The following is a 72,089-nucleotide window of genomic DNA, read 5'->3' on the forward strand; positions in this document are numbered from 1 at the left end:
GTTCAAGTTAGGAAGGATACAGTTGGGGAGGTCCCTCCAGTTTACAGTAAGTTGTGGAGGTGCAAAGCCTTGCCTTCTGCTTTGTTCACAGTTTGGAGGGTGATAGAGAATAAGGTTGCTACTAGGGTAAATCTGGAAAGACGCGGGGTGGTGATTGAGAATCCTTTGTGTTGTCTGTGTGGGATGGTGGAAGAGTCGTCCAGTCATCTGTTTTCCGTCTGCGATTTCGCTTGGCGTGTTTGGTGTCTTTGTTTTAAGTGGCTAGGCGTATCCTTCGTTATTCATAAGGATCCTTTGGCAAACTTTCCACAGTTCAGGTTAAGTCAGGCTTCAGATTCGGTTAATGACGTTTGGGGTGCAATTTGGGTTGGAGTTGTGAGTGGTATTTGGAATCATAGGAATTGTGTGTCCTTTGATAGGGGGTGGTAGATGCGCTCGAAGTATTCGCCTTGGTACAGGTAAAGGTTTGGTCGTGGATTTACGCAAAGTCTCATTATGCTTCCTTCGGGTACTCTAATTGGGTTTTTGAACCCAGTGGATTGTATGAGGATGATAATTTAATGTTTTCCTATAGTTAGTTTGGTTGTTCCTTAGATATTCAGGTAGGTGTTTCGTGGTAGAAGTATGGTAAGGTGTTTTGCTCTTTATGTATAAGGGTTGAACCACCCTTGAAATGGTTCCCATTTATTTATTTTTTATTGTCGATAAAAAAAATATTACAATAAAAAAAAAATAGAAAAGAAGGAGGGTCAAGTCAATGTTGAAAATGCAATTGCCTAGGGTTTAGGGTATCTCTTAATCTTAAATAAATACATTGAAAAAACGTTTGCAAAGCGTGTGGACTTTTGTTAATGCATTAAATTTTCCCTTTTGAATAAAAAAGTAGAATGTTGTGTACTTGTATATTTTGGTTAATAAAGATAAAATAATTATGTATAAATAATTATCTATCTATTTGTCATATTTTTTATTTTTATTATTAATATATAGTTATGTTTATTAAAACTTTTAAATGATAAAAAAGAAATAATAACTAAATCAAGTGATAAGAAGATAATAACACATAAAAATTATAATTTTTAAAAAAAGACGAAGATATGAAATTTTTTCGTATCATAACTTTTTTTACGAAATCACAATATATTAGTTTTAAAAAAAAAAAATTTTAATTAATTATAAGAATAAATTAGTTATTTAGTAAATATTTAAAAATAACAAATATTAAAATATAAAAAAATAAAATATTAATAAAGATAAAATATTAATAAATTTATGTATATTAAAAATATTTATAATGAAAAATTAGTTTTATATATGAGTATAGAAAATGAAAGTGACAAACATACGTTATTTTTTGAGATTAAATTATTTTAATGTTACTTTTCTACTTTAATTTTTAATATAAGGATTATTTAATAAATATTCAAATGTACACATGTCAACAACACTTAATCTAACTCGCATTGTTCTATCTACATCCACTAAATATTAATTATTTTAATTTTTCAAATTTTAAAAATTATTTTAAGATTTTATATTTTATGTATATTTTCATTAAAAACATTTTTTTACTTTTGAAAATTATTTTATTAAAAATATTAACACAACGAGAATTCCCGCTAAGATCCATAGCTGAATGGTTAAAGCGCCCAATTGGCGAATTCGTGGTTGTATGTATAAAGTGAAAACGGTGTCAAAATGTAACTGTCACCGAACAAATTCTTAAAGCAGAGTGAAAGTATAAGCACTGAATGAATGAGTAGAATTGCTATGCTCTGATCCTAAACATTTCTCTGAGAAGGTTCCATTTTCCTTCTTTCTTCTCTTTCATGTCTTTCTCAAATGGCCATGATCGATACGACGACACCAGAAACTTTGAAGTGTTTTTGAGTTTCAGAGGAGAAGACACGCGTGCTTCTTTCACTTCCCATCTCTTTGCCGCTCTTCATAATGCAGGAATCTTGGTTTTCAAGGATGACGAGTCACTTCCCCGCGGAAGGCAAATTTCACCCTCTCTCAACCTGGCAATCGAACAGTCTCGAATTTCTGTTGTTGTTTTCTCCAAAAATTATGCAGAGTCGTGGTGGTGTTTGAAAGAGTTGGAGATAATAATGGAGTGTCACAGAACCATAGGGCATGTGGTGCTACCAGTGTTCTATCACGTCAATCCCTCTGAAGTACGTCATCAAAGAGGGGACTTCGGGGAAGCATTTCGACGCCTTTCGAGCAAGATTTCGAATGAGATTGAGGAAAAGGTGCTGGATTGGAAGCAGCGGTGGAGGACCGTACTTGGTGAGACTATTGAGGAAAATGTGCTGGATTGGAAGGGGCGGAGGAGGACGGCACTTGGTAAGACTATTGAGGAAAAGGTGCTGGATCGGAAACCGTGCCGGTGGACGGCTCTTGGTGAGACTGATGGCTTCTATTTGAGGTTGAAATCCTACGTGACAGCCAACCATGCGCTTCCTGCTTCCTCAGAGTTTTACAGAACATTGTCACTAAGAATAACATTTTTGAATTTCATAACATGTTTGTAGGTTTCAATGGGTAAAAAACGTCGTGCTGAATAATTGGAAAGAGGCACTTGCTGAGGCTGCTCAGATCTCAGGGGTTGTAGACTTAGATCCAAGGTAATAGAAACCCTTCATGCTTTACGAAATTTTACTGAACGTTGTCTCTCAAAATAATAATTACGATGTTCATGACATGTATCAAGGGGGAAAATGAACATTGCTGAAAAGATAGACTTGCTCGTGCTGCACTGGAAGGAGGGAATTCGTGCGGGTGTTGAAATCCCGATTAGGTGAGTAGTAAAGTATGTGTAATTGAAACATTTCCTGCTTTCAGGATTTTCCTGTACATTGTCTCTAAAAATAACATTTATGAATTCCCCACTTGTATGAACTAGAGAAATGGAGACTGATTATGATATGATAGACTTCCTCTTGAAGCAATGGAGGGAGGTATTTTGTGAGACAGTTAACATCTCAGAGGTTGCCTTCTTAGATCCACGGTAATTGAAACACTTTAAACTTTCAGAGTTTTACTTAACATTGTTACTTTTTAGCCAACATAAAAAGGCTATTGCATCACTATACAGGTTACATTCTAACCAACCTGTTTCAATCAATCAATCATATGCAACATTCTTCATATTATTAACAAAAAAGCAGAGTAACCAAACCAAACCTAATAAGAAAACATAAAATGCGGGAGATCACGTATCTACCAACAATCATAAGCGGTACAAGGAGGAACACCCTCCCACCGTGAGAGAGAAGAGAGAAAACAGAAAGAAAAAAAAACTAAAGTATTATTATTGATTGTATGTCATTGAAGGTAGAATGGATAAAGATATATAGAAGTGGGTATGTATCATAGATACCCAAGCATACCCATACATAACAATGTAATACATCTAGCACCCCGTAAACTCATGGTGAGATTGGTAACCACCATGAGTTTACCTCGAATGATAGAAAAGTTGGAGCCAGACACAAGTTTAGTGAGAGCATCTGCAATCTGATACCAGGCAAGGAGATGAACTAGAGAGACATGCTTGCTTTGTATGTGATCGTGAACGAATGTAAATCTAATTCAAAGTGTTTGGTTTTTGAGTGCATTATTCGATTTACACGGAGAAAATTTGCACAGAGATTATCATAATAGATGCATGGGGTGTCTGTGGAAATATGCAGTTCCGAAAGCAACGATGTGATTTAGAGAATTTTAGCTAGAATTGCAACAACTCCACGATACTCAGCTTTGGTGCTGCTTCTGGAAACTGACTTTTGTTTGTGTGAGGACCAGACAATGATGTTAGATCCCATATAAATACAATAACCCATGGTGGACTTGCGGTCCTCGACATTAGCTCCCTAGTCAGCATCGCAAAAACTAATAATGGAAGAGGAAGAGTTTTTGCGAAGAATTCCATAATCAACTGTTCCAGCGAGATATCTAAGGATACTTGCCAATGATGATTTTGTGGTTGATGCATGAATTGACACACTTTGTTAACAGAATAGGAAAGCTCAGGTCTTGTGATGAGTATGTATTGCAAAGCACCGATGACAGAGCGAAACAAGGTTGGATCTGGAATTGGTTCAAATACGTTCCGTTGAAGATGAGATGAAGATATCATTGGTGTAGGCTGAGGTTTTGAATGTAGCACATTTGATTTGTGCAACAGATCACGTATGTACTGAGACGAGACTGAGAGAGAAGCATGTGCCCATCACTAGTGTGAGTAAGCTATAGGATCATCAATGGGAACCTCATGTTTCTTTTTCGGACTTGATTTCCGACGAGGTTTCTACAAAATAAAGAACATTTGTATTAAATTAGATGTAAGACATAAATATAAATTAATATAATGAAATGAAATTATTACCGGGAGTTTTGGTATAATTGGAATTAGGTGTCTAGGCCAAGCTATGAATGTATGAAATGCCTTGACCATAGTGGTTACCTCATCTGTAGGTAGTGGAACACGAGCATCAACTACTCGTACTTTTTCCACCATTACCTTCACCACATCAGGGGAGAGAGGAACGTTATGTAAGGTAGTGACCTCTTGATAGACTTTTCCAATGACCACTACCTGAGGAAAGATGTCGCCCTTTATCATTAACTCACATTGGCTTATCTAGCCAATGACACCCCCCTGACGTTGTAGGAGTCCTTTGTGCTCTTGGGAGTGGGTAACAAGCGACTCAGCACAAAGCCGATAAAAACTCATGTCGCAACTTACGATTTTGCTCCTCAAACTCTTGCCGCACGCGCTCAGTCTCCTTTCTCATCTCTTCCATTAATTCTAGACGTATCTTACTCGTCATTTCTGCTTTGGTCTCTGAGGCAGGGGAGGAGGATGAATGTCGTGGTGCAGCTCCAAAATAATGTTTAATTCCAACCCCTTTTCCAATTGCACGTACATGACCAGGGTGCTCAAGTCGTCCAATTGCTTCATTCGGGATATCTTGACAACCTTTAGGTACAAAATTACCTTGAGAGCTTTGTTCAACCAAGGAATCCTTATTAACATAAGATGTAATTCCAGCATTGATGTCAACATCAAGGGGTATGTCATCCAAATTATTGCCATTTTCCCATCAAGTGTTCAGATCGAGCCAACTTGTGAGGGCTTATTAGCATCAACAATGTCCTTTTTTGAACTTGGGTTGTTAATTTGATTGAGTTATTGATTGCCAATAACTTGATTGGGGAGTTAATTTGATTGAGTTATTGATTGGGTTGTCCCACTGCTGTTGTCTATCATCCTTTCTTATTTTCCTTCTATAGACAATAAAGTCAGTTTGTGAATGCTTATTAACATCAGATTTATCCTTTTCTAAATTTTGACGGTTAACATGATTGAATTCTTGATCCTTGTCAATCTTTTCTGGCTGCTGTTGCTTATTATCCTTTCGTATTTTCCTGCATTTTGTGAAACATTATGACCAATGGAATGACAGCATTGGCAAAAATCAGGCAATCTTTCATAAATAAAAGAGACAGAAAAAAAGCAAATCATTGCCTTTCTACCAAAAGCCGCTCCGACAGTTCTTGTTGTAGATCTGTCAGCCTAGATTCTTGCAAAGGGACCTTAGGTCTATTTGATAGTAGCAGCACACCATTAGAGATAGGAACACCTACTCCAGTTGCAATGACATGAAATATCTTAGGCACCCAGTACTCTTGCGATAAATAAAAAATTCTTAGCCAAACTTGTATATGAGTGTTCCTTTGGGTCCTTAGATTGAAATCCGGCTTCTAAAGAGAAACCTCATGATTCCAGGATTTATATTACAAGATCCTGCTACAAGAATCATTCTCAAGTCCTCCTAAGACTTGAATTTGAACTCAAAAAAACCACATCCAAGTGATATCGTGTACCATTCCAGAACATGAACCCAAAGGAGTGTGTAGCTTAACACGACAATCATCCAATTTCATAGGCTTTTGACCTTTGCCAAGAATGAATCTTCCATGGAGATTGAGCTTACATCTTGTAAGACCTTCCTTGTAAGCATCTTCTGGGATAGTGATGGCTAAAGAATGCCCTTTCTCACATGGCTTAGGTTGCTGGGATAGAGTAGAAGCAACCACTCCACGAGACAAAGTTTGGAGAAAAGATTTAGAGGTTTTTGGTTAAATGGAAGGCTGATCCTTGGGAGGTACGAGACATTTACAAGGAAAAACGGAAGGTCCCTCCAGGTCTCAGCCAAAACCGGACATCAATGGCTTAGGGACGAAGACTGATGTTGAAATCTTGGAGAGAAGATATTGAAATCTTGAATCTTGGAGACAACACATTTGAACATTGTATCTTAAAATATCGTTTATGAAATTGATTATATACATGCAGTGGAGAAGCGGAGATTGCTACTGTGATAGAATTCCACGTGAAACATTGTAGGGAGACACTTTTTGAGGCTGCTGGCATCTCTGGGGGCGCCATCTTGAATTCCTGGTAATTGAAACATTTAATGCTTGATCATGTTTTCACTAAACATTGTCTCTAAATATAACATTTATGAAATTCATATCTATGAAGCGGAGAAATGGAGATTACTAATGCGATAGAACTCCACATGAAATATTGGAAGGACGCATTTTCTGAGCAAACTGGTGCAGTCTTAGAATATTCCAATTATTTATGGTAATTGAAACACTTTCTGCTTTCATATTGTAACGGTACACTTTCTCTTAAAGTAACATATTTAAGAAATTCGTAACAAGGAGGGAGATATGGAACCTCAAGAAGCATTGGAAGCAGAAACTTCTCCAGGCTTCTGCTATATCAGGGGATAAACAACTCCATTCCAGGTAATTCAAACAGTTCCAGCTTTCAGATTTTTACTGTACATTATTTTGTCTAAAATTAACATTTATGAAATGTTATGACAAAATAACATTTATGAAATTCATAACATTTATCAAGTAGTGAAAATGAGAGAGAACAGTTGTTGGAGTATTGGAGGAGTACACTTGCCGAGGCTGTTGAAAACTCAACTAGGGCTGTTCACTACTCAACAGGTGCTGTCTTTGTATCCAGGTAAGAAGAAATTTAGTAACTCTCTTAAAACTTTTTTTTTTCAGCACTCTTCTATTAGTTGAAATTTGTTTATTATTACAATTGTTTATATCTCTTCTCTCTCATTTTTTGAACCTTTTTCTATGTAAAATTGCAAGTTCTAATAAATTTTGAACAAATAGTAAAAAGGTTAGAAAGAGTGTTAAAACAAATCTCACTGCCACTTTGTGCTTTCATGTTTTTACTTAACATTGTCTAGTAACATTTATTATATTCATAACATGTATAGAAGTTTAAAAATGCTGAGGGCTTATAATCGTATAGAGAGCCTTCTGAATCATTGGAGTTTGGCACTCTGTGAGGCCGTTGCCATCTCGAGGTTGGTAGTCCAGCATTACAGGTAATGAAACACCTACTTTCTCCCATTTTTACTAAACATTGTGTCTAAAAATAACATGAAATTCATGATATATATGAAGAGGAATAAAGGATAACGAAATCAACAACCTCGTGAAGCATGCTGGGGACGCACTTTGTGAGGCTGTTGGCATCTCAGGGGTTGTAATCCTGAATTCTGGGTAATGAAACACTTCTACTTTCTCTCATTTTTTTTAATGAAATACCATTACTTTATACTTCAAATTTTTATGCGTCACAGTATCATAAATGCACAAATTATAAATTTGCTATTAACCCTTTAAATCAACCTCTTTACTGTAATTTTTTCTCTCGTTAATTATATCATTGAAAGGTCATGTAGAAACAACTTATAGAAAGATAAATATTGAAAAGATGAAACCAGGGAAAATATACATGACAATGTAAGAATAGTTATGGTAATTGAGTGCTGATAAAAATTATAAACTTAAAAATTCAAATTAAAAAATATTTAATGGTTGGATGAAATAATAGTTCTTGTTTATTTAATTGTATTTTCAGGAAATCAATCAAACATTGGTTAAATTACTAAGAACAAGAGCATTTTGTTTCATGTTCGTAAAAAAAATTGTTTTTATAAAACCAAAAAATAAGAACAAATGTTTCAGAGAAGTAATTTCTGCTAACTATTCCAAAAATAGTCTCCGTTTCACTTTAGTTTTCAATTACTTATATTCTCAGTTGTGTCCCTCGCTCCAGCTTATTCCCCTATTAAATTTCTTTTGTCCCATTCTAAAGGATAGTTATTGACATGTGTGCTACAAAATAGTTCTTAAAAAACAAAACAAAAAACAAAAAAACAGTGCATTAGATGAACTTAACGAAGCAACGCACATTTGTTCAAGTATAACTTTCTACTCAAATTTTCCTTTTAGTTTGATGCGTATAGCATGGCTCTTGTTGTAGGAATGAAAGCGAGGCTGTGAAAAATATTGTTAAAAATGTTACAAGTTTGTTGGACAAGACAGAGTTGTTTGTTGCCAATAATCCAGTCGGAGTAGAATCTCGAGTGCAAGAAATGGTTCAATTGCTAGAACAAAAACAATCAAACGATGTTCTCATACTTGGGGTATGGGGGATGGGAGGAATTGGCAAAACAACCATTGCAAAAGCAATTTACAATAACATTGGCCGCAATTTTGAGGCAAGGAGTTTCCTTGCAGATATTAGGGAAGTTTGGGGTCACGAAGGTGGCCACGTTTGTTTACAAGAACAACTTCTGTTTGATATCCACAAAGAAAACAATACAAAGATACATAACATTGAATCAGGAAAAGTTATATTAAGAGAAAGACTTCGCCATAAAAGGATACTTCTTATACTTGATGACGTAAATAAATTACAGCAATTAAATGTTTTGTGTGGAAATCGTGAATGGTTTGGTTCAGGGAGTAGAATAATCATCACAACCAGAGACGTACATTTACTTAGAGGGAAAAGAGTTGACCAAGTGTTCAGTATGAAAGGAATGGATGTAGATGAATCTATTGAGCTTTTTAGTTGGCATGCATTCAAGCAAGCAAGTCCCAAAGAAGATTTTATTGAACTTTCAAGAAATGTAGTTGCTTATTCTGGGGGATTGCCACTAGCTCTTGAAGTCCTTGGGTCTTATTTGTTTGATATGGAGGTAACAGAGTGGAAGATTGTATTGGAAAAACTCAGGAAAATTCCTAATGATGAAGTACAGGAGAAGTTAAAAATAAGCTATGATGGTTTAAGTGATGATACAGAGAAAGGAATATTCCTTGATATTGCATGTTTCTTTATAGGGAAGGATCGAAATGATGTTATACATATATTGAATGGTTGTGAACTTTTCCCAGAAAATGGAATTCGTGTCTTGGTAGAGCGAAGCCTTGTAACTGTAGATGATAAGAACCAACTTGGAATGCATGATTTGCTACGAGACATGGGAAGGGAAATTATTCGTTCAAAATCACCAATGGAGCTTGAGGAGCGTAGCAGGTTATGGTTTCACGACGATGTGCTTGATGTGTTATCAAAAGAAACTGTAAGACCTTCATTTATTATTTTAGTATTTAAAATATATAAAGCTCATGGAAATATACACATTTATGAGTTGGTTATTAGCATTTATTTGTTTAATTGATTGTCACAAGAATTATAAAAATTACTTTGGTTGTGAATTGTTTGTTTCCTCTTAGCTTCTAGAATAAATGAGATTTTTTTTTCTCAGGGTTTTAAAGCTATGCATATTTTACCGTTCCTTTTTTCTGTGATAGGGAACAAAGTTTATTGAGGGATTGACTTTGAAGTTACCAATAAGTAATACAAAATCTCTAAGAACTAAAGCTTTTATGAACATGAAGAAACTCAGGTTGCTGCAACTTTCTGGTGTAGAACTTGTTGGAGATTTTGAATATCTTTCCAAAGACCTTAGATGGCTTTGTTGGCATGGATTTCCTCTAGCCTTCATGCCAAAAAGCTTTTATCAAGGAAATATAGTCTCTATTGAGTTAGAAAACAGTAAGATTACAATGATGTGGAAGGAGGCTCAGGTATTAATTTAGTTTTTTTATGAATTTTCTTTTAATTTTTCTGTGTTTTGTCTTTTCATGTTAAATTGTGGATTATAGGATTTCTTATAGCTAAATTGTTATCATTGACATCACTACAAAAATGGCATATAACTATATATTTAACTTCCCACTTCACTGTTCATGACATTTTAATTGCTTTCATTTATTTTGTTGTTTTTTATCTATTTTTTCTCTATTGTATTTCTTTTCTTGTAGCTGATGGAGAAGTTAAAAATTCTCAATCTTAGCCATTCTCATTATTTAACAAAGACTCCAGACTTTCTGAATTTGCCTAATCTTGAAAAGCTGGTACTCATGGACTGTCCAAGGCTGTCTGAAGTTTCATATACCATTGGTAATCTCACCAAAGTTCTACTAATAAATTTTCAAGATTGTATTGGCCTTCGTAACCTTCCAAGAAGTATCTATAAGTTGAAATCTCTTAAAACACTCATTCTCTCTGGATGTTTAAAGATTGACGAGTTGGAAGAGAGCTTAGAACAGATGGAGTCTTTGACAACCCTTATTGCAGATAAGACTGGTATTACAAGGGTGCCCTTTTCAGTAGTTAGATCAAAAAGTATTGGATATATTTCATTATGTGGTTATGAAGGATTCTCACGCGATGTATTTTCCTCTATCATTTGGTCTTGGATGTCACCAGTAAATAGTCTCTCTTCCCGTGTTCAAACATTCGTGGACATGTCTTCTCTTGTTTCTTTAGATGTACAAAAAAGCAGTTCCAATCAGCTATCATATCTCTCTGAGGAGCTTCCAAAGCTTCAAAGTCTTTGGATTGAGTGTGGCTCAGACCTTCAACTTTCTCGAGATACATCAAGTATTTTGGATGCTTTATATGCGACAAATTCTGAAGAATCGGAGTCATCTGGAACCACATCACAAATGCAGAATGTATTTACATTAATTGAATGCAACTCAAGTTCAAAACGTTTTGAGAAAACACTTTTAATTCAAATGGGAACAAGTTGGGAAATCACACATATTCTGAAACAGAGAATTTTACAGGTTCCCCTCTCTCTCTCTCAAATGCATCTAATTGTATTCTGGTTTGAAAATTTACTTATTTTTTGGCAGCTGAATTATTTTTAATACATCAATTCTATCTGCAAGTGTCTTTTGAACAATTTACTTCTTTCGTGCAAGCTATCATCATTTAGAATACTTTTTGGAAAAAGATCAGAATATTAATTCATGATAAAATGCGTTTATATCTTGTTATATCATGAATTGTTGAATTTATTATAAGGTGGTATTAATGAATGAATTGATAAACTTTGATAAACTTTCAGCATATACATCTTTACTTTTACAGAATATGACTACAAGTGAGGGCGGTGATTGTTTGCTCCCTGGCAATTGTTATCCAGATTGGTTAACCTTCAGCAGCAAAGGTTCTTCTGTGACTTTTGAAATCCCTCGAGTGAATGGGCGTAACTTGAAGACAATGATGTGTCATACCCATTATTCTTCCTCTGAAAATATAACTTCAGATGGGCTAAAAAATTTGTTGGTGATAAATCACACAAAGACCACCATTCAGCTTTACAAGAGAAATGCATTAGCGTCGTTTGAAGATGAGGAGTGGCAGAGGGTACTATCAAACATTGAGCCTGGAAACAAGGTGCAAATTGTTGTTGTTTTCTGGAGCGGATTAACTGTTAACAAGACCACAATTTATCTTATATATGAGGGAATTGATGAAAAAGACCATGCACCAAATCTGAATGTTCCCAGTGATGAATCTTCTCCTCGAGTGGAATCCATGGAGGACTTGAGGGATCTTTTCAACTACTTCATCTGAATCTTCTTATTGGTATAGTTTGTCGTAGTTTTTCGACATCGTTTGACCAATTTCATGTTATTGTCTCATGCGAGACTTTCCTTAAATGTTATCTTTATAAACTCTTGGGCATTTGTGCAATATTAAGACCAAACCATGGTTGTTTGATTGTCTTTCGTTATAAGCATGTGTCATTATTTGTCTAATAGTCTTTTACTATGTGTATCGTCTGATACATTGACGTTAATGGGTCTTGCTCATCTTCTCTATTGTTTTTATTTTTCTAAACTTATGTTGCACATGATTGAGCTTTATTATATACCATAACACATTTTATAGTGTTTATTATCATCAAAATATATAGACGCTGATATCATGAAGTCGTCTGATGAATATTGATCATCTGCTGACTTAACATAGTAAAGGTTGAGTTTATGGCATAAGAGACTTGGCTTGTAACTTTCTCCAAGGACTTTCCTATCTTCCTTAGCCCTCATTTCTTGCTTCTTACTTTGATTATTCTAATCATTTGGTTGAAAATGAACAACTTCTTCAGGAAGTTCAACAAACAAATTGATGCAATGGTGCCTTGAGTTTGACCATGGATGCAATGGAGGCAGCGAAATACTTGTAAAGTTGTGGAGGAAGCTCCGAAATGGTATGGAGTTTAGAGAGTGAAATGGCAGTTTTCTAGGTTCTAGGGGTCAAAGAAAAGGTTAGGCCAACTTGCTTGAGTTATAGTATGCAAGAGAGGATCATAGAAAGAGACTAGATGTGCTGAGAGTTTCAGAAAAAAAATAAAAAATAATATATCATTCAAGTCTAAAGTGCTACAAGGCAAGCACATTTATTTATAGTGCTAAGAGTCTCCTGAGATGACTATTGAAGTTCTAAAAATCCTCTCCATTCATAGCATGTCATGTGACAATCCTAAGTGCAAGAAACTCTCCATTCATGAGTTTACACATGGCATCAAATGATTAGAGACTCCTTTGCATAAGGCACCTTACTTATTCTCTTAAAGAGCTTGAAGAGTTCTATCTTGCAAGGAGGAAGCTCCATGTTGGGTGCCCTGTTGGAGAAATTGGGCTTCCTTTTAAGAGTTTCTAAAATGTGGACTCAAGACCCAACATTCCTATACTAAATTGGCTTAGAATACAAAGTCAGAAAATACTTTTATACTATTTACAAATTTATATAAGGCTAAAAATATGATGGCTTGGCAGTGAAGATGGTCCTCCATCACAAATGAAATAACTCAATTGTTAAATCAAAGGATTGCACAGTTGGAGGACCCAATCAGGCTCATACAACAACAACTTGTCATGGTGATGGACTGACAACATGTTGATGCTTCAATCGGTACAAGTCAATTCCACCACCATTATGCTAAAGACCGTGACCATGACCCCTTCTACGAAGTTGATCCTAAAATGTAAATTTCATTATTTCATATAATGTATTAAATGTTCTATTTATTGAAATGATTTGCATTGTTTTCACAAGCTATTTTTATGGATGATATCAGTGTTCATTACAATGCATGAGAGACTTCTCTTGTATCTTCTAATATTTTTATTTTTATTTTCATACATTTTTATATTTTTTACTTTGAATTGGTTTTTTTTATACATAAATGTACTTTTATTACAATTAATATTTTTAATTCAATTGAATTTTGACGGAGGATTGATCCATTAATACTAGATGGTTTCAAATAGAAAATTGAATTCTTTGAAATTGAAAATTGATGGGTTGAAATTGAAATTTTGATGATTTAAATGTTTTTATAAATTAGGTGTCCATTGGTTTGTTCCAAATTACAATATTTTTTTAATAATTTTATTTAGCATCGACTTAAGTGTGGGACAAACCCATTGTAATTTTTTTTTTCGTTTACATTGGCTCGATAAATACAAAATATTATAATATTTAATGTCTCTTTAGCATGGGTTAGGTCGACATTACGTGCATCGATTTTTCACGCCGACACTACACTCGATAGCTTTCACACTTTTAGCATCCGTTAAATGGCCAACACACTGCCCATACATAAGCATAGACTCTTATATGTGTCTGTGATTTACTAACTCTAGTTTATTATTTTATTGTAGTGCATATTTCAAATTCTTTAGTTCTTTCAATATTCAACCCTATTGTTTGATGACAATATGTTGTTTATACAACATCTTAAGGTAAATCCAAATATTTTGGTAGTTAAATTTTATGTTTATTTTATTTATAATATTACTTAAAATAAAGACTTTAGTTATTAAATTGCTTTGTTTTTTTAGGAAATGATCAAATATATTATGCTGGTTTATTATAACTATTATTTTTTGTCTACATATTTTGTATTAATTGCAAAACAAACAATGTATTTAAAGAAATATCATATTCTAAGTTTGTTATGATCATAACCCATATTGAATATGAAGGTTTCAATGTCAATAATACCCGTTACAAACAAATAAAACTACATCATTTCTAGAACCCATGTGAATAAAATGGCCCTTTTTATATTATATTGGTTAGATAAATGACATTATTTGATAAAAAAACAATCTAAAAGATTGTCTTTGAACCGTACACATAATTAAAGAAAGAACTGAATGATACAACGATTATTATAAAAAATAAAACTCTACACTTTTGACTCTTTTATTAACTTTAGATGCAAAACGAATCTCGTTTATTTTGTTCAACATAGTATGAACATTGCTTTAATCTTCAAAGAATCCTTATCTAATCAAAGGCATGAGGAAGTATGCCACGTACAATAGCTGCAATAACAAACCAAACATCAATACAAAGGAAAATTCGACAATCATTATAATAATATAATAATATTTTAAATTAAATATGATTAAAATATTAGTTTATTGGATGTGATGTGTATGTTTTATATCAGCATGTTCCACGCTGCATAAAAGAAACACAAGAATATAGAAAAAATATAAAATGTCCTAATTTGGTGATGTTGAATTTTTTCACACCATGAAGTAAGTATCTTAGATTATTACCTTCCAAATGAGCATGTAGTAGGATCTTATGGAAGCTTTGTCACTCAAATCTACAAATTTGGCATTGTGCCAGAGAATTGAACCAAGAACAGCATGTCCCACAACCTAAAAGTTTGACATCCAAACAAATTTCAAGTTATTGTAAAATAATAAATCTACACTTGTAAGCAATATCGAACATCTAAAGATTCAATGTTCAAAGAAACTGTTCACATAGAGATTTTCATGGTTAAGTGTCTATCTCTATTATAATGAATGTATTATAATAAATATATTATAGTGAATATATGAAATCACTACACAAAAATCATTAAATAAAAACCAATTTATAGAGACCAAAATAATTACTTGTAATAGTAACTAAATTAGAGACCATTTTGGAAACTAAAACAAAAATTGGTTTCTAAATTAGTTAAATAGTTTTTAAATTGGTATCTAATTAGCAATCAAGGCTTTAGAGACTAAATTTAGAAATTAAATAATTGGTAGTTAAAACCTTGGTTGCTAATTAGATACCAATTTAGAAACTATTTAACAATAATAGAAATTAATTTAGAAACCAATTTTTGTTTTAGTTTCTAAAATGGTCTCTAATTTAATTAATATTACAACTAATTATTTTAATTTTTAAAAAATTGGTTTTCATTCGATGATTTTCTTGTAGTGAATGTAAAAATTATAGTTTGTAAAATCACATATGCATTATTGTTTATTACTGTACACCATTGATTTTACACTTCAATGCAAACTTTTGGTTTATTTTCTTAACAAATAATATAACTTGTTTATGATAATTTTTCCTATTAGAATTACTAATCTAAAGATTCGTTTTTGTAAAAATGGGAGAGAAGTGAATATTTTAATAATATAATGTTATTAATAATGATGTGAAAAATGTATGACCAAAGATAATAGTTTAAGAAAGATTCATCACACTCATAATTACATGTATTATGAAACTGTTGTTCTCTTATTATTTAATTATTGTTTTGCTATTCATTAGAACACAGATTAGATTGTAGGTTATAGGTTATGTTAATAAATTTTTTATAAAAATTGAAACATTAATTTATTTATTATTTGTGAATAAAAAAACACTAATTACATGTGAAAAAGTATATTACCGTGATAAGTTTAGCCCAAAGGAAAGGAGATGATAGTCCTGCTATAATGGCAACTCCAAAAGCAGATTCCAAAAGGGAAATACAGATCCAGAAAACCTAATTAAGGAAGATTAGTTAGAAATATCATTAAAAAAATTATTAAATAAAAAATATAAATTTTATCATATGTTTTATTAAATACAAGAAACATATATATCATCTTTAAATTTAATTAATATTTAATAATTTTCTTGTATATAATATTACGCAACTTACTCACTTCATCATATGTTTGATTAAAGAAAAAACATACCTTCTTTTGACCTAAACGTGTTGAAAAAGATTGGATGCCAAATGCTTTATCTCCTTCAATATCAGGTATATCCTGTATAAAATCAAATAAACATTCTCAGTTTTGATATTCAACACTAAATTATTTTAGATTATAACTGTTACAAATAAAAAAAATAAAAAATTTAAAAATGTGTGTTTTGATAAAGAATAGAGCTTTACCTTGAAGAGTGCTATACCCAGTGAGTATATGGTCGTGAATGCAACAAAAAACATCAATGGCTTAGGAAACCCAACTGCTCTCTTCAACACAAAAGTCTGCAAAATTTCACACAAATCATTAGTTCTCGACACCGACACCAACCCTAAACCCTGATACAATATGGATATGGACATATATATATATAATTTTTTTTTTAAATATAAGATACATTAACATGAATATATATTATATAATTATAAATTATATAAATTGACAATAAAAATTTATGTGCACAAGTATGTTTTTAATTTTTTTTTAATAAAAAAATTTATTTTTTATTTTTATAATCATAATAAAATTTATATAATAAATTTAAATTTTTAGAATATTAATGTATTTTTTTCTTTTTAAAATTTTGTTATAATCATGTTAAAATTGTTAGAAATTTAATAAATACTTTTAAATTAGACACTTCACAAATACATAATATTCTACAAATGTATCGTATGAATGTTGATATCCAATATGTATGTTCAACACAAATACATCATCTAATAATAAGAGTGTTGAAACTTCATAAATTATCATTATTACATGCATATAAGCTAATACTAAATGTCTATAAAAAAAATCATAATTAGTTATTAGACAAACCTTGATGTGATAGAAGAAGGCAATGGGAAATACAATAGCCATGGTAGAAATGATGGAAGCTGCAGCAAGCACTGGATTTTGCTTCCATCTCAATAGGGGACCCTGAAAAGTTACAAAAACAGTGTCGTCACAATAAAATAAAAAGCAAGTTTTGTGTTTATTATAAAATACCCATTTAGGTGAAATCTAAAAGAACTCACCTTGATTGAATAACCACTCCATATCACAAAGAATGATAGAAGACCCCAAAATAGTGGCCAAGAACCTATCATATAGGTCGTCAAAAAACCCTGTAACCAAAGAATAAACTAATAAGTCTCAACTACTATGTAAAAAACATATATTCACTAAAAAAAATCATTAAATAATAATTAAAGTTAAAGATAAAAAATAATTAATCACTTTATTAAATTATATATTATTTTAAAAACTAATAAAATATTTATATTTAAAGTAATTTCTATTATTAATAAAAAATTATAAAATAATTTTTAAATTGATATCTAAATTAATTATTATATATTTTAAATTAGTATCTCTAAAAAAAACTAATGAAAATTAATTTAAAATATAAAATGATAATTAGTTAAATTTTTTGTAATTAATAGTTAAATACTACCTTAAAAACTATTTTATAAATTTTTATTAATTATAAAAATTATTTTAAATACTAATATATTTTTAGTTTAAAAATATTTTTAATTTAATTACATAGTAACTAATTATTTTAGATTTTAAAACTAATATATTTTATTTTATTGCAGTGATTGTTGTAAAAGAAAGATGAATATGAACCATGATTGCAGATGAGACTGTAATTAGAACACCAGTGGTGAAGGAAAATGCTCCAGATGGCAATGGAAGAAAGGGTTTGTTTATCTGCCAAAAAACATAACAGAGATTAATAAAACACAAACAATACAATACAAAAGCTTTTAAGCTATAAAAAGTGGCAGGTTTTCTTGACCACATCAAATATTAATTAAGAACCAGTTTGACATTTTTCTACAAAACAAACTTGAGGTAAACTGCACAAGAAATTTGTCTTTAACATATTTTTTAATGGTATAATAATACAAACCCTAAAAGACATAAAAAGTAATAACTTATTCTGCACTCAAATTATTTATTTCTAATAGTAACTTTCATTTACCTTGTCAATATCAAGATCATACAATTGATTCACGCCATTAACATAGAAGTCCATTAACGTGAAAGGTAGCAGAGCCTGAAACATTCAAAAGTCAAAAAAAATATTAACAAAATTAAAGGATTGGTTATAGTTAAATAACTAAAAAAAATATCATTAAATATAAATCAATTTTAAATATAAAAAATAATTAGTTTTTATATTGTTTAAATTAAAAACGATTTTAGATCTAAATAATTATTGGTTTCTAAATTAGTTTCTATTATTAATAAATAGTTTTTAAATTAATTTTTATTTAATTACTAAGGTTTTAACCACCAATTATTTAAATTCTAAATTTGGTAGCTAATTATATACCAATTTGAAATTATTTATTAATTAAAAATAATTTATTAATAATAAAAATTAGTTTAAAAATCAATAATTTATTTAATATATAAAAGGATATCTAATTTAGTTAATATAGTAACTAATTTTTTTTTCTTTAAAATTAATTTTATTTAATAATTTCTTTTAGTGAATATTTAATAAAAACAATATATTTAGAATCTCACCTGTAATACACCAATGTAAAATAAAGGAGATGATATATCTGATAGTTTATCCACTGCTAAGAATGATGCAGCAATTGTGCTTAATGTCTGTCAAACACAAATAAAATTGAAACATTTAAAACATTAGTGATATAACCAAAGTTTTTTTTTAATATAAAGTAGTGTTTCATACAAATAAATTGAATTAAGTATTAAGCATAACATTAATTTAGGATTATGTCTATTAAAACAATTGAACTTACCCGACCAAACATTGTGTAAGGATAGACAAACCAATATAACGCAACAAGAAAACGTTTTACAGAACCAACAATGTCTTTTGATTCAGCAGCATCAGATTCTTCAGACCCAAAAGATTCTTTTGAGATTGCTTTTGGAATATATTTCTTGTTGTGTTCTTCATAGTTGGATCCTCCTTCAACACTTTTGAACTGATTCTTAATACTCAGTTGTTGGAACTTCAAAGGGTTATATTCTATTTGACTTTTTCTTTGCTGCATTGAAGTTTTTGGTGCAAAAGAAGCTACAACACAAATGCAGTATCAGTGACCATGCACAACAACAGTGAAAATGTTTGACTAGAAAACCATTATTTCATAAATAAAAGAAATTGTTTTCAACAATTGTCTTTATATACCCTTAAGTCCTTTGAAAAATCAAAGTCACATATAATTATTTTTATATTTTTAAAAAAAAAAATTCATTCGCATATTCACGTTAATTAAGATTAAATTAATTCGTTGATCAAAATTTTCATAGTGTGAAAGAAAATAAAAATTAACGCAAATATTTCTATATATTTTTTTGTGTAAATCATATGAAACACAAACACACTATTTAAAAGTGTTTAGGACACGAATATATCATTAAAAGACTATTAAATATTTTAAAAATGAAAAAAAAAATCAAATAATGTAATTTTGAAAACCTTTATTTTATTACAACAGTAAAAAAATAAGTACATCCTTCCTTGCAATATTTATATCAAAGTTTGCAAAATAAAGAGAGAAAAAGTAATTTAATCTTTACCTTTGCTTCAATTTATCAGATTTCAAAGGTTATGTAATTATATGGCATCCCATGAATCAATTATATGGTATCCCATGTCTAAAGCTTAAAATTACACAATTATTATTATTATATTTTATTATGAAGTGTAATTTAAACCTAATGTCCTTCACATTCAGAGTGACAACTCATGCATGGGACAACATGTGATACGATATGTTTTAAATTGTTCTGATACCATATTACGAAGAAGACTTTAAACCTAACTCAATCCCATAAAACTGACTCATGGAGTGAGGTTTCCATCCATTTATATACAATGAAATATTTTTATCTCTAGTTGACGTGAGATCTCAAACATATTTTCTCACACCATTACTATGAAAGGTAAAAGTATTTGAGTATTTCTTTCGGATGAAGAAAAAAAAATGTGAAAGTAAAATAGTTATTAGTTATAACAAAAAAAGAAGGTTAATTAAAGAAAACAGAGGAAATATATGTGAAACATACTTCCATAGGAAAAATTCTTGGTAGAATGTTTGCTCTGCCAGATATTTCCTCCTGCAATTACGAACAGTTCATCATATTAATAACCATAAAACTGGAAAAAATGATAAAAAAAAATGGTTGAAACATAATAAGCAAGTAAGTGTTGTTGCAAAAGTAGAGATAATAGGTACCGTTTGTGAGTGAAGTGACATTAGGAGAAAACCTTAGAGACATCGAAGCCATGGAAACTGAACCTTAAAACAAAAGCACTTTCTGATGAAGAGATAAACAAACACAGCCTAGTACTGGAGAAGACAAGGGGAAGAGAGAGATTTATATACTACACTCAGTTTCACATAACTTATTAATAAATTCCATTTCTTGACCATTCTTTCAAAGATAAACAAACACATTAATAATATAATATAACGAACGAGTAAATAGCCGCCGTAGAAAAAATTGGTCTACAATTTCATTAGTTCAAAGCTGCTCAAAATTAATTTTAATTATTATCCTTAAAATATTTGTTAATATATTTAATATTTAATTAAAAAGATCAGCGTTGTCATTTTTGAACCATGTTTTAAAAATTCCATTTAATTTGGGCAGCGATTGAATTATAATTTCAAACGGCACTGTGGAAACTACGTCTTCGTCATCGTTGTCCTCAGATATTCAATACACGTCAGCACTTGGATTCAAGATTGTTACACTTGTTGAAAAAGTCTACATGAATCTTATTCATTCTTTTTAAGATTTTAGGTTAATGATATAAATCATATTACAATTTTCAATATTATTATTTTAATATTTTTATATTATTTAATTTTTATTATATATATATATATATTTATATCTAAATTAATCACATTAAAAATTATATAAAAAAATATCATTTCTTTTTAATATAAAACTTTGACAAAGTTTCATTGCCATTTTTAGTAACCTGCAGAAACACATTCGCACACGTTATTTCCATTTTTAAATCTTACTAATATGTGTATCAGTATTTTTTAAATATTATTTTAAATTTATTATAATATTTTAATACTTGTATAATAATACAATGCATATAAAGAAGATAGAAGAAATAGAACACAATCATATAATTTTAAATTTAAATTTAATAAAGAGAATAATGTTTTGTAGAGATTAATCAAAATATAGAAAAATATAGAAAAAGAAAGAAAATTGAAAATGACAGTGTATGTATGAAAATAAAAGAAAAGGAAAGAATGAGAGTAGGAATGGAGAAAAGAAGATGAAGTTTGGAATACGTTATTTAAATAATGTTGTAACTGATAACTTTGAAGGAAAAAAAATTATTAAATTGAGAATAGATATTTTTTTATGAATAAAATTGAAAAAAAGTTATTAAATTGATATATTAAATTAATTATTATTTTTTGGAAATAAAAATAAAAAATTGTGTAAATAAATTATAAGGACAATCTTCGTTATATATTGTTATAAATAATTCAATTAAAATTGGATAATTATATTAATAAAAAAATCATTAAATATATTTACGTATATCTCTGAGTTTACTAAGTATAATATTGTTTTAAATTTTAACGTTTAATTATATGATCTATTTATCTTTTAGAATTAATTTTTTAAATGTAGAAGGTTAGATTATTATATTTGCTCAAAAAATCCCACGACTTTATTTATTTATTTATTTTGTTGACTTCTTCCTTATTGGTGGCTATTTCGGCACTCGTTTGGCTAGATGAGTGTTTTTGCTCCAAAGTTTCACAACCTTACTTTTACTTGTATTTCAAAAAGTGTGCTGTAGAAAATATTTAAGTCCTCTGTTCAGTCTTTCCTCTTTTAAAATTATTTTTTTATTTTAATAATATAAAACTGATAACATGAAATTTGACTTTTTTTTAAAAGAATAGTCTAACTATTTATGTGAGGTTAACTTCAGAAAATATTCAAAATAGTTAATATTTAATGTTCAAAGTAAGTAAAATGAAAATTGTATTTATATTTTTGAAACGATTTAAGTAGTTGTTGATAAACCTTATCACTAATCAAAGATTCTTGAATAACAATTGGACTGATTTTATTACCCTCATAAATATTGAAATCTTAGCTTAAACCTTAAACAATTAAAAGGATTGTGAATTTGGAATCATTAATGAGTGGACAAAGTTTTTGTACGAAACACAAGTCTATATGAAGTAGATTAGTCTAATGTGTGAAAATTAAAAAAAAAGTACATTCATTAATGCAAGAACGTGAACAAGTGGTGCAAGTTAACTCACACATAAGTTAACTCACACATGTTCAAGGCAATTTTGACAAAAAGGCAATTTTGACAAAACGAACATAGTTTTTGAGTTTGAATGCTCATTTAGTGTTGAAAAAAATGAAAGATATAGTTAACTCTAGAAAATGGGGTTTGAATAGAAATGTTATGGAAAAATTTCACATGTTGATGAGGTTGTTTATTGGTGTTCTCGAACGGGTTGGAATCAAGAGAGCGATTCAAGTTGCTCTTCTACCCCCTCGGTCAGTCGGTCAACACTTATATTCCTCTCCAAGCAAGCTCCTCACTCTCCTCTTCTCACTCTGCCTCTCGGTCTTCACAAAGTTTAGACTCGGATGATACCTGTAAAAGGCACTTCGATGCTCAAGTCAGAATTGAGTATTCGACAGTCGGTACTCTGAGCATTGTATAATGACGTACATGATTCTTGGATTTTGTGCTTATTTATATGGTTATTATGGGTTTTTTCTTATTGGATCAGATTATGGAGTTGGGTCATGTTTAGAAGTGTATACCTAGCTCTTAATTGTTAATTAACCTCACTAATTCTACTTAGGCGTAATTGACTTTGCGGTGTCGGTCGGTGCAATGACTGGGTGCAAAGTCATAATCTCGATCGTACGGACCCAACCTGTACAATAGGTTTTGAAATAAGTTCAAAAACTTTTCTTACAAGCCTTTGAAAGGATAACTAAGAGAAACGTTATAAGTAATGAAAAAAGCAATGAACACTTTACATTGGTTCATCTCAAATTGTGGTACATAATATTCTCATTTGCAACCTATAAAAGATTTCACTAATCATAACAAATTACACTTTACATTGGTTCACCTCTTTAGGCTATCTACTAATCTCCCCCTTAGATTTAGCACTATGTACACAACGTATTTCTAATCAAACACATAAAGTATGTTTGGAGTATACAACAATAAAGTTGTTTTTACAAGATAAACACTCGCTAGAGAGGATAAACAAATAATGATCCTTTATTCTAGAGTCTTAAAATTAATTGAATGAATGATTTATAAAATGATAACTCGTTATGCATGATTCATCAAACACACTACTTTGATTAAGCACTTAGAAACCTCAAACCTTATTCACATGCAATATTTACATAAGACTACTTTGATTAAGCATTTCAGAACCTCAAACCTTATTCACATGCAATATTTACATTAGACGTAAAGGTCTTCTTTTATAGACATCTCAGATTAGACCACTGAAGTTTGTGTAATGTAGCTTGTCCTGGTGTTAGCGCCTTTTTATAACATGTTCGACTTTAGGTTGACATATTTTGTTGTTACATTCAATTGACTTATTTTGTTGTTACATTCAAAGTGCTATATAAAGGACAATATTTTCCATCTTACTTTTTTGTTGTTTTGGCAACACTATTTTAATTATAGTCATATAGTATGTGTGTTATGTTAAATTCATCCCTGGGATGTGTTGTTGAGTAGCTTTACATAATTTTTACAAGTCTTGCACTTTGTAAAGTTTCTTCTATTAAACACATGTATATTGTCTCTAAGGTTTATTGAATCTTGTGACTTTTGAATATGTATCTTGATTATGTCTTAGGCCTTCTCTCTTCTCTCACACCGAATGTAGTAATTTCTTTCTCTTGTTGAATTTAAAAACTTTTGAATTCTATTAAAACACATAAAAACATAGTTTTACCTAAAATTGAAACTATCAATTTTAACCGATTCAAACTTCATTTTAATATTTTGATATCACTTAAACTAAAAAAATAAACTAATTCAAGTTTTTAATATATCAAGACTACAACCTTCTAAAACTTAAGAAATTTAGTCTATTGAAAACTAGTTTTAGCTTACTGAAAAATCTTTACATAACCTCTGAAAATCTTAACTGGTTTTAACTAATTGATTTGATATGTCAACTAGTTAAAATATTTACTTTAGTCTTTAAAGACTCTCGTTAATAATATTTTAATAGATTAAATTATCAATTCAACCAATTAAAGTTCTCTTAATATTATCACCAAGTTCCAAACAATTTATAAAATATTTTGAAACCATTCTTGGATCAATTAAGCTTGGTAAGGGATAAGTATAGACTCATACATAGAAATCAAACGCACACACTAAAAACATAAAGTCTTCATTCTTCACTTGGTGACGTAGATCACTCAGTTTTTTTATTGTCACTTTGAGTGTATCCATCTAATAGTCTATGTTGACAACATTGTTCTTATAGGAAATGATCATCATGGAATCTCACAAGTAAAACAACACCTTTCTCACCATTTTTAAACCAAAGATATTAACAAACTCAAATATTTCTTAGTGATTGAAGTAGCACAATCCAATATTGATATTGTTATCTCTCAACGAAAATATACATTGGATCATTGAAATTTACTGTTGCTCGTCTTGATATTACCTTTGTAGTTAGTGTGGTGAGTTAATTTCTTAATTCCTTCATGTGAAGATCATTGGAATGTAGTCTTTTGTATACTGAAGTACATTAAAGGCCTCCTAGAAAAAGTTTGTTATATGGTCAGAATAAGCATACTAAAGTCGTCTATTATTCAGATCGTTTGATAAAAGATTTGTTTTTGGATATTATGTCTCAATTGGTAATAACTTGATCTCTTAGAAAAGAAAGAAACACAATATTACGACGATATCTAATGAAGAAGCATAATACAGAGTTGTAGTTGTTAGAATTTTAGGCCTTAAACAAGAGGGGGGTGAATTATTTATAAAAGACTTTCGCAAATATTGAAGGTATAGAGAAAGCCAATGAAGAATCAAAGAAAGAGAAACCAAGTTAGACAAGAAACAAATCTATTTTATTATGTTTCCAGAAAATCAACCAGTTGCTTATGCGATTCAAACGGTTGTTTTCATCAGCAGTTAATAAAAACAAACCAAAACAGACTTAAATGAGATTAAGGATTAAAAGAATCACACAACAAATTTATACTGGTCCACTCTTATCCAAGAGCTACATCCAGTCCCCAGAACCACTAGGTATTCCACTAAGTAATCAATAACCTTGATTACAAACCACATACAAAATAGGTGATCTTGAACCCTTCAAGAACACACACCTCCTTTGGCAAACAACACACCACAGATCACAGATCACCCTCTAGATCTGCACAGAACACGTTTACCCAGAATTACAATATTCAAGAGAGAAAAGGAATGATCACACATGATACAATCACAGATTGAATTCAAAAGTTACAAAACAATCATATTTCACTCTTAGAAAATCCAAAGCTTGAAGCAAATCTTGGAGAAAACTGATTTGAAAGATTTAATCTGATATCATTACTACCAGGAGCGTAAAACAGATTATTTAAACTCTAAAAGGTTGTTAAAAATATTTAATGAAAGAGCCAAATCAGTTTTGAATCTATTTACCAAACTTAACAAATTTTGTTGAGGATTTTCAAAAAACAATCGGTTGAAATGTTGAAATAATCGATTGAATTGGTTTGACAGCAAGGTAAACCAATTTCAAGCTTTGTCAAAACCTGTTTCAAAAACACTTAGTGTAAAACAACTAGTTGAAACGATAAAAAAACAGGTTGTTTTTTCACTTCTTTAGAAAACACTTTTTTTCAAAAGAATTTGATTTAAACCAACTTTGGATCCTAACTAAAGTGGATTTACAAATTCAAACTACCCAGAATCCACACACACAAGCAGTTCAAGCAATCCACACAGATTTGGAGACATCAAAGCTCATGTTCAACAATCTCCCCCTATTTGATGAAGACAAATCTCTGGTTTGCTTGTGTTGTTGTGTTTGAATTTGAAAGCACCTGCAAAATCGAAAATGTGCATGTACCAAAGAGCAATCATATCCAGGTTTCACTTGCACCAATGAACCAATTTTCACTGTGATTTTCATAAAGAAAACCAGCAAAATCAGTATGAGTGAGGTGCATAATTAGAGTTTTTACAACAACATACTAAACCAGTTTAAACTTGGAGAATTGCAATTTGAAGAGGTAAATCATATGACACATTTATGTGATAATCAAGTTGCTCTTTGTATTAGCTCAAATCCCAATTTTTATGAAAGGATCAAACATATTGAGATTAATTGTTATTTTATTTGATAAAATATTGTGTAGAGAGATACCAAGACGGAGTTTGTTAATTCAAATTATCTATTAGCATATCTTCTTACTAAATATTTAACATGGTGTGTTGGATTGATTATATTTATAACAAGCTGAGTATGTACAATTTATATGCACCAGAGGGGGAGTGTTAGATATTTCTAGATGTTAGATATTTTTGTCTATGTCATTAGCTTAGTCCATATTTTTATATATTTTTTCTCTATATAAACATAACCTTATGTGCTCAATAAAGACAAAAGATTTATCCTATTTTTTCTTTTCTTCTATTTTAATAAGTTTATAAGTATTTGCAGGTTATTAAAACAAATTAAAATAGAATAAAAAATATTTTCATTCAAAATAGTTCGTGATGCTAAAAGTAGAATACTTAAGATTTTCAATCAATGCATTTATTTTAAGTTTTAGAAATATATACAAATATATCCAAAAATATTTTCAAGATATAATTTCAACAAATCTATTTAGAAAATGATAGATTTAAAGATATACTAAAATCATGGTCAAACAAAGCCGGTTAAAAAAATCTTCCACAAAACACGCAGTTTGAAATCTTTTTATTCTTTATATATAACTTTGATTGAAGAAATTTTTAACCCATAATATATATATATATATATATATATATTCAAAGATTTTGTTTATTTTTTTTAATCTATTACTCGTTTAGTTCATTCATAAGACCATCTATCACAAATGATATATCAAACCATCTATTATAAATATATATTCATAAGAATTTATTGGATTTAGGGTTTAATATATTTATATTATTTTTTGTTATCATCAAAATATAATAAAATTCACATATGATTAAAATATAAATAACACATGATCTTCTGGTCATCCAACCAATTTTTTTTTTTTTATGGCAATAGGTCATCCAACCATCTAATGTGGTATAAATTGTCTATGGTCTCAAGAGACTATCTAGAATTTGAAAAGAATACACCCATAGAGATATTAACTAAATTAGAAGAAAATGCATCCTTTTTTAGACCATTTCAATTCTTGCAAGCACAATTTTTTATTGTATTTAATTCTCAATTTTAAAAATATGTCAAAATACTGTCACATTCCATTTTATATGATGTCCCGAAACTGATATCTTTTTCAATAATGCAAAAAAGCTATAAGTTCCATGCATATGTTTCCCTCAGTTTCACTCTATTATATTAAAATAACAAAAATTATAGATAACAGAACTAAAAATTTAACAAAATTGTCTAAAAACAAATCTAGGAAGCAAAATTGTGTTAAAAGAAATTTAGACAACAATATTACATATAAATACAAGTTTAAAGATTAAAATTACAGAAAAGAAAATTAAGAACCATATTATTATTTTATAAAATACGAAGACCACAATCACAACTACACCTAATTTTACTTAAAAAAAATTTAATGCATATTTGACTAAAGTAGTTTTTAGAGCACTCTTTTGCCATTATCATGCCACTATTCTCAATTCTGCTCTGACCCACCAACCCATGCTGCTCACATGGATCTTCATTGTTTAGAAATCTTCCAACTTGACCTAAAAGCATGTAGCATGTGGATTCCAGAGAGATTTTAATTTGGAAAAAGAAGAAGGAAAAGGGAACATAATCCTTCTAATAGTCAAAAGAAATGGCGTAGCATATTAATTTTTAAAAGTTTTCTTTGAATTGGGTTTTTTAACTTTTGATTCAAGTTATATTGCATCCTTTGCTTGTGAGTTGATATTATGAATCGTAAATTGTTCCGTGAGTTGTAAGTTTGATAAACATTAAAAAATTTAATATATACTTAAATATATAAAATATCTATACATGCAAGATACAATAAATTATATATATATATATATATATAATTATATATATACCACACAATTTTACCTAAACAATCTCTAAAAAAAATAATGTGTTACATACATGTTATTAAACAAATTTTGTTTATTTTTTTTATTTACTCATTTTTTAAAATCCACACTGATTCACACAATACGAAATAGTTTCGTTTTGCGATTCATCGTGTGAATCGCACGATATATCTAAGATTCAGGGACGAAAAAGATTCTTCAAGAGATTCGTATCGTGGGAGGGTGAAACTATATTGTTTCATACGATACGTATCGTGAATCGTAAGATATTAATTACTATGATTTTGACAATGGCAGCACTTCCAAACATATCAACAATATATGCAACAAAATATAGAAACTACTTAGGATTATGAGACCATTTTGTTTTGACATGTTAATAGGCAAAAACATAAATATAAATGTCAGAAATTTAAGGATTAGAAGAAAATTTTGAGGCCTAATGGCCTTATATATGGCACTCAGATTAAATTATTCCTTCAATAAAGTCAAAGAGTGAGAGCTAAAATACAGAAAGCATCATATATCTATAATATGACTCATTCTTATTAGACACCAAAATAGTTTAGGAAAGGAAATATGATTCTACTAGATCAAGAACATTGCAAAGAAAATATCATATGAAATTTAAATGTTCTCTTCTCTCCCAATTGATTTATCTTTACTTGCTGATAGGTTCCTTCACGATAGTCACAGGGCAAGAAGCATGGGCCATCACAAAGTTGCTTACACTTCCCAAAATGATCCTGTTTTTTCAATACAAAATAGACATGTCAATTAGACTCATATTTCAATAACATGGGAAATATATGAGATTAATATAATTTTATATAAAATTATCATACTAAGAAGATTTTGAAAAAAAAAAATTACTTGTATAAATAAGTCATACGATTTTAATAAAAAAAAAGTTGTACTCTAGTATACCATTTAGTTTCTGTACAACTTTTTTTACAAGTTTTAAAGAAAATTTTCTTTTTCTACAGAAGTCTTTCTGACTATTTTATTTGATATATATTACACAAATCGCTCTAGAGTAATGATTTCTGATTAAATCTTTCTACTTATTACTCCAAAGAAGTCATGTTTTCTCCTAACAGTTCCATATTCTTAACTGGTGTTATTTTTATACTGTGTTTTCAAAATATACTGATATATTAAAAAAAATTATATACCAAAATCAGTATATTTTGAAGACATACTAAAGGGTCAACACCAAAACTCAAGATTAGAGAATCTTGATTATGATGATTCATAACTTATAACATAACAAGTGGTGAAATTGTTGGTAAAAACAAATCCAAGGGAATAGTGCAATATTGAAAGCTAATATAAAGGGCACTTGTATTTAATTTTGTTGTTGTTATGAAGTCTCAAAGTCCTTGCTGAGTCCAATTGTATTATTTACTAAGACTTTATCTCTCTTTCTCTCTTCTCTCCTTCCCTCCCTAAGTCTGCATCTCTTTATCTCCCTCAACCCATTGAAATTTAAGGCAAGAGAGGTGGAATCTCTCCATGATTCAAATCCAAATAGGAGCTTCTCCTCCCACAAGCCACTAGTTCTCAACTCTTTCCCTAAAGACAACAACAACAACAACCTCAACAACTGAAGAGGCCAACACAAGTGGAAACATCCCAACATGGATGCCGCAATTACCAGAAACAGATTTCTTCATCTCCTCCAAACAACACCACCACCTCCACCATCTCCTCCCAACAACAACACCACCTCCACCATCTCCTCCCAAGTCAACCTTACCTCCGATGATAAGAGGGCCCACATCGATGAGAATCACTTCTTTGGAATTGAAAAGAAAAATTAAACAGGTAACTAAAACATTAGACAAAGACTTCAGTTCAAACAAATTAAGCAAAGACTACTTACAGGTAAATTTTCTCAAAATTTATCCATTTCCTTAATTTTTGTGTACAATCGCAGCCATTTAGTTTTTTCTTTGCCAAAATCTATCTATTGTCTTAATTTTTGTATAAAATTGCAACCCTTTAGTAAATGTCCCAATAAATGCAGATGATAAAAATCCATGGCATTAATGGCAACAGAAAAGTCACACTACAACAAAAGATAAATGAAAAACAAATATCTATCAATGCAAATACATCTCTTTGAAACAATCGGTGGGAGATGCTGAAAAATAGAATTCGGGGACAAAAGTGGGCACCTTTTGATTGTGGTCAGACCCCTGCTTCCCATAACCAGAGAATCCAGCTTCAGATCTTCAATTGCATCCAGAAGTTTCTCTCTTGCATCGCCCCAGTAAATTTTTGTAACAATGTGCACCTAAAAAATCAACAAGTTCAGAGACAACATGGGAACACCCAAAAACATGGTTGTCTGGATTGAATTCCATTTAGAGAATCTAAGTAGAAGGAAAGGGAGAGAGAGGGGGAAGCATTTTTTTTTTCAATTCACCTCCTTTTGTCTGGAAGCAGTGTCAAGCGTATCAAGAACCTCGATATCAATTTGAACACCATACTTGCTCATAATCTCAGGCTCTCTGAACTCTTGCAGAGGAATAAGAGCTTCAAAAACACAAAGCAGAATCGAAATCAGAACAGATCTGATGAACCCAGATCAAAAGATTCCTGAAAAAGTGATCACAAAAAGTAAAATTGAGAGAAAATCGATACTGACGAGAACCAGATTTAGCCCATAGCTGGTTTCGAGACTCGTCTAGAGAATTGGGGCTGATGTGAATGACATAAATGGTGTCACCCTTATCAGCTAAGTTCTCAAGTGCCCATTTGAGAGCATTCTTGCTGCTCTTGGAGAAATCCATAGCCACACCGATCGTTCTGTCCTTTGCCATGGTTTGTGCCTGAAGTTGGAGAAGAGTGTAGAAGTTGAAGAACAACAAAGAAATTGACAAAGGGTTTAAAGTTTCGACACTGTAGCACAAATTTTGGCATCTAATAAAGCGTGTATATATATAATAATATTAAGAAGAATAAATATTATTATCATCATCATCATTATTTTTATTATAATAATAATAATAATAATAATAATAATAATAATAATAATAATAATAATGTGTGCAGCTGTTCCATTATTATGTTTTTATTCTTTTCTCTTATTTATATTTTACTGTAGATTGTTATGGATATATAGTCTGATAATTACGGATTTCACTGAAAAACAAATACATGTTGTTTTACTTTGATTTGTACGAGAATTACAGATTAAATAATAGTTATTTTCAGAGAAAAAAATATATTTTTACTGAATTTAATTTCTTTTCTTTTTTGAGAAATTTCTTATTTCATACAGTATAGTAATCTTATTTATAAAGAATATTTATCTATTTGTATTAAATTCTTATTTAGTTCAGTACTAAATAAGTTTATTTCAAGTAATATTTGTAGCTTGACTTATAAATAACTTCTACTTGTATTCATATATGTTGGATTTTATTCTCTATTAAATAAGTTTATTTCAAGTGAAATTAGTGAATATATCTATGTTCATTTAATAAGCCCGTATTTATTTATTTAAATAAGATTATTGTTTATTTTATCCCTCTTTTATATTATTGTGGTATTAAAATTGTGTCCTATTGGTATGAAAATAGTCTAATTCATTATTCTATATAATTACAGTTGATAACTGAAGAATCTTATTTTAGATTGCAAATTTATATTTTAGTAGTTGATTTGTTATCTTTAAATTTATTTAATTTAGATAATAAAGTTTCCATATTAATTTTTATGGATTTAATATTAATGTATTGTGAATAAAAAAACACAAGATATTGTTAATTTGTGATTTAATTAATTTTGAAAACTCTTAAAAAAAGTATCATTTGATCTTTCATAATAAAGAAAATGATTTGAATTGTAAAATACACAAAAAAATTCATCAGATATATTATGTCATTAGCACTTTATCACTCATTCGTCAAGATATTTTTTTATTCATTTATTAAGGATTTGACTCTAAATCTTTTGTTTGATAGACACACCCGATATATATTTCACTTATGAGGAATTTTTAAAGAATCCAGACTTAAAGTAAAACCTTTATTTAAATACATTTATTTTGTTTGATGAAAGTAAACATTTTTTCTTGAGGAAAAAACTCATAACAAGTGTTGTAGTCAGACGAATATAGTCAGTCAAAGACTTATTTTATACTTAACTTTTCTAGCTTAGAGAGATTGTGTCAAACACAAATTTTACAGATAACTAAATCACTTGATTAACATAGATTTATGTTTACTTTAAAAAGTAATTAGATCATAGTTTTAGTGCCTGACTAACCGATGCATGTGTAGATTAGATACTTAGTTTAAAATCGCTTAACAAAACATTTAATAAGTTATTAAGTATTAGCTCTACTTAGGTTAGAGCAGATGATAATGATATGCAATGTAAAAATAGAAAAGGAGAGAAAAACTACACACAATAATTTATATTGGTTCATCTATTACAATAGATTACATCCAACTCTTAACTAACTCTATCAAGTTCAACTAAGCATACTAATGTTACGAAGTAAGCGTTGGGTATTATGTGGGTTCACAGTCATTCCTAGTTAAACCCTTGAATATTCTTTCCTATAACCTCACCTAGCTGACACTAAGTATTATTGACACCAGGCACTCCTGACTAAACATTGAGTATTCTTTGCTGAAGTCATTCTTGACTAATACTAAGATTTCTTAACACCAACCACTCTTGACTCAACACTAATTATTATTTGTTCAAGCCACTCTTCACTAATACTTTGAGTATTATTTTATACTTTTTAGTCACTCATTGCTAACATAGGAAAGGTCGAAGATTTGAATGATCGTCCAATCATTTTGTCTAACTAAGGGAGAGTGTTTGCGTCTTAAGATGAATATAAGATTTTGGTTACCTCTCATAGTTTAGATCATTTCTCACTCTGTGGGGGTTACATCTTTTGACAAATACAAGATGAAAATTCACTCTCCTAAGAGACCAAAGAGACTTATCTTGTGTTCTCTTCTTCTTTACGTAATCTCTTGAATGACTGATAGTATATGCTTCCCTCAGTTATAAAGGCTTTTGTACCATCGTATGGTAAAAGTGCATATCATACATGACAAGTAAGCCAAATTTCAAATGTAGTTTGTCACGAGAGTTGTTGGTCCTTGCAACTTTAGCTCATATCCCAAGAAATACTGAAATGTTGTCTTGACGCAAATCTTTTTTAGGATAGATGTAGAAGGTAGTCTCTAAAATAGATTCAAGCTTTAGGAATATTCTTTGATTTTGTGTTTGACTTTAAGTCTTCATTGAGCGCATCATCAAATGCTCTCTCACTTCTTTATCAGACATTTTGGTTGATCTTTGTAACACTCATTTCGTCTGACACTCATCAATGCTTATCAGAGGAAGTAAAAGGTTTGTTCAATGATTTTTTGTTTGTTATTCATTCTGCTACAAACCTTGTTGTTGATCAACAATTTCCTATCATTTGATAGAAAAGACACTAGTATGTGTTGAAGATAGATGAAGACTCTTCTCAACTTGGATAAAGAAAGTGTTTGATGAAGAAAATCTTCTTAAAGGTTGATGTACATTGTATTCATGGTCCTGTTTTTGAACTCTTGTATCTGCACTCTAGGTGTTTTCTTTCCTATAATTTCTCTTTGTAAAGGTGTTTATAATTGTACTTCTTGACAGGGTTTCTTGAAGTAAGTGTGTTGCTGAAATAGGGTGTTTCAGCTTGTGTTCTTTGTTCTTGGAGGGTTCAAGAACCAAGTAGTGTTTCTAAAGATTGCTTTGGCTTAGTGAAATCCATCTTGGTAAAAAGTGGGAGTGCATGTAGCTCTTGATGAGTGAACCAGTATAAAACTATGTGTGCTCTTCTCCTTCCTTGATCTTTTCTTTAAATCTAAAATCTGTAATAAAATGAATCTGTTGTTTGAAAATTGAATCTATTGTTCTTTTTACTGTTACTGGGTTAAATCATATACTGTTCTTCAAGATTCTGATAAGGCCTGTATCTTGCTTAAAATTCACTGTGTCTGTAATTGTTGATTGAGTAATACAAGTGTTTAAAATTCAATTAAGCAATCTTGTTCAGAATTCTTTTGTCTTTGAAACTGCTTTCAAAAAGATTTTAAAGGTTGTCTGTCAAAATTAATTTCTACACTGAGTATCTCTTAACTGAATTGTTCCTTTTAAATCTGCTAGTATTTGGAATTATTAAGCAAGAAATTAAATATGTTATTTCTAAAATAAATATGTTGTATTTTTTGAACTACTACTTGAACTCAGAAAATAAATATGTTTTTACTTTGAATCAATCTTTTTTTTTTCTATTAGGATTTCTTAAAACTGTTTTCTTTGCAAAAAATTTATAAGTCCAATTCACCCCCCTCTTGTACTTAGACACTAATAAACCTAATACTATGATATGATTTTTGCCTTAACAAACTCAACTTCATGCTTTGAAAAATATTTGTTATTTGAAAATTGAATGTAATTGATTTAGGAATGAAGATTGATAATGATTAATAAAAACAAAATAAAAAAGAGAAAGAAAAAGAAAGATCACAAAAAAATATATATACTAGTTCATATCACAACTAATCATATATCTAGTCTCAATTATTCAACCTTAGAATACTTGGAATTCATTATCTTTATATATTTATACCACAAGCAAAACATACACAAGACAACAGATAACAAAGATCAACTCTTGAGTACAATCAAAAGGATATGTCCCACCTTGGGATCACACCAAGAGAAAACCAACTAAATTAACTCTTGAACACTTAAGAGGATATAAATTGGAAACACTCTACCAACTCAAAAAAATTGATGTTACCAGAAACAACATAACAAAAGCAACACATAAACTTCTCTTGATGCTTGACTTTACTCGTCAAGTCCAAAATCTCCCTTTTTTTTAGATGACACATACTTAATGCATGATCAAAACTTAGATGTTGGAGATACTCACACATTGCTTCCATTAGAGTATTCAATCACATATGTAAAAACTCAGTGCATGGAACTCTCCCTTGTTAAGACATGAAATACAAGGGAAAAAAAAAAATAAAGAGATCAGATTAAGAGTAGAAAAAAAAAACTCATCTTAAGCTCATGTATGAGCAAACATGCATATATTCTTCCCCTAAAAAAAATACATCAAAAATCATATAAAATAGCATGTGCTAAAGAAATAGATAAGAAATATTAAAAAAGTCTGGAATAATCATTATGCTCACATGCTAATAAAAAAAAAACTTCAAAAAAACACAATTCTCTAATATAATTGATTATCATCCTTGTAATCAAAACACTAAAAAAATATTTATGCATTTTTAATCTATTATTTGGTAATTTAATCTATTATTTCACCCTACTAATCGATTAATTTATAGTTTAATAGATTTAAACATGAACTATGAGCATAAAGCAATCCCTGGAATACAAACACAAAATTGAAATTTATTCAAACATAATCCATTTATTGAATTCAACAAAAAATTGAAGAGGCCATTTTTGGGCTATTTTCAAGGCGCTAGTGTTTAATCCTCACTTATTCAATCCACTTTTTTGCTTATTTTTAAGTCTCATATTTTCTAGGATTGGAATAGAAAAAGGCTTATGTATCTATAAATAAGACCTCTTTTTTCCTTGTACACTCACCTTGAAATTGAACTTGAATTAATGATCATTTTTTCAATCTTCTTGCTCTTTTGAGGTTAGAAACATGAGAGTAATCTTCTTGTTCTTGTTGTGCATATTTATGTGTAATATTTCTAATACATGCTCTAATGTTTTTTTATGCACTTATAAATTTTGCTATCATAAAAAATGGAGAGATTGTTGAGACCCTATACAATCTAAGCCCTAATAGATAATCTTAAGCCAATAGACCACCTATAAAGTTTTGATAATAACAAACACTCTAAGTGTTTTATATGTTTGAATGAGTTTAATTTATTTGAACATTTTAACACGTGTTTTGTGGTAGCTCAAGGATAAATAAACCATCCAATGTTTATAGCAAGTCTCGTAGTAATTAATTAATTGTACAAGCTAAAATCATCAAAGGATTTTTTAGATAAATAAAGTGTTAAAAACAATTGTATCATACAACTATAATATATATGTATAAAACTGATTTAATTCAAACGATCAAATAGGTTATACTAATATGGAAACAAACGAATCAACACGATTATGATCAATTATGATTAATTATCATATTTGTATATTGTGTTTGAAATGTTTTCATTTTAGAACAAATACATAAACACCTTATTGATTAATATAAAAAAAAAAAGCTTTCTCATCAAGCATTTATGAAAAAGAAGATGAAGATTCTCATTGAAGTCCAAGCAAAGATCAAGTCTTCATATTTCAAACTACAACTGTCATCTTCTAGAGTCTATATAAAGAGAACAAGTTGAAGAGGAATAACACACAAGAATATAAAACAATACAAGTTTTCTCAATTCTTTCTATCTTAGTGTTCTTTAGGGGAGCTATAGCCTTTTATCCAGTGAACTTATATTGTGCTTTCTTTGAAAGTCTTCTTTTCTTTTTAGAGGTTTTAATCTTAGGGGAGTTAGGACAACTGGAATCAAGAGTGGTTAGTGTACTTATGAGAACCAAGATTGGTTAGTGTACTCATTTTTAACTAGGAGTGATTGATGTATTCGTTTTTTAATCATTCATTTGATTCTTTGAGCAATCTACTTAAGGGACAACTAGATATAACTGTGTGTTTTGGTGAACCAGTATAAAAATTTGTTATTCTTCTTTAATTTCTTTACTATATAGTCTAGTCTAGTCTAGTCTAGTCTAGTCTGTTGCGAAAAAAAGTTTAAGACTTTAATAAATGCCATTCTAGAACTAGTTGTTCCAAAAAATTGATCCTGGAAGCTTGCAACCATATAACCTATAAATAGGGCCACTTGTAAATTAACATTTGATTGAGTGAGGGTATGTTTACTATAACAAAATTGTGAGGGAAAAGTTCTCTTCTTTTTTGAAGTCTTATCTTGTTATATTGATTCAAGTGGCAACTCTAATAATCACTCATCTTGAAAAGTCTTCCAAGTGGCAGAACATCACCTTTCCATTTCCAAATAATTTATTTCTTAGTTTTTCTCTTTACTTGTTCTTACTTAATTATCTAATGCCTCTTATACTACACTTTCTGTCATGATTAAGCTTGTTATACTGGACTTTTTGTCATGATTAAGCTTGTAATGTAATAGGTTTATTTTTCTCCTGCTTTTTGAAATAAACACACTTATATTCTTTATTGAGTTACTTTCCTTCCATCCTAAAGCATCTAAACATCTCGATAAAATCATGCATGTGTCATTTCAACTCATATCAAGTAGTTTTCGGGTTGGCGAAGTGCCAAGACTAGGGGTGGTCATGGATTAGATTTTTTATAATCCAATCTAGATCCAAACAAATGGATTCGATTTAAAATTCATATCCATTTTAACTAGACCAAATTTATTTGGATTTTTTCAAATCCATTTAAAGTGGATTAAATCTATATTAAATTCACTTTGTCAATTAGACTAAATCCATTTCGATATGGACACGGACTAATCTGACTCAACCTCGGTCTAAGCCGACTCAAGTTGGACCTAGACCGACTTGGCTAAATCTATACCCTGGTCCACTCGGCTAGACCTGGACCCGAACCAAATCGGGTCGACCTAGACCCGGGACGACTCGTGTCAACTTGGACACTAGACTCGACCTAGTACTAGGAAGGCTCAACTCAACATGGGCACGAGGGCCCATATCAAGTCGAGTCGGTTCGGGGCTATGACGAGCTGAGTTGACCCAAGCCCATGTCAAGCGAGTCGGTCTAGACTGATGAAAAGCTGAATTGGCCCGTGCCGATGTCGAGCCGGGTCGGTTGGGTCGATGTCGAGCTGAGCCAAGTCGACCCAGGCGGATGTGGAGCTGAGTCGACTCAGGCCGATGTGGAGCTGAGTTGGTTCGGCCCATGTCGAGTCGAGTCGGTCCGGTCCATATCGAGTTGAGTCTACTTGGGCCTATGTTGAACTGAGTTTGCCTAGGCCTATGTCGAACCGAGTTGGCCTGAACAAACTTAACCTTGTTCGGGTGCCAACTCGACTTGGGCTTTGGCTCACTCAGCTTGACTTGGGCTTTGGCTCATTCAGCTCGACTTGGGTTAGGGTTTACTTGGCTTGACTTTGGCATGGACCGACTCGACTCAACATTTTAGACTGACTTTACTCGACCTGGGTTCAGATTGACTCGACTTAACTTAGACCGAGTCAAGTCAAAATCCAAACAATCCAAAAATATATCTAATTTATATCTAATCTATATTCAATTATATGGATTAAACTTAAAATTAAAAAATATAGATTTAAATTTTAAATAAATTCATTTAAATAAATTAAAAGTAATATCGATTTGGATTTTTTTACTACCCTAATAAGACAAATTGAAATATTGTTGGAATGAAATAATATAAAGGGACTTAAAATATTGTAAAATATACACCTGAGATTTGTTAGACTTAAGATATATAAACCTTAGGAGTTAAAGAGTATTTAAGCGACAAGATAAATAAATACAGTGTAATTATTTTTATTCTTTAGATGTGGTCCAAAAATAAGAAGAAAGCCAAATGGGAACACGTGGAGGACAAAAAGAATCTATGTTACTTTTAAATAAGACATTGCATTCTCCTGTCAATATCGCCATCACTCATCACAGATTTAGTTGAATCACAGCCGTTCGTATATCTTTTGCCATATTAGTGGGCCCTCATGTGGGCAATGATGCTTTTTCTTAGCATAGTTGGAAACCAAACAAAACACTGTGTGTGACCGAAGGAAACTACATTCTTTGAATAAACAATTCACGGAAGTTGTCAGAAACCGACCACAGTTATAAAATTATAACACGTTAATTTTTTCTTTGCGTGCATGAATAAACCATCATTTTTTTAAATATAATTATCTTATCTAAATAGTTTCTAAAGTTTTGTTAAATAACTATTTTAAAGAAAAAAAATATTTGATATCTTATGGTCGATTCTAATATCAAATAAAGAAAAAAATTGATAAATAAATATTTTTAACTATTTTTTTAATTGTTATATTTACTCTCTTTTGTTTCGTACTTTTGAAGTATTGTATAAGTTTTTTTTTCTATGTATCTGATTCCGAGATACTCAGATACAAAATTATAATTAAATATAGAATAATATAGAATTTGGTATTCAAATAACTCAAATAATATGATAACAAAAGTATAAAGTATAAGAATTTAGTAATTAATTATATCTTTTATTTCTTTTTATTATTTTAGTATTTATTAAAAAATGTTCAAAAGTCTATAAATACATATTGATTATATAGGGAGTTCTTACTAATCTTGTCACAAAATAATCATATACTCAATATTTTTTATAAATATTATCAAGTCGAGTATAAAACAATCTTTTGCAGATAGTTCTTCCAGTTCTTCCATTGGTCTTTATCAAAAGTTTGGTGGTTACATTTAGGAGAATCTAGTTTGATTTTCTAGGGACTTACTTCTTTCACCTTATTAGAAGAACAATATGTTTATATTCAGTAAGAATATTTGGTGCTCAAAATGAGACTTGGGTAAAACTTTTTCCCAAAGCAGAAGTGTTATCTTATAGTACTTAACTGAAGCAAAACTATACTTTTCATCCTTGTCAAATTTAGAGATGGACCCTCAATTGACAATGACTTTAAAGCACAATCACTACAAGAAAATCATGAAATAAAAACCAATTTTAGAGACAAAAAATAATTAGTTGTTATAATGACTAAATTAGAAACCATTTTAGAGACTACAAAAATTTTTGGTTTCTAAATTAGTTTCTATTATTGTTAAATAGTTTCTAAATTGGTATCTAATTAGCTACCAAAGTTTTAACTACCAAGGTAGTTAACTACCAAGTTAACTACCTTGGTAGTTTTAACTACCAAGTTTTAACTACCAAGGTAGTTAAAACTTTGGTAGCTAATTAGATACCAATTTAGAAACTATTTAACAATAATAGAAACTAATTTAGAAACCAATTTTTTTTAGTTTCTAAAATGGTCTCTAATTTAGTTATTATAGCAACTAATTATTTTTGGTCTCTAAAATTGGTTTCTATTTCATGATTTTCTTGTAGTGAATGAAAAGTCTCATTTAAGAAAACGAGGAGAAACCAACATGGGTCAAGTTGCAAGCTATCCATGAACAACTCACGATATTGACCTAGTATTGAAAAACACACATTGAAGTAGAATTTGCAGGAAAAAACCCAATACACTTTGTTTTGTAGGTAGTTGAGTCTTATCCCATCCCGATGGAGAAAAACCTGTAAAGGACAAGGGACAACCAATGAATGATGCCCGATCTTGGAGGTACGAAGTAGAGGTACGGACACAACAACTTCACATTAGCATCGAACACCAAATCAAGTTCATGGCTCGTTATCATAGAGGGAGTGATGCAATCTGTGTGGTTATTTCTTGGAGTGAATTGAATTGGCAGCGAAAGAGAATGAGAATGCACCGAAATTGGAGAGGAATTGGTGAAGAAATAGAATGATTTAGGTGCTAAATTTAGGAAGAGGTGTGACCAACTTCCTAAGGCTTTATTAGGCCAATTGGCTCTCTAGAAAAAGTATATTTAGGGAGAGAATGAATATGAAAATTCAGCGTACTCATTCAGCTTCCATAGCTCTTAAGCTTCCATAACTCTAGTTAAGCAAGCTTAACCATGGTGAGCTCTAGTAATCTAAGAAGTCATCGCCCAAGCTTCTTAAGATAGTCTAAAAACCCTTGCTTGTATGACAAGTGAGGGTTTCTAGAATGTCTTTGAATTACTTAAGAACCTACCCTAAAAATGGTCCAAAAATACAAGACATGAAGAATTATCTACTCTACTTTTTACAAGTTTTTATAAAAGCTAAGAAAAATATTTATTTTGTATATCTTGAGATTGTTATATGCTCTTAGTTTTTTGTATGATGGCTTGGAAAGTGAAGATGGTCCTCCATCAGGTTCCCCCCTTCAAAAGGATTTGTCCTCAAATCCGAATTAGGGTGTCACCTTATTAATGGAGCATGGTGAGCATATTCCACCTGGGTCATGTATCCACATGTAAAAAGTAGCAAACATAAGGTGCGAAAGAATAAAATCTGGAGGATATATAAACATGGTGAAAAAACAAAAGAATTGGGTTGTGTGATATCGTTATTCACTAGTGTAGAAAATGCATTCTACAACAACATATTAAGTCGGTTAATTGAGAACCGATGTAACTAAAAATGCAGTGACATTTTTGTAAATATTTGACATATATTACACCGGTTGTAAGGATCAACCAATGTAATATGTTTTTTTCAAAGTTAAAAAATAAAGTTTTTAAAAAACTTATTTTAGTGTTAAACATATTACACTGGTTGGTTAATCCAACCAATGTAATATGTCCTTGAAAGTTTTAAAAAAAAAGTAATTTGGCGATACACATATTACAACAGTTGGTTCGTCCAACTGATGTAATATGTCATTGAGAGTCTAAAAAAGAAAGTTTAAAAAAAAGTAATTTGGTGCTAGACATATTACATCGATTGGTTCATCAAATCAGTGTAAATATGTTTATTTACCCTACCGTTTCCTCACACTCTCACTACTCACTGCGCTTAAAATTATTTCTCTCTAGCTTTTGCCTTCACCATTGATGTCGCACTACTGCCACTGTTCTAATTCGCTTATACCACCGCTCCGCACCGCTTCCTCCACCATTAATGATGAAGAGACATAGCATCTTTTTGTTCAAAGCTGTGAATCTGAAGTGTGGTTGGTAAGTGAAGTTATTTAACTATTTTATTTATATAACATTAATAACTTAATATTATTTAATTCACTTTGTTTATTTCATTTATGACAGGACTGTTGGAAGAAAGCTCAAGTCACAACACAAAAGAATGTTATTCTGCACCTAATGTCTCGTTCAGGATATCAAAAGCTTGAACAATCACTAATGATGGAAAATGAGCAATCTAGACAGGAGACTAGGTTTGAGATTGATACCGGGGTCACTGAACCTCCATCACTATCTTCCCGCCACGAAAAATGGAAGATGGCCCGATTTAAAAAGTCGGGTGCATTTAAATCTGAGCAATCATGGATAGTCTCGGAAAAAAATTGTAAGTTATTTTTATCCTCTTTTACATTTATTTTAAAGCATTAATTATATTAAAAACTTATATGATTTTGGTCTCTTGCATGATTCATTGTTTGAGCAAAGCTCCCATGGTAATTTTGTACCTGAAGGTCGTCATGATATCTTGGTTGAAGCAATTGGACAATCTGAGCATTGTAGTTGTGTACACTCATCCTCTCTCCCCGCCTCAGAGACCAAAGCATAACTGACGAATAAAATACGTCAAGAACTAATAAAGGAGATGAGAAAGGAGACTGATAGGTGCGACTAGAGTTGCAACAGGAGTTTCTATAACAAAAACTTTGTGTTGAGCCGCATGTTAGTCCCGCACCCAAGAGCACAAATTGACAAGACAAGCCAATATGAAGTGCTGGTAGAAGGCGACATCTTTCCTAAGGTGGCCATAAAAAGTCTATTAAGAGGCCACCATCTTAGAAGTACAAGTATCTTGTGGAATCCGCTGCAACTTCGTGGCTTTGTTATGAGCCTTACATTACATTATGCAGACGAATAAATGAAAAACACTTATTTTTCTGTTCTTATTTCGAAAGAAAATCTTTCCCTCTTCTCACCAATCACCGATCACCGAACATGGAAAAACGGTCAACAGCACCACCCCACCTACTGGCCTTGCCCTTTCCAGCAGAAGGGCACATCAAACCCATGTTTTATCTGACAAAACTTCTTTGCCACAAAGGCCACAGAATCACCTTCGTCAACACCCAGCACATCCACAATCGCCTCCTTCAACACACAGACCTACCCTCCTTCAACTCCGATTTTCCCGATTTTCGGTTCACATTCGTCGCTGACGGCGTGCCTCACGACCTTGCTCCCGACGACTTTAGCGTCACAATATCTCCGACGAGTAGGTCCAGGGTCGCGGAGGAGTTCGGAGAGATGTTGAGAGGCCTTGTGGAGAATCCTTCGGAGTGGGGCCCACCCTCTTGCATCATTGCAGATGGGATCATGTCGACGATTGCCATGGACGCTGCTCAAGAGGTGGGGGTTCCGGTCATTGCTTTCCGAACCTACAGTGCCACTGCCACGTGGGTCACAATCCATGTAATCAAAGTTCTTCATGAGGGACTCATGGATATGCAGGATCCGGGTTAGTATATAAATTTCATCCATCAAATTTTACTTCATACCAATGTTTCATCAGTGTAACTGTATAATGCAAAACCTCAAAGACAACTAAAACGATTCATCTTTACAAAATTATCTTAAACTATATTGTGACGTGAAAATTATATTTACTTTAAACTATAAATTGATTTTAAGTGAAAATTAATCTTATGTTCAGTTCATCTGAAAATATATATTTTCATTCGGTATGAGTAATTTGATTCGGATATTAATAAATTTTATTAGAATAAATTTTAATCACTTATTAAGAATTGAATTTAAATTTAACTTATTATTTTAAAAATTTAACTTGTAGGATGAGGGTGGTCTCTATATATAAATAAAAATTGATTATATTGATATGTGATTTTTAACATCATTTTTTAATCTATTTTTTTTTATTTATATTCTTTAAAACTATATTGACTTTGTAATTTTTTTTTATATATATAATGAATAAGTTATTTTATTGGTAGATATAAAACCCAGAGAACAACATTAAAATTTAGCTTTTCTTACCATCCACAAAGAGATGTTCAAACGAAAGTTCTCAATTGAGGATTAGAAGCTTACCTACATTGCTATATCAAAAAGCACCCTCACTCTTGGTACAATATCTCCACCTCGTAGAACTATGTCACAACATGACCCAACAAGCCCAAACAAACCACTTTGAGGACAGGCAATTGCTTCCTGCACCATATCACTGCACCCAATCACATGAGAAAAACCGAAAATACCCTTGAAAAAATGGGGTGCATATAAAATTACATTCTGAATCCCCTTTTCCAGAACACAATAATCTCTTCCGGATAAATTTTTCTGGAATGTATTATTTTCTGTTCCAGATTTTTTTATCCGGAATGGGATTTTGATTTTCTTTTTCTGGATTTTTATATCCAAAACACAAAAATCTCTTTCGAATTTATTTTTCTGGAATGCATTATTTTCAATTCTGAATTTTCATTTCTAGAATAAAGGGTATTTTTGGGATTTTTGAAATTATGTTGGGTGCAGGTTCAAAAGTGTTGGGTGCAGGGAGCATTTGCCTGGAGGACAAAGTGCTTGACCCAGAGGATGGTAATATTACACCACGGTCCATCATTCCCTCAAACACAAAATACAAATTACTCAACCCAATGTTAGACCTTCGATACACATAAACTTAGAAAACTAGGGTAACTAAATTCTTCTTTACTCATTCGTGATGATTTTAGACCTAAAATAGGAACTGAATGAGTCAATTTGGGCATTTACAAAGTTAAAAGTACTTTCCACCTATACGGCTAATTTATTACATCTCTATATAGTAAGCTCAATTACACTATTTTCTCCATCCATTTGAGTTGAATAATTTATCTTTTGGGTCTGTTGGGATTGATGGATCATGGTGTAACATTTGGTTTCACTTAGAATAATTGATTCTAAAACAAGACCTTATTTTACATTTAAACAAATTTAGGGGATTTTAGTCGTGGACAAAAAAATTATACTATATTTTTACTTCGAAATTGATTTTATAATAAACCCATATAAAAACATAAACTCCTTTGACCAGTTTGAACTAAAATTAACTTTACAAAAGTAATTCATTCAAATTTAATTTTACAAACATTCTTCTAAACACGATACGAAAAACGTATATTCACGTCGGTTATGCATCAATTCAAGAGCAGACACTAAAAACCTACAAATAACATTAGCTTGTGTCGACTTGAAAATGGAACGATATTTGTGTGGACCAAATCTAAGATTAACTTACGTAAATATTATGGGTTACATCGACGCTAATGGGACTCAAGAGAAAAAATTTAAAAGAAGCTACATTGCGTAGGTTAAGCCCACATAAAAATTTTAATAAATTAGTAAATTTAAACATAGATTCGCTTACACCGACGCTTAAGTAGACGAAATTGAAAAAAAAGCTAGCATGCATAGGTCCATGCGAAACATGAAACTAAGAATAAAATTAAATGTAATTAAAGGTATGCGTGAGCTTTGGCCTACGCTTGTACACTATAAAAAAAAGCATTTTTGAGTAGTTTAAGGGATTCCTTAACCTGTATTCTAAATTTCATTCAAATTCCAAATTCATCTAGAAACTCAACAAATTGAAAAAAAAAACCATCAAACTCGCCTTTATGTTAATTTTAGTTATCAGCAACGCACACCACCACAAGTAACACCAAACCCTTCAATCCCGCTGCAATGACACAAAAATGCTTTCAACGAACTTAGGAACTCAAAATAAAGAACCACAACACACGCGTATTGGGATTTACTTACCAAATGGAGTTGCGGAGGAACTGAAACGGACCTGTGGAGAAACTCAAACGAACCTACGAGGAAACAAAAATAGAAGTGCAGTGGGATTTTTTATGGAAAGAAGATGAACAACGGCGAAGGAATGAAAACGGTGAGAACCTGGAAAATAACAAAGGTTAACACAAATGTAACTCACCAAGAGGGAGGAACTCACTGTCACAAAAAACCCTTCAACTTAGATTTTCTAATTTTGGAAAATATAAGAACACAAAGGAAGAAAGTGAGTCAGTTCTAAATATATCTCTTAAATAGTGTCGGCCAAGCCGACACAAAGTTCAACACGTGTTTAACGTAAACTACATTGACGCAAAGTTCAACACACGTTTAGCATCAGCAAGTCGGCGTTAGCCCTTTTTCAAATTTACTGTCCCCTCATTTTTATTTATTTTTAACTACTCTTTTTCATTATTACTTTTATGTCTTTTTATAACTTTTTTGTTTAATTTAAATAATTTTATTATTATAAATTGTTGTTAATTACATTTAAAAAGTAATAAAAAAGAATGATACTCTATTTAATTAACTTAAATACATATATTCAAATTAATAATGTCATTTAAATAAGTATATGGTATATTTTTATATAGAAACTTTCTTCATTTCTTGGTAATTAGTGCATTACAATTTCACTCTTATTACACTGAGAAGCTACAATTTGATGATTGACTTGGAATTAAAATGCAGAAGATGTACATAAGGTGGTATCAAGCATTCCAGGGTTAGAAAATTTACTGAGAGATTGTGATCTTCCAAGTGTTTACAAACTGAAACGTGGAAGCCTTGCTCTTGAATTCTTCATGAAAGAATACCAAACCATGACGCGAGCTTCTGGTCTTATACTCAATACATTTGATGAGTTAGAAGCTCCCACCATCACCAAGCTCACCACTGTGTTTCCCAGAGTCTACACAATTGGCCCTCTTCACACTCACCTCAAGAACCAAGTCACACAAAACCCTTCACTGTCCCTTAATGTCCGAACACAAGATAGAAGCTGCATAACATGGCTTGACCATCAAAGGGCAAAGTCAGTTTTGTATGTGAGCTTTGGCACGGTGGTGAAGCTATCAGAGGAGCAGCTTTTGGAGTTTTGGCATGGTTTGGTGAATAGTTTGAAGCCTTTCTTGTGGGTTATTAGGAAGGAGTTGATGGATGGAAAAGCTGGTTTTGGTAACAATGTAGCTAAAGAGCTTGAGTTGGGAACTAAAGAGAGAGGGTTGTTGGTTGAATGGGCACCTCAAGAGGAGGTTTTGGCACAACCAGCTGTGGGTGGTTTCTTGACACATTGTGGTTGGAATTCAACACTGGAATGTATAGGTGAAGGTGTGCCTATGCTTTGTGTGCTTTTCATGGTGGATCAGACAATCAACAGTAGGTGTGTGAGTGAGCAATGGGGGATTGGAGTTGGTATAGATGGGATCTTTGATAGGTTGATTATTGAGAAGATGGTGAAGGATGTGTTGGAGAATCGGATCGAAGGGCTCAGAAACTCTGCGGATCAGATTGCAAAGCAAGCTCGTGATAGTATCAAACAAACTGGTTCTTCTTCTCGTAATATAGAGAGTATGATAAAGGACATCTTGTCAATGAAGGAACAAAATATTCAGCATAAGAAGTAGTTTGTTTGTCCAATGATAAAGAATAATTTCAAATCCAGTGGGGACGAACTCACTAATCGAAGTGGGACGAATTCACTAATTTAGTTCGCAGCTCTTTAAAATCTGCAACCCACGTGGACCAACGGCGGGACGGAGCATGTTGGTCTGCTGGTCCGTGTAAATAAAAAATTAATTATTTAATTTTTTGTAAAAAAATAAATTTATACCTCATTCACCTAGTATTGCAGTGTAACATTTATTTTATTTTATTTTAAAAAATTAAATTTAATGTACTAAAAAAATGTTTTATTTTAATCATCTAACAGAGTTAGTATTAAGAGTGACAATGAATTTAGTTTTAAGTAAAGTCTTATATTTAAAATTTGTTAATAAAAAAATATAAAAAAGAGATTTCAATAGGATAGTTAAAAAATTAGTCATCTTCATTAAAATACTTTGTAGTAAAACTTTGATATGATACTCTTATACATTTATATACATATAGGAAAAAATAGATGCAAAGCCAAACTTTAATTATTTTTAATCAAATCTTCTAACAACCCTCATACTTGAATTTATATTTTTATCTTAATTAAATGAATTGAAACCTGGATAAAATTTTATTTTTCTGCCGTAGGAATACATTTTTTATAATTAATAAAATTTTAATTTTTGAAAAAAAAGGATTCTTATGCGGGCTGACCCGCATGTTACTTCTTATGCGGGGTGAGCTAGTGAAATGAGCCCACATTCCTAGTGTGGGCGCGGCCAAATGCGGGATAGGCCTATGCGAGGCGGGCCAGCCCACATTGCCACCCCTCTAACGTTAAGTTGAGTAATTTGTATTTTGTGCGTGTGGGATTGATGGACTGTAGTGTAACATTACCATCCTTTGGGTTAAGCACTTTGTCCTCCAAGTGATTTGTTTGGGCTTGTTGGGTTGGTTGTATGGGAAGTGTGTGAGTCTGGGAGGGGCTGCTTCTTCCTACACCTCCATACCTTCTTTTCTCATCTCCATAGATTTTCGTATTTCCAAAAATGCTCCTCTTTAATATCTCGGATTACATAATCTGGAAGTCATTTTTCAAATTTGTAATTAGCTTCTGGATTATATAATCCGGAAGCCTTTTTTTTCAGATGTATGATTACTTTTCGGATTACATAATCCGAAAGTCTATTTTAACTTTCGGATTATGTAATCCGGAAGTCTTTTTTCAAATGCATTTTCGGATTATATAATTCGGAAGTTACTCTATGAGAGTGATACAAGAAAGATAAGAATGTATTTTCATGTTCTGAAAAAGAAGATATGGAGGTGCTGGAAGAAACCGTCTCTGAGGTTCTGGATGGTTGGAGTGAACAACTGTAAACTCTGTAGTCTAACAAACATTTGCATCAACTCATTCGATTGAACTCAAAATTCAATATTTATTACTTTGATTAGTTGTGCATTTATTAGATTAGATAAATTGTTATGTACATGGATGTCAAAAAATTTTAAAATACTTTTGTTACCCGCAAGTTTTTCGAGATAAACGTGGTTTTGAAAAATTAAAGTCTATTTAAAATACAGAACGTAGGAATGTATTTTTTGTACAGTGTGAATTTTATACTACATTATGTTCTTATTTTTGTATTGATAAAACTGATTTTTTTCACATATTAATTAAAGAGGAGGATATATAATATATATTTGAGTACAAATTTTTGAATATATATGAGTCACTTTTACTTTTGGTCAAGTTGGCCACTCATTAGATTTTTTTTTAAACTCAGTATCAGACCAATTTAGTGATATATAGTCTCAATAGTTTACTCAACCTAAACTTAATAAATTAAAACGGTTTTTAAATCTGGAACTTTAGATAATAAGGAAGTATATCAAACTTATACAAATAAGCATGTAACCAATCAAATGGAAGAAAAAAACACGATATTTAGAACTATAAAATAACATATAAAAATTAAAAATATTATTGATATTTAAAATAGTTTTTATTATAATAAATTTATAAATTAAGTTGAATTCTTAAATTGATATCTAATTAGTTATTAATATTTTAACTAAAGTTAGTAGTTAAAACCTTGATAACTAATTAAATATTAATTTAATTTTTTATTAATAATAGAATAATTTTAAATATCAATAATTTCTAGAATAGTATTTAATTTAATTAATAAAATAATTAATAATTTTTTATCTTTAATATTGATTTTTATTTAATAATATTTTACAAAAATAATTTAAATACTAAAATTTATAGATTGTAAAAAGAAATATGCTTCATCAATGTTTTGAAAAATAAATTATTTTTTTATAAAACTTTCATATTCAACATGATGCAACTTAATATCTCAATACTTCATTAATAACAATCATCACCAATCACACCTTCACACGAAAAAAAAAGTAACAAACAAACACTATTTCTTATGCTGAATATTTTGTTCCTTCATTGTCATCATGTCCTTGATCATACTCTCTATATTACGAGAAGAAGAACCAGTTTGTTTGACACTATCACGAGCATGCTTTGCAATCTCATCCACAGAGTTTCTGAGCCCTTCAATCCGATTCTCCAACACATCCTTCACCATCTTCTCAATAACCAACCTATCAAAGTTTCCATCTATGCCAACTCCAATCCCCCATTGCTCACTCACACACCTCCCGTTAACCGTCTGATCCACCATGAAAGGCCAACAAAGCATAGGTACACCTTCACCAATGCATTCCAGTGTTGAATTCCAACCACAATGTGTCAAGAAACCACCCACAGCTGGGTGTGCCAAGACCCCCTCTTGAGGTGCCCATTCAACCAACAACCCTCTCTCTCTAGTTCCCAACTCAAGCTCTTCAGCTACATTGTCACCAAAACCACCTTTTCCATTCATCAAGTCCTTCCTAACAACCCACAAGAAAGGCTTCAAACTATTCACCAAACCATGCCAAAACTCCAAAAGCTGCTCCTCTGAGAGCTTCACCACAGTGCCAAAGCTCACATACAAAACTGACTTTGCCCTTTGATGGTCAAGCCATGTTATGCAGCTTCTATCTTGTGTTCGGACATTAAGGGACAGTGAAGGGTTTTGTGTGACTTGGTTCTTGAGGTGAGTGTGAAGAGGGCCAATTGTGTAGACTCTGGGAAACACAGTTGTGAGGTTAGTGATGGTGGGAGCTTCTAACTCATCGAATGTATTGAGTATGAGAGCAGAAGCTCTTGTCATGGTTAGGGTTTCTTTCATGAAGAAATCAAGACCAGAGCTTCCACGTTTCATTTTGAAAACATTTGGAAGATCACAATCTCTCAGTAGATTCTCTAGCCCTGGAATGCTTGATACCACCTTGTGTACATCTTCTGCATTTCATTTCCAATTCCATCATGAAATTGTCAAGCTTCTCAGTGTAATAAGAGTGAAATTGTAATGCACTAATTACCAAGAAATGAAGAAAGTTTCTATAAAAATTAACATATATATTTCATTGAATTCCAACCCTAGTATTTTGTTTTCTTTTATATTTAGTGGCTTTACAAGAGATTTTATTCGCATGTATTAATAAAAAATCTATTAATGCAAATTTATTTTTACAAATATATAAGTATTAATATTTAAGAAATTACATGATTCCTTTTTAGAAAAAATTACATCACATTAAATATTGATGGTTTATAGATAACATGACCTAGATTTCTCTAAAATAAGAAAAAATATATTTTTGACACCTTCATCATAAATACCCACTTGAAATTTTTATTTTCATAATACAGTAATAAAAATTAATAATAATTTAATTTTGAGACATATAAAATATCGATGTCATTTCTAAATTATCGGTCAAAATCTCAGTGTTGTAAACATATATGTCTTCAACTAGTATTTTGAATATTAATAAACTTATATAGATAGTATATTCAAATAATCTATAAAATTAATTAATTAAGATAATATTGGATGTGCAGAGATTATCTGCCACACATGTCGACTCATTATAGGACGCAAGTAGAGTTTGTGAATCAAGCGCACTCTACAAGACGTTAAAAAAAAAAGAAGAAATGTTTGCGTTGACCTATAAAACGCTAAAAGAATATAAATTTTAAATTAAATGAGAAATGTATCGCCATGCAAACTGATTTTTTTTTTTAATACTTGCATCGGTTTAGTGGACACATAAACTGAATGCATGAGTGTTGCTTAAAAGTTTATTATTTAAATGTAATAATTTGAATATATGTATTTAAGTAAATAAAGTATCATTTTTTATTATTTTTTAAATGTAATTAACAATAATTTATAATAATAAATTATTAAAATTAAAAAATTAAATTTTAAAGAAGAAATGATAAAAAGACATAAAAATAATAGTTAAAGTAAATAAAAATGAGTGAAAAAAGTAAATTTAAAAAAGAGTTTGCCTTGTTAAATGCGTGTTGAACTTTGTGTCGTGTTGATTGATGCTATTTAAGTGATATATTTAGAGCTCACTCACTTTCTCCCTCTCTGCGTTCATATTTCTCTAAATTAGAAAAAGCTAAGTTGAAGGGTTCTTTGCGGCGGTGAGTTCCTCCCTGCTGGTGAGTTCCATTTGTGTTTTTTCAACTCACAATTATCACTCGTTCGTAGTGTTTAGAGTTTAGGGTTTGCTTCTGAGATGACGCATACCGACGTTAATATACGTTTTTCGTGTAGTGTTTAGATGAATGTTTGTAAAATTAAATTTGAATGAATTACTTTTGTAAAATTAATTTTAGTTCAATCTAGTTATTTTGAATCAAAGGGTTTATATTTTTATATGGGTTACTATGAAATCAAGTTCAAAGTAAAGATATAGTATAATTTTTTTTGTCCACGACTAAAATCCCCTAAATTTGTTTAAATGTAAAATAAGGTCTTGTTTTAGAATCAATTATTCTAATTGAGACCAAATATTACACTACGGTCCATCAATCCCAATAGACCCAAAACATAAATTATTAAGCCTAAATGGATGGAGAACTACATAGTGTAATTGAGCTTACTATAGGCGGAAAGTATTTATAACTTTGTATACATAGGATATTGTGGGAGCTGTCACAGTTTATCAAAACTGTGACAGGTAGGAATTATTCATCAAAACTGTGACAAATAGAAATAAAAAAATTAGAAGTAAAACACTTGTCCTAAGATAAATTTCTCATCACAATTGTAGATAGCAAGTCGTCGTTCTTGGTGGGGTTGGCGGGGTTGGCTGTGTAAGGTGTAAAAGGATGTTGGTTCCTAGATTTGGAATCACAACATCTATTTCACTATTTCTTCCTACACCTTCCATAGAAAGGTGTATGGAAGGTGTAGGAAGAAAGAGTCCATCTATCTTATATTAATTTGACTACACTAATGTTTGGTAAGATGAAATATGGCTTAAGGATAGAGAGTTTTATGAAGTTGGAGACCCAAAATAAAGCAACTAAGGATACATTTCTGAAAAAAAAAAAACTCTCACAACATCTATTTCCAATTCCCATTAAAAACCCCACCTAATTCTTTGACTACACCATCCATCCATGTTTTTGTAACATTTAAGGATTTATTAAGAACATGATTGAAACCGACTTGCCGGCACAGGCCAACTACACGGGAACTGTTTTAGTGTTGTCACATTAATATTTAAGTCCAACTATTTTAGTGTTGTCACATTAATACCTTTTTTTTTTTTAATTTAACCTTTAATAATTTCTTTAAGTTTTTCTTACAATATTTGATGAGATTTATTTACTCTTAATTACATGTATCGAGCACTACAACATATAATATTATACAAGGAAGAGTAATCAAACTTATGAAGTGATGAAATATTGGTATGAAGTAAAATTTGATGGATGAAATTTATATACTAACCCGGATTCTGCATATCCATGACTCCCTCCTCAAGAACTTTGCTTACGTGGATTGTGACCCACGTGGCAGTGGCACTGTAGGTTCGGAAAGCAATGACCGGAACCCCCAACTCTTGAGCGGCGTCCATGGCAATCGTCGACATCATTCCGTCCGCAATGATGCAAGAAGGCGGGCCCCACGGCGGAGGATTCTCGACAAGGCCCCTCAACATCTCCCGGAACTCCTCCGCCACCCTGGACCGACTGCTCGGAGACACTATGACGCTGAAGTCGTTGGGAGCAAGGTCGTGAGGCACGCCGTCGGCGACGAATGTGAAGCGAAAATCGGGAAAATCAGCGTGGAAGGAGGGTAGGTCTGTGTGTTGAAGGAGGCGATTGTGGATGTGCTGGGTGTTGACGAAGGTGATTCTGTGGCCTTTGTGGCAAAGAAGTTTTGTCAGATAAAACATGGGTTTGATGTGCCCTTCTGCTGGAAATGGCAAGGCCAGTAGGTGGAGTGGTGCTGTTGAGCGTTCTTCCATGTTGGGTGATTGGTGAGAAGAGAGAAACTGGATTCAAATATTATCGATGGAACACACAGGTCAATAAGTAGAGTTTGTTTTGGCCGCCATTAAAAAGATACGCCAAAATCTTCTCTTGTGTAGTCCGCTGCACGTTCGTGCCTTTTTTATAAGCATACTGGCATCCAACACGAACCCAGAGATGCATATCATCTTTAATGACACGAGATAACAAAGGATACTATCACACGGTTAGAAAATGAATTTTAAGCCTAACTCAACCCCGTAAAACTGATTCAATGAAATGAGGTTTACATCCATTTAAAAAGTCTCTAATTTTTAGTCCATGTGGGATTTCCAACCGACACTGAATATTATAAAACATGATACGAATATAATCTCTAAAATATAAGATATAGAGATCAGATCTATATATTATATAGTTATAAATTATATAAATTAATAATAAAGATTTAGTTAGACGAATATTAACCTCTAAACTTTCTAAGAGAACTCATTATACCAAATATAACATCCATTAAAGGAGAACACTAAATTGTGGAGGTCAGTAACTAAAGTGTTTTCAAAATAAACGTAATTAGCTTACTAGGAACCTAATTGTAATTAATAAAAATTTCTATTTAAGGACTAAGTTGTAAATAGAAAATAATTAAGAATCAATATTGAAAAATAGTTAGGGGTCAATCTATAATTTTAAGAATGTTTTTTTTTAGTTATATATGCAATTACGATTTTCTTTTAAGTTAACGGAAAATATTCAATTTTACTCTTAAAGATGTTGATTAAATTTTTAAATAAAAAAGAAAGTCAAATATAAATAATAACTATATTATGTTCTATATTATATACCTAGAAAATCAAGGTATTAAAAAATATCTTTAAATTAAGGGGTTTTGAAGAATGAATATAAAATTTATTTTGAGAAACTTCATAAGTCCTCAAAACATATTTGATAAACCTGAAAATATGACTGTAGAAAATAGCTAATCACAAGTCCAAATTATTTTCATATTAAAATTTAAATTTTTAGTAACTTAAATGAATAATTTTTGGATCAAAATAAATGAAGTGATAGTTTAAAAAAATCAAATTGCAAATTCTTTTTATTTACACTACAAATTGTGTAAATTTTTTAACGCAATATGGACGCAAAATAAAATTGCAGAAAGTAAGGCAAAATTTCACAAATTTTGGTAGAGGAAAGTCTTAGTTTGCACAAAATTTCTGAAAAATTCTTCGGAAATAATTTTCTGTTGAAATTCCATGTAAGAATCTCCATTGAATTTTGGACAAAGCGCAGGTTAAATGGATGAGTATTTACCTAGGAAAAAACTCAAACAGTTTCACACATAAACGAATCTTCCTTTCAGCCCTAGCAGTGATGAATAAAAAATTTATTGCGAATCTTGTGGGATGAATTTGGGGCTCAAATCCCAGCCGAAACTCAACACACATAATGACGAATATCTGGTAAAAATTTCTGACCAAAAGACCCAAGATATAAGGTGTAGTAAGTGATGGAGAACAGGATCAAGAAGAAATAGAGGCCGAAGATCAAGGTCAAGAAGAGGTAGAGGCCGATGTTGAAGAAGCTCAAGGAGACACTAGCTTACCTCAAAGGCTTACAAGGAGCAAGTTTAAAGAATTAGGAAGTAGTGGTAGATTGTTTTCTCTTTTTATAGTATCTTTTGTATAAAAGTATAATGTTTAAATATATAGTTGTTAGAAAGGTGCTTAAGAGGGAAACATTAGATACCTCTTTTGTAAAGCATCTTTAGGCTTTAGTTTAGAATTTTCTAGAAGGTGACTCTTCATGAATCACTATAGGCGTTAGCTTAGGGGACTTTTGGTTAGCTTGTGGTGCAAGCTTTGTAAGCTTCATGACCGGCCCTTGCTCCTATAAAAGGAGGGCTTAGGTCCTTCAAATAATAGAATTGAATTTTGAAGTAACAAAACTCTCCCAAATTGGTGATTGAGTGAGTGAGAACTTGCCTTCTACTCTTCCTAGTCTCATCTTGAGTGCCTTGGTTCCTCAAGTGGTGGCATTTCACACTTATCTTGGAGCATTCACACTTCAAGTGGCGTGCTCATCAACCAAGAACTACAACCACATAAGTCTTCTTTCTTCTCCATCTATTTCTTCCATTTTCATGTCCATTTGAACTCCTTAAACATGTCTTAGGCCTTTTCTTGCAATTCTATTCGGTGTTTTAGCTTCTTTTGCTATTTTGTTCGGTTCATCTTCTTTCTTACTGAGTTTAATCGGTTCATCTTCATTCTTACTTGCTTTTGTTCGGTGCATTTCAATTGTCAAGCATTTTAATCGGTTCATTTACATTCTTAAGCAATTTAATCGGTTCAATTGGCAAGAAATGGACTTCCATGTGAGTTTTGGTGTATTGGCGCAAGTTTTGGTGAGTTCTTGAAACATAGAACATTGATCCATTTCTATAAAAGTGCCTATTCAATCTCCAACTCAAGTTGATTCCATAAAATGTCAAAGAATCATCTCTATCTTATTATTGGAATCATATCAGTAAGTCCCAGACTGAGAATAAACAAAACCGGTTTTTCGAAAACAAAACATCCTGACTTTTCTTCCCTATATCTCCTTTTTGTGATTTGTTTATGGACGTGCCTCCTTAGCTGGGTGCAAAAAACACATGAAAGTACTTGTGTGAATTTTTTCAAAGCAATATGGACGCAGAATAATATTGCAGAAATTAGGGCAAAATTTCACAAATTTTGGTAGAGGATATACCCTTGGTTTGCAAATTTTTTTTGAAAAATTCTCCGGAAATAATTTTCTGTTGAAATTCCATGTAAGAATCTCCACTGATTTTGGGAAAAAACGCAAAAGGTTTTAGGTCAAACAGATGAGTATTCACCTAGGAAAAAAATCAAACAGTTTCACACACAAATGAACCTTCCTTTCAGCCCTAACAGTGATGAATACAAAATTTATTTCAAATCTTGTGGGACGAATTTAGGGCTCAAATATCAGCCGAAACTCAACACACACAACGATGAATGTCTGGTAAAAATTTCAGGTAAAAAGACCCAAGCAATAAGGCGTAGTAAGTCCCAGACTTAGAGTGAATATGATGGAGATCAAGCTGAAGAGGACATGGAGGCCAATCAACAAGATCAAGAAGAGGTAGAGGCACAAATGGAGGACGCCCATGGAGGTCAAAGCCTACCTCAAAGGCTTACAAGAAGCATGTTCAAAGCTTTAGGAGCTAGGGGACATTTATTTTCTCTTTTTGTAATTTCTTTGGTTGAAGGTGCTTAGAGGGAAACATTAGAAACCTCTTTTGTTATAGCATCTTTTAGGCTTTAGTTAGGAGCTTTAGGAAGGGGGGTGTATTAGTAGATAGGTGTAGGAGTAGAATAGGAGGTGCCAAAGTGAAGGAAGAGGTCACACCTTCCTCATGCCTTGTAAATAGGCGCCGGTTCTAGTTTGTTTTAGGGGGGAAATTTGAAATTGTTTAGCTTGCATTTTCAGCACCTTAGGCTATAAATAGAGGTGCTTCCTTTGTAAATTGCAGATTTGAATTTTAGAGAAAAGAAACTATACTCAAATTTTGAGTGATCATTGGAGAGCTTTTGAGCCTTCTTCTCTAGTCTCATCTTGAAGGATCCATGGTGTCCTCAAGTGGCGGCAGCACACTCATCTAGGAGCAACCATCCTTCTAGTGGCGTGATCATCCAACCATACATCCATCTTCATAAGCACTCTCTTCTCCTTCCTTTCTTTTTTTGTTAATTCCTTGTCTTAGCTTGTTTCCTTGTTGAATTTGGTTCGGTAGTTTCATTTTATTTGTGTTGCTTCGGTTCTTTTATGGTGCCTTGCTGTTCTTCATCTTTCTTCTTCATTTTCCAGCTTTTTGTTCGGTTCATTTTAATTTCCAGCATTCAAATTCAGTTTGCTTAGCTTTTGTGCCTTTTTGTTCGGTTCAATTTGACAATAATTGATCTTCTATATGAGTTTGTGTTTTGGCACTAGTTTTGGTGAGTTCTTGTTCATAGAACCTTGATCCATTTCTATGATAAAGTGCCTAGCTCTTAACCAACTCAAGATGATTCCTAAGAATGTCAAAAATCATTCTAATTGTGCTATTGGAATCACATCATGTGGTATCATGAGTTTAGGTGTGTTCTTGTTTAATTGTTGAGTTGTGTAGCACTTTATTTCAAGAGCTCTTTTAATTTCTTGCAATTTAAGTTTCTGTTTTAGGCTTATTTTGAGTTTACTTGCTGTTTTTAATTCTTTTGCCTATCATATGTTTGAGTATTTTCCTTTTTGAATCATGTCAAGTTTTGTCTTAGTCATGTTATTCCATAATTGTCATTACTTCTAGTAGTACTTTTATTGTTTTTGATTGTTTCTTGCTTTAGTGTCATATAATTTTCTGAATTGATATTGATCCTTTGTGCATTTTCTTTTTAGAATTGAGTTCATACTTGTATTCTAGACCTATACAAGTTCCAATACATCATTTTCCATTATGTCTTTGCTAGTTCATAATTATGTTTTTTATTCCTATTAGGATTCCTCTGTTTCTGAAAAAAAAGTGCTTACTGTTTTTCCTTATTGCAATTGATTTACTCACTGGAAAATTCTGAAATTCTGGATTTGTGATATTCAAAGTGATAGAAAAGAGTAGAAAAAAGAATCATTCAAAAATTCAAAGTACACAAAAAATGATAAATAAAATAAAAAAAGTGTACAATTCTGCCGAAAAGAATACGGTAATCTGGCAGCGATTTTAAAAAATTTATCTCAATTAATTGGCTTACTGTTTTTAATTGATTCCAGTGCCATTATTGAGTTAACATCTTGAAGTTAACATCTAGAACCTTGATCCATTTCTATGATAAAGTGCCTAGCTCTTAACCAACTCAAGATGATTCCTAAGAATGTCAAGAATCATTTTAATTGTGCTATTGGAATCACATCAGAATAAAACTGGTTTTCCGAAAACAAAACGTCCTGGGTTTTCTTCCCTATATCTCCTTTTTGTGATTTGTTTATGGACGTGCCTCCCTATTAGTCGGGTGCGAAAATCACATGAAAGTACTTGTGTGAATTTTTTCAAAGCAACACAGAATAAAATTGCAGAAAGTAGGGCTAAATTTCACAAATTTTGGTAAAGGTTAGCTTTGGTTTGCACAAAATTTCTGAAAATATCCATAGAAATAATTTTCTATTTTTTATGGACATGCCCCCTTAGTTGGGTGCAAACAACATATGAAAGTAATTGTGTGATTTTTTTTCAACGCAATATTAACGCAGAATAAAATTGCAGAAAGTAGAACGAAATTTCACAAATTTTGGTAGAGGATAGCCTTGGTTTCCGAAAGTAATTTTTTGTTAAAATTCCATGTAAGAATCTCCACTGATTTTGGGACAAAACGCGAAAAATTTTAGGTCAAACGGATGAGTATTCACCTAGGAAAAAAATCAAACAGTTTCACACACAAATGAACCTTCCTTTCAGCCCTAACAGTGATGAATAAAAAATTTATTTCAAATCTTGTGAGATGAATTTGGGGCTCAAGTCTCAGCCGAGACTCAACACACACAATGATGAATGTCTGGTAAAAATTTCAGGTCAAAAGACTCAAGCAATAAGGCGTAGTAAGTCTTAGACCTAGAGTGAATAAAACTTGTTTTCCGAAAACAAAACGACCTGACTTTTTTTTCCTATATCTCCTTTTTGTGATTTAATTATGGACGTGCCTCCTTAGCTGGGTGCAAATAACATATGTGTTGGAGATCCCACATTGACTAGAGATTAGGACATTTCATTTTATATAAGTGGGTGCAAAAATTTCTCCCCATGAACCAGTTTTATGGGTTTGAGTTAGGCTTAAAGTCCACTTCGTAATATGGTATCAGAGACATTTCGAGCCTATCCTAACGAGTGTTTGTTGGCCTTATCAGGCCACCCGCTATCGGGCTGTTATCAGACCACCCATAATATGTTATCCCAAGCACGAGTTGTCACTCTTGGCGTGAGGGAGGTGTGTTGGAAATCCCACATCGACTAAGATTATGACATTTCATTGTATATAAGAGGGTGCAAACCTCACCTCATGAACCTGTTTTATGGGGTTGAGTTAGACTTAAAGTCCACTTCGTAATAATATGAAAGTACATGTGTGAATTTTTTCAACGCAATATAGACGCAGAATAAAATTGCAGAAAGTAGGGCAAAATTTCACAAATTTTGGTAAAGTATTGGTTTGCACAAAATCTCTGAAATATTCTCCGAAAATAATTTTCTATTCAAAGTTCATGTAAGAATCTCCACTGAATTTGGGACAAAGCGCGACAAATTTCAGGTTAAACGGATGTGTATTCACCAAGGACAAAAATTAAACAGTTTCACACACAAATGAACCTTCCTTTTAGCCCTGACAGTGATGAATAAGAATATTATTGCAAATGTTGTGGGACGAATTTGAGGCTCAAATCTCAGCCGAAACTCAACACACACAATGGCGAATGTCTGGTAAAAATTTCAGACCAAAAGACCTAAGAAATAAGGTGTAGTAAGTCCCAGACTGAGATTGAAAAAAATCGGTTTTCCGAAAACAAAACACCCGACTTTTCTTCCCTATATCTCCTTTTTGTGATTTGCTTATGGACGTGCCTCCTTAGCTTGGTGCAAACAAAATATTAAAGTAATTGTGTGAATATTTTCAATGCAATATGGTCGTAAAATAAAATTGCAAAAAGTAGGGCGATATTACACAAATTTTGGTAGAGGATAGCCTTGGTTTGCGTAAAATATCTGAAAAATTTTCTGGAAATAATTTTCTTTTGAAATTCCATGGAAGAATCTTCTCTAAATTTGGGACAAAACGCGACAAATTTCAGGTCAAACGGATGAGTATTCTCCTAGGAAAAAACTCAAACAGTTTCACACACCTACGGACCTTCCTTTCAGCCCTGGCAGTGATGAATAAAAAATTTATTGCATATCTAGTGGGACGAATTTGGGGTCAAATCTCAGCCATAACCTAACACACACAATGATGAATGTCTGGTAAAAATTTCAGACCAAAGCAATAAGGCGTAGTAAGTCCCATACCTAGAGTGAACAAATCCTATTTTCCAAAATAAATGTCCTGGCTTTTCATCCCTGAATCTCCATTTTGTGATTTTTTTATGGACATCCCTCCTTAGCTGGGTGCGAAAAACACATGAAAGTACTTGTGTGAATTTTTTCAAAGCAGTATGGACGCAGATTAAAATTGCAGAAAGTAGGGCTAAATTTCACAAATTTTGGTAGAGGATAGCCTTGACTTGCTCAAAATTTCTGAAAAATTCCCTACAAATAATTTTCTAAATCTCAGCCAAAACTCAATAGATGCAATGACGAATGTCTGATAAAAATTTCAGACCAAAAAACCCAAGGAGTAAGGCGCAGTAAGTCCCAGACCGAGAGTGAACAAAACCGATTTTTCGAAAACAAAACGTCCTGGCTTTTCTTCCCCGTATCTTCTTTCTGTGATTTGTTTATGGACGTGCCTCCTTACCTGGGTGCAAACAACATACAAAAGTAATTGCGTGAATTTTTTCAGCGCTATACGGACTTGGAAAAAAATTGCAGAAAGTAGGGCGAAATTTCACAAGTTTTGCTAGAGGATAGCCTTGGTTTGCACAAAATTTCTGAAAAATTCTCCCGGAATGGTTTTTTCCTGAAATTCCGCGTAAGAATCTCCACTGAATTTGGGACAAAACGCGACAGATTTCAGGTTAAACGGATGAGTATTCACCCAGGAAAAAAATCAAACAGTTTCACACACGAACGAACCTTCCTTTCAGCCCGGGCAGTGATGAATAGAAAATTTATTGCGAATCTTTTCGGACGATTCTAGGGCTCAAATCTCAGCCAAAACTCAATAGACACAATGGCGAATGTCTGGTAAAAATTTCAGACCAAAATACCCAAGGAGAAAGGCGCAGTAAGTCCCAGACCGAGAGTGAACAAAACCGGTTTTCCGAAATCAAAACATCCTGGCTCTTCTTCCCCGTTACTTCTTTCTGTGATTTGTTTATGGACGTGCCTCCTTACCTGGGTGCAAACAACATACGAAAGTACTTGCGTAAATTTTTTTCAGCGAAATACGGACCAGGAAAAAAATTGGAGAAAGTAGGGCGAAATTTCACAAGTTTTTCTAGAGGATAACCTTGGTTTGCACAAAATTTCTGAAAAATTCTCCCGGAATGGTTTTTTTCTGAAATTCCGCGTAAGAGTCTCCACTGAATTTGGGACAAAACGCGACAGATTTCAGGTCAAACGAATGAGTATTCACCCAGGAAAAAAATCATTCAGTTTCACACAGGAACGAACATTTCTTTCAGCCCGGGCAGTGATGAATAAAAAATTTATTGCGAATCTTATAGGACGAGTCTGGGGCTCAAATCTCAGCTAAAACTCAACAGACATAATGAGGAATGTCTGGTAAAAATTTCACACCAAAATACCCAAGGAGGAAGGCGCAGTAAGTCCCAGACCGAGAGTGAACAAAACCGGTTTTCCGAAAACAAAACGTCCTTGCTTTTCTTCCCCGTATCTTCTTTCTGTGATTTGTTTATGGACGTGCCTCCTTACCTGCATGCAAACAACATACGAAAGTACTTGCGTGAATTTTTTCAGCGCAATACGGACCCGGAAAAAGATTGCAGAAAGTAGGGCGAAATTTCACACGTTTTGCTAGAGGATAGCCGCCTTGGTTTGCACAAAATTTCTGAAAAATTCTCCCGGAATGGTTTTTTCCTGAAATTCCACGTAAGAATCTCCACTGAATTTGGGACAAAACGCGACAGATTTCAGGTCAGACGGATGAGTATTCACCCAGGAAAAAAATCAAACAGTTTCACACACGAACGAACCTTCCTTTCATCCCGGGCAGTGATGAATAAAAAATTTATTGCGAATCTTGTGGGACGAGTCTGGGCTCAAATCTCAGCCTAAACTCAATAGACACAATGACGAATGTCTGGTAAAAATTTCAGACCAAAATACCCAAGGAGTAAGGCGCAGTAAGTCCCAGACCGAGAGTGAACAAAACCGGTTTTCCGAAAACAAAACGTCCTGGCTTTTCTTCCCCGTATCTTCTTTCTGTGATTTGTTTATGGACGTGCCTCCTTACCTGGGTGCAAACAACATACGAAAGTACTTGCGTGAATTTTTTCAGCGCAATACGGACCCGGAAAAAGATTGCAGAAAGTAGGGCGAAATTTCACAAGTTTTGCTAGAGGATAGCCGCCTTGGTTTGCACAAAATTTCTGAAAAATTCTCCCGGAATGGTTTTTTCCTGAAATTCCGCGTACGAATCTCCACTGAATTTGGGACAAAACGCGACAGATTTCAGGTCAGACGGATGAGTATTCACCCAGGAAAAAAATCAAACAGTTTCACACACGAACGGACCTTCCTTTCAGCCCAGGCAGTGATGAATAAAAAATTTATTGCGAATCTTGTGGTACGATTCTGGGGCTCAAATCTCAGCCTAAACTCAATAGACACAATGAGGAATGTCTGGTAAAAATTTCATACCAAAATACCCAAGGAGTAAGGCGCAGGAAGTCCCAGACCGAGAATGAACAAAACTGGTTTTCCGAAAACAAAACGTCCTGGCTTTTCTTCCCCGTATCTTCTCTTTGTTTTGTTTATGAACGTGCCTCCTTACCTGGGTGCAAACAACATACGAAAGTACTTGCGTGAATTTTTTCAGCGCAATACGGACCCGGAAAAAATTTGCAGAAAGTAGGGCGAAATTTCACAAGTTTTGCTAGTTTGCACAAAATTTATGAAAAATTCTCCCAGAATGGTTTTTTCCTGAAATTCCGGGTAAGAATCTCCACTGAATTTGGGACAAAACGCGACAGATTTCAGGTCAAACGGATGAGTATTCACCCAGGAAAAAAATCAAACAGTTTCACACACGAACGAACCTTCCTTTCATCCCGGGCAGTGATGGATAAAAAATTTATTGCGAATCTTGTGGGACGAGTCTGGGGCTCAAATCTCAGCCTAAACTCAATAGACACAATGACGAATGTCTGGTAAAAATATCAGACCAAAATGCCCAAGGAGTAAGGCGCAGTATGTCCCAGACCGAGAGTGAACAAAACTGGTTTTCCGAAAACAAAACGTCCTGGCTTTTCTTCCCCGTATCTTCTTTCTGTGATTTGTTTATGGACGTGCCTCCTTACCTGGGTGCAAACAACATACGAAAGTACTTGCGTGAATTTTTTCAGCGCAATACGGAACCAGAAAAAATTTGCAGAAAGTAGGGCGAAATTTCACTAGTTTTGCTAGTTTGCACAAAATTTATGAAAAATTCTCCCAGAATGGTTTTTTCCTGAAATTCCGCGTAAGAATCTCCACTGAATTTGGGACAAAACGCGACAGATTTCAGGTCAAACGGATGAGTATTCACCCAGGAAAAAAATCAAACAGTTTCACACACGAACGAACCTTCCTTTCAGCCCGGGCAGTGATGAATAAAAAATTTATTGCGAATCTTGTGGGACGAGCCTGGGGCTCAAATCTCAGCCTAAACTCAATAGACACAATGACGAATGTCTGGTAAAAATTTCAGACCAAAATGCCCAAGGAGTAAGGCGCAGTAAGTCCCAGACCGAGAGTGAACAAAACTGGTTTTCCGAAAACAAAACGTCCTGGCTTTTCTTCCCCGTATCTTCTTTCTGTGATTTGTTTATGGACGTGCCTCCTTACCTGGGTGCAAACAACATACGAAAGTACTTGCGTGAATTTTTTCAGCGCAATACGGACCCAGAAAAAATTTGCAGAAAGTAGGGCGAAATTTCACTAGTTTTGCTAGTTTGCACAAAATTTATGAAAAATTCTCCCAGAATGGTTTTTTCCTGAAATTCCACGTAAGAATCTCCACTGAATTTGGGACAAAACGCGACAGATTTCAGGTCAAACGGATGAGTATTCACCCAGGAAAAAAATCAAACAGTTTCACACACGAAGGAACCTTCCTTTCAGCCCGGACAGTGATGAATAAAAAATTTATTGCGAATCTTGTGGGACGAGTCTGGGGCTCAAGTCTCAGCCGAGACTCAACACACACAATGATGAATGTCTGGTAAAAATTTCAGGTCAAAAGACTCAAGCAATAAGGCGTAGTAAGTCCTAGACCTAGAGTGAATAAAACTTGTTTTCCGAAAACAAAACGACCTGGCTTTTGTTTCCTATATCTCCTTTTTTGATTTGATTATGGACGTGCCTCCTTAGCTGGGTGCAAATAATATATGTGTTGGAGATCCCACATTGACTAGAGATTAGGACATTTCATTTTATATAAGTGGGTGCAAAAATTTCTCCCCATGAACCAGTTTTATGGGTTTGAGTTAGGCTTAAAGTCCACTTCGTAATATGGTATCAGAGACATTTCGAGCCTATCCTAACGAGTGTTTGTTGGCCTTATCAGGCCACCCGCTATCGGGCTGTTATCAGACCACCCATAATATGTTATCCCACGCATGAGTTCTAATTCTTGGCGTGAGGGAGGTGTGTTGGAAATCCCACATCGACTAAGATTATGACATTTCATTGTATATAAGAGGGTGCAAACCTCACCTCATGAACCTGTTTTATGCGGTTGAGTTAGGCTTAAAGTCCACTTCGTAATAATATGAAAGTACATGTGTGAATTTTTTCAACGCAATATGGACGCAGAATAAAATTGCAGAAAGTAGGGCAAAATTTCACAAATTTTGGTAAAGTATTGCTATGCACAAAATCTCTGAAATATTCTCCGAAAATAATTTTCTATTCAAAGTTCATGTAAGAATCTCCACTGAATTTGGGACAAAGCGCGACAAATTTCAGGTTAAACGGATGTGTATTCACCAAGGACAAAAATTAAACAGTTTCACACACAAATGAACCTTCCTTTTAGCCCTGACAGTGATGAATAAGAATATTATTGCAAATGTTGTGGGACGAATTTGAGGCTCAAATCTCAGCCGAAACTCAACACACACAATGGCGAATGTCTGGTAAAAATTTCAGACCAAAAGACCTAAGAAATAAGGTGTAGTAAGTCCCAGAATGAGATTGAAAAAAATCGGTTTTCCGAAAACAAAATACCCGACTTTTCTTCCCTATATCTCCTTTTTATGATTTGCTTATGGACATCCCTCCTTAGCTGGGTGCGAAAAACACATGAAAGTACTTGTGTGAATTTTTTCAAAGCAGTATGGATGCAGATTAAAATTGCAGAAAGTAGGGCTAAATTTCGCAAATTTTGGTAGAGGATAGCCTTGGCTTGCTCAAAATTTCTGAAAAATTCCCTACAAATACTTTTCTAAATCTCAGCCAAAACTCAATAGATGCAATGACGAATGTCTGATAAAAATTTCAGACCAAAAAACCCAAGGAGTAAGGCGCAGTAAGTCCCAGACCGAGAGTGAACAAAACCGATTTTCCGAAAACAAAACGTCCTGGCTTTTCTTCCCCGTATCTTCTTTCTGTGATTTGTTTATGGACGTGCCTCCTTACCTGGGTGCAAACAATATACAAAAGTAATTGCGTGAATTTTTTCAGCGCTATACGGACTCGAAAAAAAATTGCAGAAAGTAGGGCGAAATTTCACAAGTTTTGCTAGAGGATAGCTTTGGTTTGCACAAAATTTCTGAAAAATTCTCCCGGAATGGTTTTTTCCTGAAATTGCGCGTAAGAATCTCCAGTGAATTTGGGACAAAACGCGACAGATTTCAGGTTAAACGGATGAGTATTCACCCATGAAAAAAATCAAACAGTTTCACACACGAACGAACCTTCCTTTCAGCCCGGGCAGTGATGAATAGAAAATTTATTGCGAATCTTGTCGGACGATTCTAGGGCTCAAATCTCAGCCAAAACTCAATAGACACAATGACGAATGTCTGGTAAAAATTTCAGACCAAAATACCCAAGGAGAAAGGCGCAGTAAGTCCCAGACCGAGAGTGAACAAAACCGGTTTTCCGAAAACAAAACATCCTGGCTTTTCTTCCCCGATACTTCTTTCTGTGATTTGTTTATGGACGTGCCTCCTTACCTGGGTGCAAAGAACATACGAAAGTACTTGCGTAAATTTTTTTCAGCGAAATACGGACCAGGAAAAAAATTGGAGAAAGTAGGGCGAAATTTCACAAGTTTTTCTAGAGGCTACCCTTGGTTTGCACAAAATTTCTGAAAAATTCTCCCGGAATGGTTTTTTCCTGAAATTGCGCGTAAGAATCTCCACTGAATTTGGGACAAAACGCGACAAATTTCAGGTCAAACGGATGAGTATACACCTAGGAAAAAAATCATTCAGTTTCACACAGGAACGAACATTTCTTTCAGCCCGGTCAGTGATGAATAAAAAATTTACTGCGAATCTTATAGGACGAGTCTGGGGCTCAAATCTCAGCTAAAACTCAATAGACATAATGAGGAATGTCTGGTAAAAATTTCACACCAAAATACCCAAGGAGGAAGGCGCAGTAAGTCCCAGACCGAGAGTGAACAAAACCGGTTTTCCGAAAACAAAACGTCCTTGCTTTTCTTCCCCGTAACTTCTTTCTGTGATTTGTTTATGGACGTGCCTCCTTACCTGCGTGCAAACAACATACGAAAGTACTTGCGTGAATTTTTTCAGTGCAATACGGACCTAGAAAAAGATTGCAGAAAGTAGGGCGAAATTTCACAAGTTTTGCTAGAGGATAGCCGCCTTGGTTTGCACAAAATTTCTGCAAAATTCTCCCGGAATGGTTTTTTCCTGAAATTCCGCGTAAGAATCTCCACTGAATTTGGGACAAAACACGACATATTTCAGGTCAGACGGATGAGTATTCACCCAGGATAAAAATCAAACAGTTTCACACACGAACGGACCTTCCTTTCAGCCCAGGCAGTGATGAATAAAAAATTTATTGCGAATCTTGTGGTACGATTCAGGGGCTCAAATCTTAGCCTAAACTCAATAGACACAATGAGGAATGTCTGGTAAAAATTTCATACCAAAATACCCAAGGAGTAAGGCGCAGGAAGTCCCAGACCGAGAGTGAACAAAACTGGTTTTCCGAAAAAAAAACGTCCTGGCTTTTCTTCCCCGTATCTTCTCTCTGTGTTTTGTTGATGAACGTGCCTCCTTATCTGGGTGCAAACAACATACGAAAGTACTTGCGTGAATTTTTTCAGCGCAATACGGACCCGGAAAAAGATTGCAGAAAGTAGGGCGAAATTTCACAAGTTTTGCGAGAGGATAGCCTTGGTTTGCACAAAATTTTTGAAAAATTCTCCCGGAATGGTTTTTTCCTGAAATTGCGCGTAAGAATCTCCACTGAATTTGGGACAAAATGCGACAGATTTCAGGTCAAACGGATGAGTATTCACCCAGGAAAAAAATCATTCAGTTTCACACATGAACGAACATTTCTTTCAGCCCGGGCAGTGATGAATAAAAAATTTATTGCGAATCTTATAGGACGAGTCTGGGGCTCAAATCTCAGCTAAAACTCAATAGACATAATGAGGAATGTCTGGTAAAAATTTCACACCAAAATACCCAAGGAGTAAGGCGCAGTAAGTCCCAGACCGAGAGTGAACAAAACCGGTTTTCCGAAAACAAAACGTCCTTGCTTTTCTTCCCCGTATCTTCTTTCTGTGATTTGTTTATGGACGTGCCTCCTTACCTGCGTGGAAACAACATACGAAAGTACTTGCGTGAATTTTTTCAGCGCAATACGGACCCGGAAAAAGATTGCAGAAAGTAGGGCGAAATTTCACAAGTTTTGCTAGAGGATAGCCGCCTTGGTTTGCACAAAATTTCTGAAAAATTCTCCCAGAATGGTTTTTTCCTGAAATTCCGCGTAAGAATCTCCACTGAATTTGGGACAAAACGCGACAGATTTCAGGTCAGACGGATGAGTATTCACCCAGGAAAAAAATCACACAGTTTCACACACGAACGGACCTTCCTTTCAGCCCAGGCAGTGATGAATAAAAAATTTATTGCGAATCTTGTGGTACGATTCTGGGGCTCAAATCTCAGCCTAAAGTCAATAGACACAATGACGAATGTCTGGTAAAAATTTCATACCAAAATACCCAAGGAGTAAGGCGCAGTAAGTCCCAGACCGAGAGTGAACAAAACTGGTTTTCCGAAAACAAAACGTCCTGGCTTTTCTTCCCCGTATCTTCTCTCTGTGTTTTGTTTATGAACGTGCCTCCTTACCTGGGTGCAAACAACATACGAAAGTACTTGCGTGAATTTTTTCAGCGCAATACGGACCCGAAAATTTTTTGCAGAAAGTAGGGCGAAATTTCACTAGTTTTGCTAGTTTGCACAAAATTTATGAAAAATTCTCCCAGAATGGTTTTTTCCTGAAATTCCGGGTAAGAATCTCCACTGAATTTGGGACAAAACGCGACAGATTTCAGGTCAGACGGATGAGTATTCACCCAGGAAAAAAATCAAACAGTTTCACACACGAACGGACCTTCCTTTCAGCCCAGGCAGTGATGAATAAAAAATTTATTGCGAATCTTGTGGTACGATTCTGGGGCTCAAATCTCAGCCTAAACTCAATAGACACAATGAGGAATGTCTGGTAAAAATTTCATACCAAAATACCCAAGGAGTAAGGCGCAGTAAGTCCCAGACCGAGAGTGAACAAAACTGGTTTTCCGAAAACAAAACGTCCTGGCTTTTCTTCCCCGTATCTTCTCTCTGTGTTTTGTTTATGAACGTGCCTCCTTACCTGGGTGCAAACAACATACGAAAGTACTTGCGTGAATTTTTTCAGCGCAATACGGACCCGGAAAAAATTTGCAGAAAGTAGGGCGAAATTTCACAAGTTTTGCTAGTTTGCACAAAATTTATGAAAAATTCTCCCAGAATGGTTTTTTCCTGAAATTCCGGGTAAGAATCTCCACTGAATTTGGGACAAAACGCGACAGATTTCAGGTCAAACGGATGAGTATTCACCCAGGAAAACAATCAAATAGTTTTACACACGAACGAACCTTCCTTTCAGCCCGGGCAGTGATGAATAAAAAATTTATTGTGAATCTTGTGGTACGAGTCTGGGGCTCAAATCTCAGCCTAAACTCAATAGACACAATGAGGAATGTCTGGTAGAAATTTCATACCAAAATACCCAAAGAGTAAGGCGCAGTAAGTCCCAGACTGAGAGTGAACAAAACCGGTTCTCCGAAAACAAAACGTCCTGGCTTTTCTTCCCCGTATCTTCTTTATGTGATTTTTTTATGGACGTGCCTCCTTACCTGGGTGCAAACAACATACGAAAGTACTTGCGTGAATTTTTTCAGCGCAATACGGACCCGGAAAAAGATTGCAGAAAGTAGGGCGAAATTTCACAAGTTTTGCTAGTTTGCACAAAATTTATGAAAAATTCTCCCAGAATGGTTTTTTCCTGAAATTCCGGGTAAGAATCTCCACTGAATTTGGGACAAAACGCGACAGATTTCAGGTCAAACGGATGAGTATTCACCCAGGAAAAAAATCAAACAGTTTCACACACGAACGAACCTTCCTTTCAGCCCGGGCAGTGATGAATAAAAAATTTATTGCGAATCTTGTGGGACGAGTCTGGGGCTCAAATCTCAGCCTAAACTCAATAGACACAATGACGAATGTCTGGTAAAAATTTCAGACCAAAATGCCCAAGGAGTAAGGCGCAGTAAGTCCCAGACCGAGAGTGAACAAAACCTGTTTTCCGAAAACAAAACGTCCTGGCTTTTCTTCCCCGTATCTTCTCTCTGTGTTTTGTTTATGAACGTGCCTCCTTACCTGGGTGCAAACAACATACGAAAGTACTTGCGTGAATTTTTTCAGCGCAATACGGACCCGGAAAAAATTTGCAGAAAGTAGGGCGAAATTTCACAAGTTTTGCTAGTTTGCACAAAATTTATGAAAAATTCTCCCAGAATGGTTTTTTCCTGAAATTCCGGGTAAGAATCTCCACTGAATTTGGGACAAAACGCGACAGATTTCAGGTCAAACGGATGAGTATTCACCCAGGAAAACAATCAAACAGTTTTACACACGAACGAACCTTCCTTTCAGCCCGGGCAGTGATGAATAAAAAATTTATTGTGAATCTTGTGGGACGAGTCTGGGGCTCAAATCTCAGCCTAAACTCAACAGACACAATGAGGAATGTCTGGTAGAAATTTCATACCAAAATACCCAAAGAGTAAGGCGCAGTAAGTCCCAGACCGAGAGTGAACAAAACCGGTTTTCCGAAAACAAAACGTCCTAGCTTTTCTTCCCCGTATCTTCATTCTGTGATTTGTTTATGGACGTGCCTCCTTACCTGGGTGCAAACAACATACGAAAGTACTTGCGTGAATTTTTTCAGCGCAATACGGACCCGGAAAAAGATTGCAGAAAGTAGGGCGAAATTTCACAAGTTTTGCTAGAGATAACCTTGGTTTGCATAAAATTTCTGAAAAATTCTCCCAGAATGGTTTTTTCGTGAAATTCCGCATAAGAATCTCCACTGAATTTGGGACAAAACGCGACAGATTTCAGGTCAAACGGATGAGTATTCACCCAGGAAAAAAATCAAACAGTTTCACACACGAACGAACCTTCCTTTCAGCCCGGGCAGTGATGAATAAAAAATTTATTGCGAATCTTGTGGGACGAGTCTGGGGCTCAAATCTCAGCCTAAACTCAATAGACACAATGACGAATGTCTGGTAAAAATTTCAGACCAAAATGCCCAAGGAGTAAGGCGCAGTAAGTCCCAGACCGAGAGTGAACAAAACTGGTTTTCCGAAAACAAAACGTCCTGGCTTTTCTTCCCCGTATCTTCTCTCTGTGTTT

General features: G+C 32.9%; 5 protein-coding genes and 2 long non-coding RNA genes across 8 annotated transcripts; 4 read left to right on the top strand and 3 right to left on the bottom strand.

Moving 5' to 3' along the window:
• The first annotated feature begins 1,711 nt into the window (after positions 1–1,711).
• Positions 1,712–12,100, top strand: LOC150024153 (uncharacterized). Its single transcript, XM_090296787.1, has 14 exons — positions 1,712–2,431; positions 2,538–2,630; positions 2,717–2,803; positions 2,909–3,013; positions 6,368–6,472; positions 6,557–6,661; positions 6,742–6,828; positions 6,947–7,057; positions 7,326–7,436; positions 7,516–7,614; positions 8,381–9,485; positions 9,718–9,993; positions 10,231–11,040; positions 11,348–12,100. Exons 1-14 carry the CDS (start codon positions 1,830–1,832, stop codon positions 11,834–11,836), a joined length of 4,185 nt encoding a protein of 1,394 aa, XP_090152913.1. The 5' UTR covers positions 1,712–1,829; the 3' UTR covers positions 11,837–12,100.
• A 2,214-nt stretch (positions 12,101–14,314) lies between these two features.
• Positions 14,315–20,763, bottom strand: LOC137819437 (glycinol 4-dimethylallyltransferase). Its single transcript, XM_068623292.1, has 13 exons — positions 20,481–20,763; positions 20,311–20,361; positions 19,035–19,315; positions 18,793–18,879; positions 18,242–18,316; positions 17,884–17,967; positions 17,289–17,378; positions 17,089–17,190; positions 16,455–16,550; positions 16,255–16,326; positions 15,963–16,058; positions 14,839–14,943; positions 14,315–14,598 (listed from the first exon to the last, which is right to left on the bottom strand). Exons 1-13 carry the CDS (start codon positions 20,530–20,532, stop codon positions 14,557–14,559), a joined length of 1,233 nt encoding a protein of 410 aa, XP_068479393.1. The 5' UTR covers positions 20,533–20,763; the 3' UTR covers positions 14,315–14,556.
• An 8,217-nt stretch (positions 20,764–28,980) lies between these two features.
• On the bottom strand, positions 28,981–31,436 carry LOC137818252 (universal stress protein PHOS34). The gene is made up of 4 exons (XM_068621552.2): positions 31,215–31,436; positions 30,993–31,102; positions 30,742–30,860; positions 28,981–29,307 (listed from the first exon to the last, which is right to left on the bottom strand). The coding sequence occupies exons 1-4, from the start codon at positions 31,387–31,389 to the stop codon at positions 29,223–29,225; spliced, it is 489 nt and encodes a 162-aa protein (XP_068477653.1). The 5' UTR covers positions 31,390–31,436; the 3' UTR covers positions 28,981–29,222.
• On the top strand, positions 30,321–31,641 carry LOC150024154 (uncharacterized). Its single transcript, XR_016516442.1, has 2 exons — positions 30,321–30,448; positions 30,591–31,641. It is a non-coding gene; the product is annotated as an uncharacterized LOC150024154 (long non-coding RNA).
• An 891-nt stretch (positions 31,642–32,532) lies between these two features.
• Positions 32,533–34,479, top strand: LOC150024155 (uncharacterized). Its single transcript, XR_016516387.1, has 2 exons — positions 32,533–34,116; positions 34,232–34,479. It is a non-coding gene; the product is annotated as an uncharacterized LOC150024155 (long non-coding RNA).
• An 8,555-nt stretch (positions 34,480–43,034) lies between these two features.
• Positions 43,035–47,875, top strand: LOC137819418 (7-deoxyloganetic acid glucosyltransferase). 2 transcript variants are annotated; one of them, XM_068623266.2, is made up of 2 exons: positions 43,035–43,880; positions 46,907–47,875. In XM_068623266.2, exons 1-2 carry the CDS (start codon positions 43,361–43,363, stop codon positions 47,839–47,841), a joined length of 1,455 nt encoding a protein of 484 aa, XP_068479367.1. In that variant the 5' UTR covers positions 43,035–43,360; the 3' UTR covers positions 47,842–47,875. The 2 variants fall into 2 exon arrangements, with proteins under 2 accessions (XP_068479367.1, XP_090152976.1); XM_090296850.1 differs by having other exon boundaries at positions 43,295–43,880; positions 44,915–47,875.
• A 2,241-nt stretch (positions 47,876–50,116) lies between these two features.
• LOC137819494 (7-deoxyloganetic acid glucosyltransferase) lies at positions 50,117–54,383 on the bottom strand. Its single transcript, XM_068623363.2, has 2 exons — positions 53,695–54,383; positions 50,117–51,179 (listed from the first exon to the last, which is right to left on the bottom strand). The coding sequence occupies exons 1-2, from the start codon at positions 54,212–54,214 to the stop codon at positions 50,245–50,247; spliced, it is 1,455 nt and encodes a 484-aa protein (XP_068479464.1). The 5' UTR covers positions 54,215–54,383; the 3' UTR covers positions 50,117–50,244.
• Between the last annotated feature and the right edge of the window lie 17,706 nt (positions 54,384–72,089).

Source organism: Phaseolus vulgaris, chromosome 10 (assembly GCF_051622355.1).
Source record: "Phaseolus vulgaris cultivar YP4 chromosome 10, ASM5162235v1, whole genome shotgun sequence".
NCBI classification, from domain to species: Eukaryota; Viridiplantae; Streptophyta; class Magnoliopsida; order Fabales; family Fabaceae; genus Phaseolus; species Phaseolus vulgaris.

Coding starts and splice junctions, on each gene's coding strand:
- LOC150024153 (XM_090296787.1), top strand. CDS start 1,830: ATGTCTTTCTCAAATGGCCATGATCGATACGACGACACCAGAAACTTT. Junction 7,437..7,515: donor TTGGTAGTCCAGCATTACAG/GTAATGAAACAC, acceptor ATATATATGAAG/AGGAATAAAGGATAACGAAA. Junction 11,041..11,347: donor TGAAACAGAGAATTTTACAG/GTTCCCCTCTCT, acceptor TTACTTTTACAG/AATATGACTACAAGTGAGGG.
- LOC137819437 (XM_068623292.1), bottom strand. CDS start 20,532: ATGGCTTCGATGTCTCTAAGGTTTTCTCCTAATGTCACTTCACTCACA. Junction 19,316..20,310: donor CAAGAATTTTTCCTATGGAA/GTATGTTTCACA, acceptor TTTGTGTTGTAG/CTTCTTTTGCACCAAAAACT. Junction 18,880..19,034: donor CTTACACAATGTTTGGTCGG/GTAAGTTCAATT, acceptor TGTGTTTGACAG/ACATTAAGCACAATTGCTGC.
- LOC137818252 (XM_068621552.2), bottom strand. CDS start 31,389: ATGGCAAAGGACAGAACGATCGGTGTGGCTATGGATTTCTCCAAGAGC. Junction 30,861..30,992: donor CTGCTTCCAGACAAAAGGAG/GTGAATTGAAAA, acceptor TTGATTTTTTAG/GTGCACATTGTTACAAAAAT. Junction 29,308..30,741: donor GGTCTGACCACAATCAAAAG/GTGCCCACTTTT, acceptor TTGAAAAAACAG/GATCATTTTGGGAAGTGTAA.
- LOC137819418 (XM_068623266.2), top strand. CDS start 43,361: ATGGAAAAACGGTCAACAGCACCACCCCACCTACTGGCCTTGCCCTTT. Junction 43,881..46,906: donor CATGGATATGCAGGATCCGG/GTTAGTATATAA, acceptor ATTAAAATGCAG/AAGATGTACATAAGGTGGTA.
- LOC137819494 (XM_068623363.2), bottom strand. CDS start 54,214: ATGGAAGAACGCTCAACAGCACCACTCCACCTACTGGCCTTGCCATTT. Junction 51,180..53,694: donor CATGGATATGCAGAATCCGG/GTTAGTATATAA, acceptor AATGAAATGCAG/AAGATGTACACAAGGTGGTA.